This window comes from Cryptomeria japonica, chromosome 8 (genome assembly GCF_030272615.1).
Source record: "Cryptomeria japonica chromosome 8, Sugi_1.0, whole genome shotgun sequence".
Taxonomy (NCBI): domain Eukaryota; kingdom Viridiplantae; phylum Streptophyta; class Pinopsida; order Cupressales; family Cupressaceae; genus Cryptomeria; species Cryptomeria japonica.
Window position 1 is genome coordinate 463,443,981 of NC_081412.1, and position 67,676 is coordinate 463,511,656.

General features: G+C 34.8%; 1 protein-coding gene across 1 annotated transcript; it reads right to left on the reverse strand.

Moving 5' to 3' along the window:
* Positions 1-17,469: 17,469 nt before the first annotated feature.
* Positions 17,470-60,525, reverse strand: LOC131034950 (polycomb group protein EMF2B). Its single transcript, XM_057966563.2, has 20 exons — positions 60,160-60,525; positions 57,848-58,019; positions 57,615-57,670; positions 50,500-50,608; positions 50,150-50,309; positions 49,914-49,964; positions 49,469-49,608; positions 48,871-48,936; positions 48,597-48,718; positions 47,931-47,995; positions 41,947-41,999; positions 41,720-41,773; positions 41,512-41,571; positions 20,935-20,990; positions 20,244-20,846; positions 19,981-20,029; positions 19,385-19,468; positions 18,749-18,828; positions 18,482-18,571; positions 17,470-18,366 (listed from the first exon to the last, which is right to left on the reverse strand). Exons 1-20 carry the CDS (start codon positions 60,162-60,164, stop codon positions 18,261-18,263), a joined length of 2,181 nt encoding a protein of 726 aa, XP_057822546.1. The 5' UTR covers positions 60,165-60,525; the 3' UTR covers positions 17,470-18,260.
* Positions 60,526-67,676: the final 7,151 nt, after the last annotated feature.

The following is a 67,676-nucleotide window of genomic DNA, read 5'->3' on the forward strand; positions in this document are numbered from 1 at the left end:
GTTACCTTGTTAGAGGATTTCAAGAACTCAATAGCTAAAGGATTTCGAACTCAGTAGCTTTGAATTACCCTGTTAAAGGATTTTCAGCAAGCCGGTTAAGGCTACCCTATTAAGGGATTTTCCAGCTGTTGAGGTGGTTAGAGATCAACAAGTATTACAATGATCTGGTAACAGCACTCAATGCCAGTGCAGATCCGCTTAAGCTCCTCTTCACCTTCTACACTTACACTTTGCAGCTATCACTTCTCTCCTTTTGGTCTAACAAGAATCACGTATCCCTTCTCTTGGATACACACACAACTTTTGCCAAAAACCTCAGAAAAAGACACAACATCGACCTTATAGGAAAACAGATAGGTCGGTAGCATAAACCCTAAACCCTAAACCTGTTAGGTTAAGGAATTCAAATGATTCAATCCTGACCATTGAGCACATTGCATTAAATGCAGCAGATGTTGATCCAAACTCAAGACATTCTCCATTGCCCATTTCCACCGATTTTATGGTGGCTAATAACCCATCACATGTTATCACCGTTTTACAGACTTTGCACATTCCCGAGGTAGATAGGAACAATCTCCCTCATGCAAGATCCTTCACGCACATAGGCTTACGTGGCAACACGATCTGTTCTTCTTTACAATGCTAACTCATCACACAATATCATCGGTTGAGCCACACAGGCTTGAAGCACATCAACCGGAAACCCTAAAGTTGAGACTACCAACCAGTAGTCATACAATACCTCCATATGCCTATTCCCATAACTATATGTCGGTTCATCATGAACAAGCACACCGCTTCACTTTGGCACAAATGTCGGTTCACAGTGTTATACCGGTTCTCACATATGCCAGTTCACACCTCTTCAACATATTGACATCAATGACAACATACAATGTCATTATGTCCTCATATCGGTTCACATAATGCCAACACCACACCTCTTGATAATATTTCTATCAGCCTATGACAGCTAAGAAATCAATCTCCATGTCTTTGGGAATCGCTCCCAAGACTGAAGGACACCTAACCTCTCCTGCATATTGAAACCATATTAAAAATCAATCACAAATCAATCATCAAACAAATAAAATCTATCAATCAAGATCATCTCAATCACATCAAATAAATCAAAGCACACAATATCAACATCAACCATTCAATCCTCAAGATTAGACCCAAAATGAAAAAGAAAACCATATCAAAACCATATCGAGCTCAAATTCATATCGAATATCCCAACAAATCAAGTTAATCCATATCATAAATTATATCGAACAATCGACCTATCAAGTTAAATCATATTGAAAATCAAAGTATCAAGTTGACCCACATCACGCATCAACTAGATCAAACAACCCATATCTAGATCCATATCGAGACCCATATTGTGACCTATATCAGGACATCCGATCAAAGACCCATATCATGACTCCTATCAGGCAATCAGATCAAACAACCCATATCAACATCAATCAAATCTACACAAATCATATCCAAGTTCATCCAAATCAAAAATCAAACCAACAAAGCAAATTTTTCATCTTACAACTTGGACGTGCTAAAAAACATCTCAAAAGTGCTAAACTACCCCTCATGCGTTAATCTTTCAATCAAATGCACTAAAGTTCCATGCGAATGCGCTAAAACAAAAGTATGCACTCAACTTTCAGTCCAAAGTGCTAACATGTGACTCAAATGCGCTAAAATAATATCACGCGCTAAACAATAGCGTCAATGCGCTAAAAATGATGCATATGCACTAAACTATGCCAATGCACTAACCTAGCAGGCCGATGCGCTACCCTATCAAGTGGATGCACTACTTTCAAACCCTAGCTATCTATGTGCTAAAAAAACATTGTGTATGCGCTAAAATATCAAACCTATGTGCTAAAAGGTAAAAATCTGACCTAAAACATGAAAGATGTGACAAAAAAATCAACAAAATCGTACAAAAACACGTGGATTTTGGTCACTTGCTAGTGGTCCATACGTGGTGAGTCACTGGTACCACCTAACGTGCTCGAATCGGTGAGTGTCGTACGGAATCGGCATCTTCTCTTCAGAGCTCAAATTCACCAATCGCAAGAAGACATGCAAATGAGTATTCTTTTTCACTTTTTAACCTTCTTAAGGGGGGCAAAAGGAGGATTAATTGGTGGGAATGTATTTTTCCACTTTTTAAAATGCTTATTAACCTAACCAACATCACATTTATTTCGGTAAATGAATCCATCTACGGATTTTTAAAAATTTCAACATCGTGAACATTTTCAGAAAAATTGAAAAAATTGAAAAAAAATCAAAAAATCCTCGATTCATCTCTCGAGGGGACATCATCACCTCAAATCAACATCTGGGGCAAAAATCAAAAAAATTGTTATCAACAACATCAATCGATTTTTCTTTGAATCAACGTGTGCACACACATCACTTCAAAGAGGGGCAAAATGTAGACATATAAATCTGACCATCTGATTAAATAAATATTTAATATTTATTTAATCCATTAATTAAATCATATTTAATTAATCCCCCCCCCCCCACACTCTTCTATTAATTAAATAAATTATTTGATTTAATTGACCATATTCTAACCTTTAAATAAATAAATCATTTTTTATTTAATTAAATCCCCCTTTCCTATTTAATTAAAATCTCTCTCCTGTTTAAATAAATCAAATTTATTTAAATATCCTTCCAATGCAAGTTGTAATCACTTTTAGAAATAAATCATTTTATTTCTAAATTAAATCCAAAAGTATCCTCCCACTTGCATCCTCCTAAAAATCCACTTGCATGTCTAATCTGTTAGGGTTTCAAGCAGATCCGAAGCAAATATGAACTAACAATTATATGCAGATTTAAATACAAAAGATAAAGAAATAAAACAGGACACAGATAACACAGAGATTTAATGTGGTTCACCCAGAATGGGTTACGTCCACTATACACAGCCATCCAATCTTTCTTATTATCCAGCAAAAACAGTACATCAACCTTACAATGCCTCAAGCATCCCAGCCGCTTATAACATGCGTTTTTAGGGCAACAAACAAAGTCGGCCTTTTTAGGTTTTTATTACAATGTCGGTTTTCATCAACGAAAAATGGCAAAAAAAAAATTCTCGAGGGCTGCCGCCCCCGGACCCCGGCAAGGATACGTGCTGAGTGTACAGTACTTTGCTGATCAGTCACCACATTTCAACATAATCCCCTTTCTAGATTCTTCTAATCCATTCTAATTAAGCTTAATCCCCTCCTAAGCATTTGCACAATCCTTAAGAAAAGGGTCACTTCTCAAAAATCCTTAAAAGTCTTCAAAAACCATTAAAGGCTTTGTGTCTCCAATAAGTTAACCACAAAAGTCTCCATAACCATTAATGGTTAACTCAAACCCTAAAGTCTCCATAACCATTAATGGTTAACTTAACCCTTCTCTAACACATGGATCTCTTCAAGCATTCATTGCTTTAACCATGGTTATCCCATTAACCCTTGCACAAGAGTTTATCCTTTGGACAAAAGGATTATCCAATAACTCAACCCTAACCTTACCCCCTAGGGTGACCACCATATCTTCTTAGGCATTTAATGCATCTTCTCTCTCCTCTCAAGCCATCTCATGTTGACAATTGTCACCATTTCATTGGTGAAAATTGTAAACATAGATTGAAGATCATTCAATCTTAACCCTTGTTAAGATTACTCAATCTTAGCCATCCAATTGCCCATTTCTTCTATAAATAGGCTTCATTTCTCTCATTATACATATCTAAGTTTTTATGCATCTGGATTATAGTCTACTCTCATCAAGAATTTGCCTCTTTGATAATTAGCATTTTAATCATTTAGGAGCATATTAGCATAGCAATTTTATCATGAATCATGTTAGCATGGCTTGTTAATTTATTTATCAATAGCATCATCTTCATCATAACTAATCTTAATCTTAATAAGTTTATCATGTTCATATAGATCTTAGGTGCATCTTGCATATAGATCATTATTATCCACAATCACTCGTTCTTGGATTTATCATTCCAAAAGTTAGTTGCTCAATAATCTGAGAGAAATCATTCACTTGAGGGATCGTTTGAGATAGAGAACAATGAGACAGACTTTGAAGGATTAACTTGTTTTAACTATTTTAGTTTAGTTAATCTTTATATCACAAGTTTCATTGGTATGTTAGTTTCTAGTTTTCAAATTGATTGATTGATTACACTAATTCTAGCATACAAGTTCCATACCAAACCAAATATATGCAACACGCCATTGATCCCCTTAGCTCATCTATCAATGAATTGAACTAGGACTTTTCTATAGCCAAGAATCTTTTTTATGTTAGTCATCTCCAAGATACATTTGGAAAGAGGCACTAGAGTCTACCAACCACACACCATTTGATGCATTTATAGTCAAGGCCATAACAAAGGCATCACCATCATCTTGGGAGATCATTTTAGACTCACCATCAGAATTGCACTATTCCTCTTATTCTCCTCTGTAGACTATATTTTATTGTAGTTCTAAAATACTTTTGTCTTGTTATTACTAAGAGATTTGAGTCTCTCATAAGATGTCGATTTAGACTTGTATCACTTATTATCATCTTCATGCCTCTCTCTTTCTATCTTCCATGAACATATAGGGCCTCTTTAGAAAATGCAAAAAAAATCACCTCTTAAAATTTTGACAATGCCACCACCTCACCCTTTTTCAACTTGGTGTTAGTGATCACAATAACCATAACAAGGTGGTCCCATGACTCTGAATAGAACATAACAAATCCATGTGTCAATCTCCCTCCATCGTTACTTTGACTATGTGCAACTAGGTCACAATTATATTGAAAGTATTTAAATGTTCAACCAAAAAAACAATCCTCTATTCTAAGAGTATATAGAATTTTTCTTTAAAAAATCTTGTTTACTAAGGATTTGGCTTGATAAATCCTTGCCAAATTCATTCAAATGTTTAATGTGATATTCTCTTCATGCACAGTCAACAATACTAAATTATTTGAAGAGAACCTAATGAGACCATTAACTTTTGTCTATTTTATCCAAATGTTCTTGTGACAAAGGAACATGTTTGGATCTAGATATCGTATCCCATACATCATTATCCATGAGCACATCCTCCATATTGAACTTCTAAAAAAAAAATTATTCTCAAAAATTTCTCCATTTCTATCATTAATATACTTGCCATTTTTTGCAACGAGATATTTTTTTTGTGCAAACTCCCCCTCAATCCAACATGAGTAGAAAAAAAAATTGTACTTAACACCTATAATACAAGATGATCAAGCTCTACTAAATGAAAGTAAGTAGAGGTGTGGAATACACTTACTACACTATTTATGATAGGAGATATGTGCAAATAAACTAAGTCTTTGCATTTACAAGAAAAAATACACAATAAAATAGTTAAAATTATATAATGACTTACATGGGGAAACTCTTCTAGGAAAAAAATTCATCTAAAGAAACTTAGTATATTATTCAATAAACAAAGGTTACAATACATTTGTAGAGTTTAAATTTTTATAGGACCATACTAACTAAAGATTTAGAGTAATTTTGGTCACTATCAAAACCTTTGTCTCAAGCACCCAATAAATTAGAGAAATAAAACATAAAATTATCAAATGGTATTTATAAAACTATGAGCTAAAACAACCTAAAATGTGATATCCTAATTATAAATCCAACACTTGAATCCCAGGATGAATCTACAAGCTAAAAAATAAAGTATTCTTTCCACTAGCATTAACTTATCATAATCCACTCACCTGTTTTGGGCATTTCATTTTGGCTCCACTAGCTCCATTTAGAGATTCCTTATAATGGTTCATACCATATCATAATTTGTTCAGCAAGTGTAACTCCATCTTACAACTATTTTATGTGTTATATTTTTACATTGTCAATGTGGGATGCACAACTTCTAAGGGCCCTTACTTTTGATTCAAAAGTTTGTTAAGGCATATCTTTTCGATTGTAAAGCTCAGAGATATTTATACATTGAGAATACCTAAAAGTGATGTCAAGAAAACCAAAATAATTATTTTTTCCAGCAATGAACTCTATAGCCTAGAAATTGAGTTATTCTATTCTATAGGTTCAAAATTGCATTATTTGTAATATTAACATTAAGAGCAAGGTTGAGACACTTTGTGTTACATTATCACACTTGTCAAATATCTTGCAAGAGAAAAGGGAATACTATCACTTATGAACTAATTGCTAGGAGTTGAGAGGCTCATAGAATCATAACACCACCTAAACTTTCATATGCTTATTGTATTTGTCAATACATCTAGAACATTCTACAAAGTATCAAATTCCTCCAACATCACTCTAATATCCTCTACCATGTCATAGAAAATAATATTCAACACCAATATGCTTTGTCATCACATAAAAATTTGGGTTCTCTATAAAGTATATGGAACTCTAAAGTTATCACAATAAGTGATCATATCTTATGGAGCCATCCCCTTATCTAAACATAAATGTCTAATATAGATGGATTATTTACACATATTAACTTAGCTACCACATAGTAACTATCCCTAATCTAGAGCACTTATTAGTTCTGCTTCAAGGTCAACTTCAACATCAACCTCCTCATCACCTTCTTCATCATTGTCAAATGCATCCTGCTTCCTCGATTGCTTTTCACCATCACACCTTGATGTATTCTCTTCATTTTGGGTCTCTTGTCCCATGAATAGATGAGTTTCCTTTTCATCTTTACTGTAGCTACTAACTGATCAAATTTTATCATCTGTACATTTGCCTGATCCTTTCTTCTTCTTTTTTCCACAATTTGATTCAGCGGTGCTAGGCTCTTCTCCATATATTTTCTTCAGCCTAGCCCATGTGTCCTTTGTAGATTTATAGTTCTTGACCTTCAAAGACTTTGTATTAGATAACCCGCTGAGAATAGCATTTCTGGCTCCAGCATTGCATTCATCTTTCCTTTTAGCATTAGGATTAGTAGGAGTAGCAGGATTGGTAAACATCATTACCAAGAGATGACAAATAGGTTTCTATTCTTAAGCTCCAAGAGACATAGTTGATGGCATCAAACATTGGTGTAGGGAATAACACATATTTAACCATTGTGTTCAAGACCGAGATCTACCTTGAGTGGTTAAGCCTATACCAAGGAACCTCGCTCTGATACCAATTGAAGGAACACAAATGGACCACTGAGAGGGGGGTGAATCAGTGGTAATTAAAAACTTGAAATCTCTAAAAGATTAAATCTGTAATAACCGAGGTCAAGCAACTATGAGAAAAAGTCATTAAACTTATCTACACACACACATAGACGACAAACTCGTAAAGCAAGATATGTGAGGAAAACCCACAATGGGGAAAAACCTCGATGAGAAATGTTGCTAGAGTCTACTGCTCTAATCCAGCCTCACAATGAAAATATTCTTATTACACATTTATGGGCACCAACCCAAAGGAGCACCAACCCCCTATCTAAGCACCCACTCAAACAACATACAATGTGAAAATATTCATTTACAATTATGCACCTTGTTACAAATGAAATTCTATAACTCACAACTTGTACTCTTTGAGATTGACTTGACTCTTATCTGTGCTCAATCTACGTTCTCTTCTCTCTAATCTCAACTCTTTGATGGTTCGGTATGCAATTATTTCTGCAATGTTATGCCTACACCAGCATCGTATTATACGCACCTGTGAAAATTGCTTCTTTGCAACCCTATTTTCCTCCACTATTTTGTATACTATGAATCCACACTCATCAACACACTCAACAACAACTCACATACACCATTTTGTCGACTCATCTTCTCTTAATGTATTCTACATTCACCTCCATAAGGTTGGCTAGACCATAGCTCATCACAAATCAAACAATATTAGTTTGCAATGTTATCAACAACATGATCCACACAATTTTCTAAGCAATCTTAGAATCATCCATATGATCAGTTTGTACTTTGATCTTATCAACTTGGCATAGGAAATCTACCACCTTTTGTATCTATCAAACAGCTAGCAATCCAAACTGATTTTCCCAAGTTCCCATAACACTCTGTTGGCATGCTAAAATGCCTCTTTCAAACTCTTTGAATTTGGACTGTTGATCTGCAAGATATGACCAAACATTTTTGGTCAAAGATGTCACCTTGGCATTTGTCTAAGCTAGCATTTTTCACAATTGACTAACACACATGTTATATTCTATCGTGAAAAACCTTTCTTCTTGCAGGTTGGCGGGATACTTCACCTTACACCATTTTATTTATCCCAAGAGATCACTTTTTATCCATCTTCATTCCTCCAGGTTGGCGGGATACCTCATGCTCTATTTATCCAGTTTACCCCGCAAGGCTATCTTCAATAATCCATCCTCATCGAAGGATGGCGGGGAGCATTGTATTTCTCCTATTTATTTTGCCCCACATGATCACAATACCTCAAACCTCCATGACGCGGGATAGCGGGGAGCCTCCTTCTCTTTGGTCATGTAACCCTGTGCGACCAACACTTTTCCCTTTTCCATGTCACGGGGTAGCAGGGATTGCTAACTACTCCAATGTTATGTTACCCCGTAGGAGTTTTTCTTTCTTGTTGCGGGATGGCGGGAAACGCCATTTGCACTGTCTCAACGTTACCCCACAAGGACTTTCGTCTAAGGTCTTCTTTGGTGTAGGATGATGGGGCCACACAAATTGTCATGTTATTGACATCCCCTATCACAAATTCACAGTTGTCTATGATCAACACAGAGAATTGACCGCAAGATAGTGATAGTGATAACACGATGTGTTATGTGCAGTGACTAACACGACCTATAACTATGTGGGACTAACACAGTGTGTTAGCACAATTTCAAATTTTAAATGTTCCTTTTTTCTGAGTTAGACCAATTTCCCCAATGCCTCACTAACTCATTTGATTGCAAAATTCGACAAAAATCTCCGACGAAAGATACATAATAACATGTTTCGTCGGATACCTGTGATACACCAAGAATAGAGAAGCATAAGCAATCATACTTTGTGCCTAATTCCAGCATTAGTGCATGTAAAGAAATACCAAAACATATATATCCAATAGAAATTATTACATCCATTTCCAATTGAAGTGTTCAATACATACATGATCAATGATACATCACATGTTACAATATACAAATGGTTACATCTTCAATAAGGAGAGAAAATGAGAAAGAATCCAGTGTTGAGGAAGGAGGTAAAAATCCATCAATCTAGAACCAAGTCCTCTGATCCCCAAAAATGGTTGTCAATGCCACATTATCATGTGGTACCCTCAGGTCCACCCCATCGTGCTCTTGGAGATAGTCATATGGCCCAAACAGTCATACAAGAATACAAGGAACAATAATGGGCTTACACAAGAGCCAAACATGGAGCAATTACTCAACATGAAAATAACACCCAATCAAGAGTCAGAAAACACAACAAGATGGAAATCCTAACAATGTGTCACTCACATTAAAGAGTAACAGTAAGAGAGAGAGTGTTTGAGCACCAATAAGTAAAACACCAAAAAAGCAAGGAAGTGTCCTCATTCAACAAAAATAAGTATAAGGAGGCACCCACAAGAGCATCACCAAACGTACCATACAGCATATATCACAATGATATAACCAAAAGATCAAGTAACAGTAAATCCATAAGGTGCTACTCAACTATCAGACCTAGATACTAGAATGCTAATCTAGGGAGTGTCATCATGTGTGTCCGTGAGGACGCACCACACATAACCAAGAATTCTCTCATATGGACAAGAATGATGATCATGCAAGTCCCAACACTGCATGAGCAAGCATGTCTCTCCGAACAAGACCCAACACTCTATGTGTGAGCATGCCTTCCCAAGTCATCCCTAACCCCATACTAGCACTCAAGGCAATCTTGGGGAACCACTTATCTAGATTAATATTTTATCCCATCCCAATTTTATTATTAAGTTATCACTTGATTAAGAAACTCACCAACATGATTACCTACGTACCACTTTGGGTCGGGTGTGTTGGGAGCCACTCCCTAAACCCACTTTAGTAGCCAAACCTAAGCTCATCCCATTCAATTGAATGAGGTATCAAATTAAAACACAATGCAATTATTCACTTTCCATATCCCCAACTACATCAAGTATCTCTTTTACACAATTTCATATCAACCATATATAAGGCATACTCAATTGGTCATGCAATCAAGAGAACGAATCCACTTGATCCCACAATGGAATACAATCTCATAAAAATGTGCAAGGTATCCATTTCAAATATTTCCATAAAGAATTCAATGATTAATTTCAATTGCTCACATCAAGAGCTATCAATTCATCACACCTGGTAAGGCACGGGTCAAGCAACAATAACAACTTCAATACAAATCAACATGCCAACATCAAATTCATCATCTTAAAGCATCAATTGTCTCGACAACCAAGACTACCCTCAAGCAAAAATAAAACACACTCAATTGCTCATAATATCAAGTATATAAACCCCAATTTTTATCCCATAATGTCATACACATTCAGGAAGTCATTTTACCCAAGCCAAATGCCATATTATGCCAAAAAATGAAATGTGGGCCCTTATGTGCTTCAAATGTGCACCAGCGTGCTTCAAATGTGCATGAGGATTTCAAATGTGCACTTTTGGCTATCAAATGTGCACTTCGGAGAATTAGATGCACCGAGTTGCCCTCACAACCTCTTTGTTGTCTTTTTGTTGATCTTTTGCTGACTCTTAGTTGTTGCTTTAAAATGGTTAGTTCTTTATGCAGCTTTTTGTGCTAGTTCTTTATTAAAGGGTTTTGGGTCCCTTCTAAACATGTTTGTTATGTAATCAAAAACAACTTCCCAAGAAAAATAGAGGGAGACCCCATAATTTTTTACTCCCCAACAACACAAAAACAAAATAGAAAATCCCATAGAGATCGGGCAGCCTCTTCCCAAAGGAAACCCACATTTTTTTTTAATTTCAAACACACTCCACATAATCCAACAAACGACCAATTACAAATTGGAGAAGTTTTTTAATTCATTCAACAAGCCATCTTAAACAAGATTGAAGCATTCAAATTGAGGAACAAGGGAGAGTTGAGATCATACCTCAAACTTGGAGAGAAAACATCAAACGTGAAAAACAACTTGCACACATCGAATGAAGCCAATTCCTTCAGGCACCCCAAAACATCCGCCGACACTAATCCAACAACTAATGCCCACAAAAAACCACCCAAGCATTTTCATCAAATTGGCAATCAATTTTTTTCACATGTAGGGTTTTGAGAGAGCAAGAGGACATAAAATGGGCTCCAAAGACAAAACATGAACTTGCTTTTTAAGTGAGAAATAAAATAATAATAAACCAATTTAAATTCAAATATCAATTCATTCCCTAGAAGACCCCAAAGAAAAATTTTACAAATCTCATAAAGTCAAATACATATAAGACATAATATGCATTTAAATATTAAACCACCACTATAGCAATTAAATATCATTTTTATATGCATTACAATAGCAACAATTGCAACTGATTGGTTGTGCACAAACAAACATTATGGACCAACTCAACATGATGACTAGGTTTTCTAAAAGCTACGAACTGCAATAGTCAAGGCTCGAAATAACAATAATAAAATAATAAAATCAAAGCAATTGTCCTAATCAAGGGGCACAGGTTTAGGCTCAAGTATTTGGCTAGCATGCCATGTACTTGTAGTCATCGAAATATTCACATGTCAAGTGTACTTGCTCATTCATATATAAATAATCAAATAACTCAAATTATTGAAGGGAGTTTTAACATTGTATTCTTTCTCATATCATTGAATGATACAATATCCCTTTCACTCCTAATCATCAATTAAACTTCCTAATAATAATTTCATCTATTGACTGCATTAAATAACACCATCAATATTATTTATCTACAACAATGAGCATATATATATTCCCCAAATGTGGTCAACATCATAACATCGTTAGTAACATGATATCTCATCAAACTAAATATATAAACTACTACATCTAACATAAATTTCCTCATTTGCACTACTAAGAATTTAATCTTTTAATTGAAATGAAATAACATGGAATATGATTTTACTACTTATAATCAATTGATCAAGTCCATCATCACTTGTTTCATTCTAATCAATTCAGTGTTAAAGTCAGCATCTCACATAGGATAATACCAAATCACAACATTGGTTATCTCAAGCATCAAAGGACAATATTATGTCATTACAACAACTCAACAAAACGAGTATCCAAATTAGTCATGCAATGGTGCTCACAGCCAAACACAATGAAGCAAACATGCATCTCAATGCAAAAACATAATCAAAGTCACCATGGAGCAATTCAATCGCATCACTAGTCTTGAACGATCACGAGACATATACCAAAGTAGGACATAAGATAACACTCAAAATCACATACACTTCAACAATGAAGAGTTCAAAGCAAGATCAAGCACCACAAAAAGGTCCACATCCAAACTGCATAAGATACAATCCATGGCATAAAACAATGTCCACATAAAGAAGTAGAATGCATAAAACAAACGGGAGGGGCATTGCAATTCATCATAAACTTATAGCCAATGTTATGTGATAAGATTTTACTAATAAAGTGCAACTAGTTTGCTCACCTTTACACAACCTTGCATAATTATTAATGGTTTGTGTCAATATGGGAGATCCACCTCATCGACTCCTTATACCTAATGTGATGCTACTTCTTCACATAATTATAAGAAAAATAAGTTCCCCCAATAAAATGCAAACATAATAAACACTTCTCCAAAAAATTGCGTCCCTCTTGTAGTACTTACAAACCACAAGTAGTTCACTAAGTTGTTTGAGTCCTTATATAGTATAATACAAAAATCATTTAAAAATAATTTAATAACACTTTCTCATATTCAACCACTTCAAACAAACCAACATCTTCCAACTTTCTATGAATAATATGCCTTCTACCAATTCCACGTGCTTGGGCATGACACTAAGCAATCAATACATCTTCACCACTTAGTGCAAAACCGTGTCGATTCAAGATCTATCCAAATTCATGATGGATCAAAAAATGTAAATAATTATGTAGCAAATTCTATTCAAAATTTGTACATTTATATTAACTTTTTTCTAGCACACAAAAATAGTTTTATTGGAATTGGTCCTTTTGATTTTGAATCCCTCCCACCATTAAGTGATATGGTAAACATGGTAGATGTTTTCCCCCATCATCTCAAGTGTGTGGCATTGCTAGTCTTTTCCTATCGTTTTCTTCTTACATGCCAATTAGTAAAGGAGATGGTCCTCTACATATATTTTCATTTCAACAAGAAAACCATTCATGGCATTCTCATTTACCCTGCCAATAGGGTTAATGTCATAATAGAAGAGGACTTTTTATCAACTAGCTTCCCCCACAGGTCTCCCAACCTCCAATGTTTCCTCATTTTTCTCTCATAATGCAAACATTTCACTTACATAATTTTTATAGCATTGATGATTATTACATTCTTTGCAACTTAGTGGCATATAAGCCACCTAGCATAATACAGATTGCTACCCTATGAGTCCTCATGTCTCCTACTCTTTTTATGGTTATCCTACAACACAACTTGTACTAACCATGATCAAAAAAAGCATCATATGGACTCTAGCATAACATAGCCTACCAGCCATACCTCTTAAATCATTTCTTTTATGTGTCTTCACTATCTCTCTTTTTCTAAGTGTTTGTTTTTCAGAATTTGTTTGTTTGAATATTTGCCTTGTGTTCTTTTTATGGGTGGTGTATTGTTTAGCTAACATGTTTGTTTGCAAAATGCTTGTATAACATTTATGTTTTATGTAGGAAATCTTGGTTGTTTTGCAAGTGTTCTTCCTAGTGGCATATCTACCTTGACCAAAGATTCTACATCCTCTACAATATCCTTGGGTAAATTTTGTGATTTTTTTTTCTATTTTAGAGTACATATTTAGCATAGCTCATATGCTTGCTAAAGTGAAGGCAAAATGTAGTGTCAAGAATTAAATAACCTTGCAATCTCACACTATATCACCTCCTCTCTTTAGCCCTCTGCTATAGAATAGTTCAATGATAATCCCAACGCTTGAATATGATATCTTTGGTAATTTTGTGATGTTCCGAGCTTTCTAAATTTGATTTTTTTTAAATGGTAGCCCTACACATAGGCATATGCATGATGCGCTAGCATCCCATAAAAATTTAGTGTTTTAGTGGCCATTGAAGATTTACCTTCCCACATATATTTTCAAAGAAAACTCTTGCATACATTTATATTGTAAAAATGGTTGATTTTTGCTCTCTAACGTTCAAACACTACAACTCTCGAAGAAATTCTGCCAATTTTACAATCCAACAAGGTTGTACACATTATGCATACCATTATCTTAAATCTCTTTGATTTTTAGCTTTGTGGGATTACGAAGAACAAGGAGTCAAAAGAAACAACTTCTCTTAAAGTTTATTCACAACTTCCAGTGAACTTGCTTCGTTTTTGTTATTCCCTTCCTTTTTTTCCTATCATTTAATGCTTCATGTCTATGCTTCGTTTAAAGATTTCAAGTGTTAGCAATGTCTAGTTGAATCATTATATAGCATTGTTTATTGCATTTTATTTTTGAAACAATCGTATCTTTATTTTCAATATAATCCAAAAATCTTGGCTATCGTAGTGGCCAAAAGACCAAAACTATGGTTTGACACAGGCAAGCCCTTCAAACAACCAACCAAAAATATTTACAATCTCCTTTCTATGTACAAGTTTCATTTGGAAGAGAGAAACATAATATGGTGGCATTAATCTAAAACCTCTCTTTGCTAATTAATCTTTTGTGTTTCAATAGTTTGTATTACTCTCATTTTCATTATTTTGGCTATTCTACATAAGCTTTGAACCTTATATTTCATTTTCCTCTAGACTACACAACACTTATTGTTTCATATCTAAGCAAGTGATAGTTCAATACGAGGATGTTTGTGTTGTGTTAGTGTCCATGGCAAAGACCTCTAGAAGGTTACCACAAGTTCTCAAAAATCAATGTTTTCTAATTTATTTTCAACTATGAGATAATTTCACCATTTTGTTACATAAAAGTATTTGACATTGTGAATTTGTACTGTGTTATTCAATTATAAATTTCATTTGTAATAGAAGGTTAATCGAACTATTTCTATAGTTGAAGAAAAAATGATTCATCCAAGTGTATAATATAAGATTTACTCATTGCTAATATTCCTTGGTCAAAGTTGAATCCTGTACACTGCATATAAGACTATTAAATCTATTAAATATCTTAAATCTAGTTGGCTAAACACTATTAATCTAGGTTAGACATTCACAAAGAGATAAGTTGAAGGATCAGATGCATTTGGGGATCCTTAGATGATAACTGATCAGCTAAGGGTGAAAACCCGATTAAGAATTTAAGGCAAAGCTTCAAACACTGATCAACTTTGAGGAGTAAAAGGTGGAGTAAAAGGTAGAATATCAAAACAACTATGCAAACAATATAGCAACTTTACCCCCAAATCCAACCATGATTTATTCATCTTGTAGCTATAAAATGTTAGTAAAATTTATAAATTCATCATTGTGATATATTCGGTAATAGGTCATGGATTAGAGGACCAACCGACTGGTTATCCGACCATGGATTCTTGTAGAAATCTAAATAATTCGATATTATAATTCAAAATTTGGAGTTAGAATAGTTAATATTTTAATCAATCAAATGAAATTTGCTTAATACGTTTATGTCGTTATCTCATAATGCCAATAGTTAGTATTGCTGCCCATATAAATTCCCTCGACTTCATAACATGATAAGTTTTAAAAAGATTGTCGTGTCAACGCTTTAACCTAATCAACAATAAAGACATAATTTAAGGGCGTGAGGGTGATGATCCAGACAGATAGATTGGTGACAAAACAACGGACCATAGAAAATCAGGGACCATAAGGAATGTAATGACAAGGAGCTGATTAAATGGTGGAAAATAATGATAATAAAAGGTTTTCTGATATAAGCAAAGTTGCAAGGACACAAGATACAGCTACAAATACGAATACAGATACGGCCATTTTTAAAGACCTCTGATATGGATACAGCTGGATATGACATTCATAAAAAACACATACACATATTTAACACAATTTTCTAAGTTATTAGAAGAGATTTTCATTACTTCAAAAGCAATATAGAAACACAATTGCTCCATAAATAATTATAAATTGATTTAACAATTTACAATATGCAAAAATAGTAGAGTTGCATTGGAAGACAACCCAAAAAATGGGTCGCCGAAATAGAAAAACATTTCATTTTTCTCATTTGGTGTACGTTTTGTTTATACAAAAAAAAATTAAATTGCATGAATGTGACCTTTTTTTAATAAATTTAAGAAGATTTAAATCAAATTTAAAAAAAAATCAAAACACAGTATCTAGCACAGTTGTAAAATCAAGGTTTTTGAGGCCATGGGTACAGTATCCAACGTGTATCCAGGCCATATCCGATACGTATCCATTTTGAATATGTGGATATAGGCATCCAGTGAGGAACAGAGGAGTATGCAGCTACTCTATATAAGCAATTAATGGAAATATATTGCTATAAGAATGTTTAAAACCTATGCTCTCTAACTATTTTCATCCTGATGATGGGTCATGGAGTGTGATCCGAAACGTTGATGCAAAAATTTACAGTCTAATCCGAAAGCAACTGATTATTATTTCATGGATTGTGGAAATTTAACCTAAGATGTTGCCTTTAAAATCTAAGGTCATTTTAAATAATGCTGCTAAACACAAGTATTGGAAATATATTGCTATAAAAATGTTTAAAACCTAAGATGTTGCCTTTAAAATCTAAGGTCATTTTAAATACTGCTGCTAAGCACAAGTATATGCAACCACATGATGATTTAACAGTAACAAGGTGGACCATCCTCCTAGTGAGAAGGTAATCTGTAGATTTGTTGCAGCAGCCAATGGAAAAGGATCTTTGTGAGAGGTAAGCTTAGTTAATTTCCCCTGTGATGTGGGTTGGTCCATAAGCATTGAGTGGGATTTGCCTTGCAGAGTAATCTCGTATTTATGTATTTCAGGAAACACGACCAATATGTTTCAAGGTTTGCATCAAAGTGAAAGGTTCGTACCATGATGAACTTGTTTTATTCGATAAACATCAGTAAATGCAGGCATGCACATTTAACAATGCACAGTAGAAATTTAAAAAAGGCAGTATGTCATTTTTCTAGATCTTGAAAGGTTTGTTTTTTTTTTTTAGGGCTGATCAATTTTAGCCAACAAAATAATGAATGAACATTCTCAACATGCAAAATTGAACTTGATAAACTATTACCATCCCTCAAGAAACAAGAAAAACCCCTCAACATTCTCTACAATTAACAGCAGCCAGTCAGGCTCTTCAATTCACAACCTTCTCATATGAAAGATTTGACACTGACGAGCCTTGTTAAGTGATAGCTGTACAATCTGAATAAGAAAACTTACTGAGATTGGTGAACTTCAATCACAATTAAAGGCTTCATACAATTTCCAGGATACCAAAGATTTCATAAGGGGCAGCCCACGTACCGCACATTAATTAGTGCAATCAGTCTAGCTATGTATCTTAACATTCGTCATGACTACTTGCAGCCACCCTTCTGTGGTTAGTATCATTAATTATTTCACAAAAATCATTATTTTGTTTCATGTCAAACAACACTATCAGAAAATTCCTCCCTCCTAAAAATGATTGCAATTTTCAATGTCTTTCAGTTTAAGAACCTTGAGTAGTCCGGCAATAAATAATTTCAAGACAGCTGATAACATCTCTCTACTAGGAATGCCGATTTTACCAGAAGTGCTTTAAATTATAGCCACTTACAATTTCTGTGCAATTTTGAGATATAAAAAGAACACATGAATTGAATTTTGGATGAGTGACAAAAGAATGTTACATCAATGAATAGCTGAATGACACTAGTAGAACTTATGCCAGAGTTCTACAGCAAATCATTCAAAATCAGAAAGAATGAGTTACCACCTGTATGTCAACTAATGGATGTGATTCAGCAGCTGCTTGAGTAACGCATTGAGGCCAGATACTCTCTTTCCAAAATAAGACTTTGAAATATCGTACAACTGAATGCAAGAAACCTATTGATTCTTACCGAAGTCATCAATAATATTGTTACAGCGGTTCATGATGCTTGCATCAAGAAGATTGTGGTTCCAAAGTTTGACCATAAACAACCTCCAGCACCTGTCCAAACATTGATTAGAAATAATATGACTAAAATAAATATTAAGTATCACTTTATACAAGAATTAAACCAAATCGTTCATACAAAATAAGTTACAAGGATTAACACAATTACCAGCGGAGAGGTGGAAATCGAGCAAGATCCTGGCCATGATGTTTAGAAAATGCCTCGCATGCCCAAGGTACATGGCCATCTGCCAACACACTGCAATGTAGCAATACATGCTTCAAAGTGAGTTCAAACAGCCTTAACATTAAATTCCCAATAAATCACTAAACTTTTCATTCAAAAAGCAACAGGCAATTTTGCAAAGGGAATGCTGGTTTGAGCTTCTATATAAGTACAAGATCAATGTATTAGAAGGTTGTCATTCAACCTTACCGTTGCTTCCTAACAAAAGAATTCCAAAGATGCATGAGCTGCTTCTCATACTTCGTCACATCTACAAAATCGTCGAGCATCTACAGCCATAAATCAGACGTTAAATAGATCTCTGTTTCAAGTATGTGATAAGATGATAACTTCTAATTTCCGTAAGGGGAAAATGATCTGCAGGATCGTTCAAGTTCAAGTTTACTATGGAACTTGGTAAAGACAAATTTGCACAAATATTAAATTAGAAAGATAACAGACTTCTAAAATGGGGATCTCATGCACTAGAACAATGTCTTGGTTGGTGGTAAACTAGAAACAAACTTTTACTTTTTACCAAAATGTATATACATGTTTGGAAGATTGCTTGTAGTGAGATTTCAATTATTCAGGCTTGTTTTATTTGTCTTGATTAAGATTTCATCTACAAGCTTGACTGCCACCATTCATTAGCTTCTATCAACTGTACCTCTAAGAATATGTACATTCATTTTCACCTTAGAATAAACATATATTTAATTGTGGAGATTCCTACAACTGTTAATAATCCGCTTGCCTGACCTCTATACATCTTCAGCAGACCCTTATGTTATATAGTGCAAAACAATCGGAATCCAATGAAGGAAGTACGTCAGTATATATTACCCTTCGATCTTCGAAGTCTGCAATGTCATCATCAACTTCATCTTCACTATCTCTGTCTGAAAACACTTGCTCCAAGGCCATTGGCTTCATAAACCAATTAAAAATGTCAGACCATGTTAAACATCTTTATTCAAAATCTCTACATACTCCAAGATACAAGCACAATGGCAACACAAATATGCCCTACAAACTATGCATAAAATTACAGAAAAACATTTCTTTCCCACATCTATCTGCTTGTACGACCTCTTATTTATATAATTAATGTTGGCAGAAGAAAGAATATGAAGATGAAATAACCTGCGTTCATTATTGCAGCTAAAAATATTTAGGCAAACGGGCCAACTAATCCTTAACATCATTTAGAAGGTTCAATGAAATAAACAAAATAATAAATATAAAATAAAGGAGAACTTAAAATCAGTCTAACAAGTTCATTTTGTCCTGTTTCATCATTACCAACCTGAACCAGACAATTAAAATAAAAAAGAAAAAAGAAAAATATAATATCATGTTACAAATAAACAAAGTGGGTAAATGGTACTCCCCATGCACAACACAAGCACTAAAAAAGATGAAGAAATCAATAATCTTACCTGTGCTCTATGTGAATGGAAAAACTGTCGTTTTTTAAGAAGTATACGACTGCAGAAAGCAACAAGAATGATCAGAGCATAGAAGTTATGAAAACTTTCAAAGAGTCAATTGTACAAACATCTAATTCATTTCACAAAAATGTCCATTTAATTTTTCCTGGAAGAAATCCTTTACAAAACTCAAACAATCTCCTTGATAAGAGAAACAAGAAGCTGACTTTCAAAAGAGAATCATAAAGATATATCCTAGCAAGTTTACATACCAGCGTGGTTCCCCTCCCTCAACAGACAGTTTCCTTGTCTTTCCAAACCGCAGTGTGGAAGGGGGTATTAGGTTGCTTGCATCAGTTTGTGGTCCATATTCACCACTATCTGCCACAGAAACTTGTATCCCAGCTAACATAGACTCTCCAGCACAAGCTTGCTCCATACAGGCATTTTCTATTTCATGCCTTTGAGAAGGTAAAGCAATTTCTCCATTTCCAATAATTCCATGTTTCTCTGTGTCTTCTTTAGATTCTACTCTCAATGCATCATTAATCTGGGGCCTATCCTCCCTTGCAGGTGATGAAGGTGCTAAATGGCTACCTGGCTCCAGCTCAGTAGAATTTTGTATTTCGGATAATGTACGACCAGGTAACTGATTATACACAGCCCGTGCTGATGATGGTTCTTTCGATGAGATGGTACCATTTATGAAAGGTCCAACAGAGGCTTCATGTGAATTAGCTGGAGCGGTCTTTATCAAAGCATTTTGGGATTGGCCAAAGCTCCCTGTTCCTAGGGAATCTTGTTTAACTTGGAGATGAGAGTATGCTGAATCACGAACTGCTGTCCGACGTCTCTTGACTGAGCAAGACTTGGAGCTGAAAATATACAGAAAAAATAAGATACCAAAAACAACCAAATTGCAATAATAATGCCCATCCTCAGATTGATTTAACTCTAGAATACCAGTAAGAGAAAGCTTTGAATGGAGCCACATTGCCATCCTCATCCGCAATGTTTCCCTGGAGTCAGGCAGACCAAGAATGATTAGAAGAATTGTTTTTAAGTCCTCACTTTCACTAACTCTCAAACAATTCAAACAAGGATTTCATATCAGAACATTTCACCATTACAGTGCATTACATTCCCTTCCCAAGTCACTCTATAAACTGAAAGACCAGAAAATGTAACATTAATTTTCCTCCAAAACAGTTCTGATGGTAAAAGCTAATAACCGTGTGCAGAAACTTTTAATGTACTTCTGACAGCTATTTAAAAATTAAAGCCACATACTTTCAATTCTGGAACAAAACAACAATTTAGATAAGAAGCATTCAGACAGTTCTTAATCAATAAAATGGACTCCCAAAGTAGAATACCACAACCAGTTTGAACTGTCAACTAAGAACATGCCCAATACAGATATGGGTAAAACAGAAGGTCTAGAGCCTTTCTAAATCCAGTTCACATTACTAGAAAATAATAAGTTGGATTTTGCAAAGATATTGAATCAGCCCTCAAATGATCTAAACCATAAAACTTTAGAAGATTCATTTCTGAAACATACCAGCAGTCATTGAATAAAAAAGGTCAGTTGTACTATGTACTTATTCACATTGAGAATTCACACTATGAATGACGTAGACAGTACTTAAAGTACTCATTTTAACTTGGGTGTCTTGTGTTTTCACCCTTTTCCTTTAATTACACAGGTCCTATGAGAAGTGTCATTCCTAATATTGTATCAGATATTCAGACACAAGATTTAAGGTGGAGCCAGCGTTCTGTATCAATTCCTAGTATAGCATTTGTACTGTGTTACTCCAAGGGTCAGCGCATCAGCCATTTCCATTGTTTGAGGTGTTCAGCGTTGCTTTGACCAATAGTTTTTTTTCACCATAATTCCTCAGGTAGGAGTTTCTAGCTGACATTGAAAACATTTCTAGTTCATATGTTCCAGATCTGAGGTTTACTCAGCTTTATGTTCTTTGTTTTCTTCTATTTGTTTGAATATGAGTTGCAGGCCATCATTCCTTTTTAAGCCTCATAGTGGAGTGTGCCTAGTGCCTACTATAAAAATGGCACATTTAACAGAATTTAGACTGCAGTGGCGTTTCACCAAAGCAGTGCACTGTCTGCAGCACGCTGATCAGTTTAGTGCAGCAGAGAAAAATCGCAGACTAGTGCACCAAGGTTGTTTGTGAGGCCACTTCACAAGAAAATTCCCTGTATTCTCACAAAGAGAAACTGTTCTAATTCAGAAAACATCTAACTTGCAACAATTCAGGAATATCCAGCGAAACACATTTATTTATCACAGCAAACACCCAAGAATAACCGTAGTTAATGCCTTGATGTCTGGTTAAAACAATCAAGCTTCTTGGTAGTTTCTCGAGCTCTCCCAGATATATAGAAAAGTGTCTAGCACCAAAGCAGGTATGAACCAAGTTAACTTATTGACTTATTTTAGGAACACACAAATGATTTCTATGACCAGAATTTCCCAGGTAATAAGAGCTGCTTTCAGAAATTTTTCAAATGCCTGATACTGCTCTTGGATCCAATATGCCTTACGGGAATGGTATATACAATCCATATAAGCTTAAATTAACACAGTGTGTGTCTATGCATGTGTGTATGTATATGTGAACATAGAGATATAGATGTGCATATATACATATTCATCTATACATACACAAATTACTGTACAAAACTTCAGCAGTTCTGCTGTTATGGCCTGTCCTTTCTCTGCCCTTGAAGCACAATGGCCCATCCTCACAGACTTCAACAGGCAACTCGTTATTGCTGTCATCTATGGAGCCTCAATAGGCTTGATTAGGTACCTTGGGCTGATATGGATGGGCAAGGTTAAATTTAACATAACCTTAGTCAAACAGGTAAAACCTCTAGAAGTGCAAATTCGAACAATATATAAGGCAAAATGGAAAAACAATCTCCTTATGTGTATCTCCAAGAGGAATTTTGTGCACCAAATTGGAGTCTCACTGTGCTTATACCCAAAATTACTTAAGATTGTTTAAAACAAACCCAAAGCTTCATTATTTAATTACCCTTTTTTTAATTGCCCTTTTTCCTTTATATTTTAATTTCCAATTTCAATAAAATTTTCAAGGACGGATGAAAAAAAGCTATGCTCCCAACAAAGGCTAGTATTAGTCTTTGTCTATTAAGTAAAACTTTAGGAAACAGACTATGTAAGATATCATCAAAATGACAAAATATAAGCCCTAATCTCTTTGCCATCATCTCTTACTATATTACACTCCAGAGAAACAAAATAGCTCATAAATAAAGTTTACCTACATTTATTAGAAATGTAGAAATTTAAAAATTTTGTATGGCATTTGCTAACATGTGCAATCTCGTAAGCAGAGATATTTCTAATCAACATTTGCTGATCTTTCACAAGAAACTTCAAGCATCTAGCCCATTTTATCAGTTAATCCAAAACCTGCATTCTTGAAAGCTGTAAAAATTCCATTAACAGAAAAAATTGGTTTAATATGCAGCAGTGTCCTTCAAATCCATTAGATTGATTATTGTCCACATTTAAATGACAGCAGGAACAGTTTTAAATGGTTTAAATAATTTTATCGATTATCTACCTTTGAATTTTTCCTTTATAAAGGCAGAAGTCCCATGTTAATGAATCTGCATCTCCATAATTCCCATGTTTCTTTCACATTTCAGCATATTTTCTAAGAAAGCTTTTGTCCAAACTGAGCAGAAAATTTTGTTAAAACTTCTTCAACAGCTCCCAATGAGGTAATAACAATTTTAAATTTACAGAGAAAAGATTTGAAAACATACGGCAGATATGTTTCCATCATCTTTCCACATGATTTCCTTGTAAACTATAAAAGGAGATCATTCCAACAACTCCATCATTTCTGATGACTAATTTTAATTATGGATGTAATCCCACTTCTTTTATTTTTAAATAAATGAACAAGAATCACCAGAGTAGAGAAACAGGAAACAAAGCATTCGACTCCATAAAACAAAATTATAGAGCATATGCATATTTTGAGTACATTCTGCAAATCCTCTCTAAGGTATAACTTAATTTCTTCACATGCTACTCTCAACAAGGTCCTGGGAAATATTCTGGCATTCTCTCCTACCCACCCTGTAAACATCCAAAAAACTTGATGGCATTGTCTCCTATCCATCTGGGTTGACAGTCATAAATGTGCAGGAGCTACCACAATGAACGTGTTGTCTTTATTAATCAATGAGGGCATCATATACGGTTAATAATATGACAATATTAGAAATGGAACACAACATACAAGGGATGGAAGCCTCCATACTGTCACAAAACCTTCTACAATGAAATATATATGTAATCCAGCTGGAAGTCCCCATAAAAACTGTCAAGCAAGCCTCCACAAGGTGACATACATAACACCAGTGTCATTTACAATAAGAATTTATGTATTTGTATGATTGAACTTGATAATCAATCACAACTAACCATCCTCTAATTATGCATTAAACACGTAACATTAATTATGCATTAGTGACATCAAAACTAATGCTAAATCAGTTAACATTTAATATATTTACTACTGATTCTATTGGCTCCATCAACTTATTTGAGTCTCATCTTCTAAATCAATGTTTCTCTGGTGTTTGCATTATCAATTTCTCTCTTCATCCTACAGATGGTTGGTAGATTTCGTTGTGGGGATTCTCTGCCAATGACTAAGCCCATATCTGCTTCACTGGCACCCATATGTTTAGTTCCTAATCGTGGTTATTCTCAGTTTGACACCAATATAAGAAATTTGATGGAAATAGAACCCAAACCCTTCTATACTCCAAACACTGGCTAAACACAAATAAAGAAGCACAGAAAGCACACATGGATGAAACAATGCAGCTAAAATCAGTTGTATAATCTTCAGAAAAAAATATAAAGAATGATTACAAGATGAAAAATATAGAAAAGAGTATTGATGTCATGTGCCAGCCCTAATCCATCCTTATATTTTCATATTTATGTAACCAGCACTTGATTATGATTATCGATTATTGTAATCTAATGTTATATATTCATATAACTTATTGATTTTAATCATAAATATAAAATAGCCAATATACATAAGACAAGGTTAATATTTGGATCGAACAATGACAGTTCAAGGAGGACAGCGACTTGTTTTGGGAGGATGTGACTCCAAGTATAGTCACGTCTCTCCCAATAATCGTGGCCCTTACCCCATATTAAATAGTGGGGTGTTTCCTTCAAAAAGGACGGTGGAAAATTCAGGAAAAAGATAAGAATAAGACGGACCTGTAGATCTGAGTGGACTATCTTTCAGTGGCAAAAGCAATCTGCTAACATCAAGAAGGATAGCAGACATAATTACCGACCGGTATGTCATATCCAATATTGTCCATAATATTATTTATATTATAGTTATAATGGAACTTTTGTCAGTCTATTATAATACATATATATAGGTATAATTAACACAGGGTTTCACCTGAATGATCAGAATAGATATTATTAAGGAATGTTAATAATCTGCATTACTTACTCTTATTGGAAATTCATTACTCTTACTGCAGACATTACATTATCAGCATGATAGTTGTTCTAAGAGATACATTAGAAACTGTGTTTGATAGTCCATTTTGTGGGAGAAGGATGGAGGTGTAATCTAGTGGTGACAAGGGACACACAAGTGGTCATAAGGACCCATGGAGTCAAGGAACCAGTTACTCCCTCTATGCCAAACTCACAAAGATGGTGGTGTGTATAGGTAATGGGCTTGGAGGGACAGCAACATGGGCCGCCAAGTCTAGCAAGGAGGTTAGAAGCAACCATTCCTTGGACTTGGTAGAACAGACCCAAGCAACCCTTGTAGGTGTTTGCCTTTCCACTCTTTCTGTTGTTATATTAGAAAAGATTATAACTGATTAAGAATGGATATGCTTGTAGGTGTTTGCCTTTCCTTGTGGGTACAAGTTATCTTTATAAGTCTCCACTCCTCTAATACAAGGGAAGTCTCAAGCAAATTTATGAATTCTTGATCGCAGTACAACTACCTTTCTTCTTGATTTTGTTTTCCCCAATGGCATTCATTCAATGGGTCTAGGTTTTCTGTTATATGTGTGCTTAAACTTGCTTGAAATTTCTCAAACGGCTTTCATACTGGTTTTGGCACGGCTTTGTCGGTTTTTCTCTTCCCAGCTTCCTTCTATTGTTGGCACATTTATCCTGTTTGTTTCTTCATCCTTCCTTTCTCTATGGTAACTTTTGAGATGATTGCATTACTTCAGCATGTTCTTTGCCTTGGCTTACCTCTCCTCAACAATTTTTGAATCCCAATGCCACTCCACTTACTTCTCCTACTTCCATCTCTGTGTAGTACCACTTCACCCAACGTGGACAACACCAAGAATTCTATTGCTGCCTCCATGGAGAATAACGACCAGCATTCCTCAAGTTTTGTTTCTGTAACGAAATTACTTGCACAAAAGACAAAAATAATACAAATAAGATGCAAATACTTGATTATGATAAGCCACTTGAGGAGGCAAACCTACAAAAGTCTGCAATAAGAACAGATTTCACAAAATAAGGATTTATTATTACTCATTACCTCCCATATATAGGCATCATCAGGTAAATATTGGTATCCTAATCCTAATGAGAACGACTTATGTCTATAATTAGACTTAGGAACACATAAATGTCTTAATTAAGGGTTATGTGAGCCTAGATTGTTATCACAGATTCCAATACGCACTATAGTATAAGACAGCATATGATAAAAGGGAAAAAGGTGGTGATTCTAATTCAAATTACAAAGGAAGACACAAGGCGAGTTTTAATAATCACTCCCCAAGCAAGAAAATTAATACTGCTTGTGATCATGTAATTATCTCTTGTGCTGATCCATTCAGTAGCTAGATCCCTGTCCATAGCAGAAATTTGCCGTTGGGGGCTCCTTCTAGTGTCCAGAGGATTCTTCAAGATATTAACTATAACTAGCTAGATTTATTTCATGAGCTCAGACAAGATAGAGCTGCATTCCAATCCTCAACATCAATATCTGTGGCTTGCTGGATAACAACAATAATCACCTCTTCCAAATTCAGGAAGTAAAGTGATGAAGACGATTACTCAAATATCATTCAGATACCCTCCATGCCATTAACACGAATGTAGGTGATATCAAGGATGTCCAAGAAGACATTACATATTCCAGTAAACAAGCTTAGAGGCTTCAAAAGTCAAATTCATCCTGTGGTTAATTTGGACAATAAATTTAATTAAAATATGTAATCTCACGTCTTTTGATGACCATCTCTGGGCCTTCTGGCTCTAGGTTGCTTGTGTTCTTGTTCTCAAGTCCCCTTCTAATAATGACATCCATGCCTCCTTGATTTAATAAAATATTTTTATATTTATCCACAAAAAAAAAGATATTTCACACTTGCAAAATGATTGTAAAATGTGAAATAGAACCCAAGTAAACATTTAGGGGTTTCAAACTATAGAAATCTATCAATGTAAAATTAATTAAGATACAATTACCATCCAAACAACCCAGGTTCAAAGGGCCTTATTTGGATCAAACAAAGTTGAACAATGGATAAACATCACACAAAATCTCCAATTGAAGCAGGTGTATATTCAAATTTCATGTTTCAACATGACGCACGTGTACTGGGATTGGGAAAGGATGTCATGCTCTACTTCAAATAAACTTACAACAAGAATGCCCCTGGATGAAGGACAATTAATTCAAGAGGTTATTAATTAATCAGAATATAGAAATCTATCTAGCAGTGTTCAATCGATTAGGATATTGTATCACCATCCAAGCAACCCAGGTTCAAAGCTCATTATTTAAATCAAATGAAAGTTGAACTATAGATAAACATCACACAAATGTTCCAATTAAAGCAGGTTTATATTCAAATTTTATATTTCAACATGACACATGTGTACTAGAAGTGATTGAGAAAGGATATCAGACACGCTCTACTTCAAATAAACCCTTAGATGAAGGACAATTAATTGTGCATTAAAATGGGACATATTTATAAAACAAGATACAAATTTAGCACATTATTCAAATCCATAAGCCATGCCATATGAACTTTAAAAACACCATCAAACCCAATTTGCTTAAATAAAATAACAACTGGAATGCAAAAGCCAAGACAGTTATATATTTTTAAAAATTCAAATATTGAGCCAGTATAAAGTAGTGAAAGTAAAATTGTTGATTTTGGCATGATGCACTTCTATGTGTACATGTCATATGCATGGATCGGTTATGAAGTCACCAACATGTGTCATACATTATCTAATTCTGAGAAAAGGGAGGGTAGATTAAAAATACTACCCAATTGTTTGTATTACTAGGCCCACAACTAACAAGCTGACTTTATTGCGATTTTAGGGTTTACTTCAATGAGGGTCAATCTTGGCCCAAGACTATTGCGTATTACCCTTTGTCTTAGCCAAGTCCCAGCATTCTTGAGCTATAAATAGTGTCCAATGTTCAATTGGTAATCATCAATCCTTTAACACATCTTTGGCTTAAGCATATGGAAGGTTGCACCCTCAAAGTGGTGTCGCTTTCTTCTATTGTTACAAAGTAATTTTGGGCTTTAGCCCTACTATTTTGCACATCTTTAGTTCATTTCATGCATCAATGATGAATTTATTACTTTGTTTTTGTGGATGTATTCCATATCTTGCACCTATATCTAGTGTTCCATTGGGACACTTTATCCACCCTCTGCCCACCAAAACCTATTGTTTATGGGATGGGGGTATCCCTGAAATGCAGAGATGCCAAAGGGGCGTACCACTGTCATGCCCCCAATACCACTAGCAAGCAAAAGACACCTCTTGAAAATCTCCATTAGATAGGATTTGTTTATGAGATATGCCCCCTAATGGGGAGATTGAGGGAGTGTTGGGATGTCCCCTGAGCATTCATGAAATGGCCAAAATCTCTCAAAAGCATCCAAGACAGCTACACAATCCCCAATGTCAAAAAGTTGAACAAGCAATTTTTTTAAATTGCTCGAGGCATCCCCCTGACGAGGACAGTGAGGGAGTGTTGGGATGTTCCCTAAGCATTCAAGAAATGGCCAAAATGTCTCAAAGGCACCCAAGACAGCTACATATTCCCCAATGTCAAAAGATTTGAACAAGCAATTTTTTTAAATCGAGCATTTTTTGAAATTTGGGCCATTAATCCTAACTCTAAAAGTTCATGGGTCACATTCACACCCTAAGCACTCGAAAAAAAACTCTGAATATGGATCCCACATTCGTTCCAACTCACTATAAAATCATTGAGCAAGCTTGCAAGTTGCCACTGCAAGTTCCAAGAGTGAGAGCAAGGCTGCAAGAGAAACCATTAGCAAGTGTGAGAGCAACAACAAGTGGAAGAGCAAGTGCCAAGTCTTCAATGATCAACCATTAAGGTTTCAATGCATTCAATCTTCAAGCCTTCAAGAATCCTTTGGAATTTGCAAATATGATATTTTATTTTAAATGCTCATTTCTAAACCTGAAATCAAAGATCATATGACATTTCTTTTCAATTTAGATATACAATATTGAATTTAATGTTCATATATGGTTATTAAATGTTGTTTCAGATTTGTTGAACAGTTGTTTTCACTAAAAACAGCAATTAGGCAGCACTAAAAACAACACTTAGGGGCTTATGTTTTAACTTCACATTTATAATAGCAGTTTTTTAGGTCATTAAATTTATTTATTAAATTATTTTTTTCATTTTTTTTCAAATTTGCATTAATAACTAATTAATTATTAATAATATTCAAAATAGGGTTTAACTTTTTGTGTATCCTTCCCTTTTACACTTCATGCACCATGAAGAACTAAAAACAAAAATTAAATCCTTGTTTAATGAAGGTTGAAAAATAAGGATTCCTATTTTTATGTATCACCTGGTTTCATGTTTCATGCAACCTAAGTAAAAACAACACAATAAATCCTTGTGTCTTGAGCCCTTGCATTATGACAAACATATGGTTTAAAATTTAAAACTTAGATTTCACTTCTTGCGGTATCACTATGAATTCTACTTCTCATAGTATGAATGGGGAAGAAGATCAACGACAGCCTATAGTGGTTCAATCTGAGACTAACACATAAGGGTGGGAGCAAGCAAGCAAGGCAAATAATTCTATAGGGAGTGCAAATTGTAGTTGCCCTTCCATGTAATTAAAAGAATTTATCAAGAGTCCCTTGATGAGAAGTCCCCTTTAAGACAATTTGCAGCCAAACTACAAGCAAAAACTAGGGTGTCAGGGAGCACCAGGCTGTGAAGGTGTCATTTTTGTCAAACTAAATTTCAAGGCAGCATCACCAGAGTTAATGCACACCTTCACATACCAAGCAAAGGCACTAAGATATATGGCGTCTTGGCACTCAAACAAAGGGCTGAAATAAAAAAATTACGGGGTGGTGCTGAAGAAAACACAACTACACCTACTACCATGCTACTAAGTGTTTCCACTCCTAGAACAGGTGCTTTCCAGCAGCCATGGTTTCTTACGTTTCCATCTAGTTTAAGGGCAGCAGAGCCTGAGGAAAAACATAGATCAACTATTGATGCACCAAACATGGTGATAGGGTTATTCATATGCTCAATAAGGACAAGGCAAACAATGCCATTGGCAAAAAATTATATGCCAATAGCATTCCATTACATGTGGCTCACTCTCCTTATTGTAGGGAGTTGGTGATAAAGATAATGAGAGCAAGACCTTCTTATGTGCAACCAGAGAGACAAAGCTGAGGACAATCATGGATAACAATTATTCCAAAATTAATATTTTAATGAATAAAATGAAGGCTACCTAGATTGCTAGTGTATGCAACATACTTATGAATGGGTGGATGAACCAGAGAAACGGGACTCGCCTGAACTCAGCGAGTCCAAGTCCGAGTCATGCTTGGCAAGTCCTAGGGACTCGGACTCGCAATCGTCCGAGTCTGGTGAGTTTGGCTCAAACTAGCCAAACTCGCCGAGTCCTGAGACCCAGACTCGGCCAGTGTCAACCAACACTAAAGACCAAAAAAAAATTAGTTTGCAATCTTTTATTAATTCCGTTTTTTTTTTGTTAATTATCTCCTATCCCTAAAAGTGACCTTCATTTCATTCACTTGCAAAAAAAGGAGTAAAGTGAGTTGGGAAGAAAAACAAGGGTGCATAGAAGAAAAACCAGCAAGGAGGAAGCTCAAGTTTTCTTCAATTTGTCACATTGGAGCTGCATTGTGTTTGGATTTGGTGCATCAAGAGTTGGATAGGAAGACTTGGCAGCTCATTTCAAGCTTGTTGTAAGAGGTAAGATTGTTGTTTTGAAGATTAGTTTGTTTCTTGTATGCAAAAATTCCATTTTCTATTCATTTATTTTGAAAGTTTTACATTTTCTTTCAAAAAAATTTGTATGTTTGTATGTAGCATGTAGTATGTAGTTGTAGTGTTGTACTATGTAGGGTTTGTAAATTTCTTTTTGTTAAAAGTAGGGTTTGACAAACCCTACTTTAGTTTTTTTGAATGTATGTACTATGTATTAATTTTATTTTGTATTTGTAATGTTTTATTGCAGCAAACTTCACTTTATTATTTGCCTCAACTTCAAGTTTCACAAAACTATCCCAAAATGTCTACTTCAGCTTCTAGACCCCCCATTAGAAAGGACCCTGCTTGGAAATATCATGAGGATTTTCCAGGGCAAGGAAAGGGGCAAACAAAATGTATGTTTTGCAAAACAATATTCCATGGAGGTATATATAGACTGAAATACCATCTTGTTGGTGTGCGTGGACATGATGCCGAACCATGCCTAAAAGCACTCCCTGAGGCCGTACATGAATGTTATGTAATAGTTGAGGAAATTGAAAGGAAAAAGAAACAAAAGGAGGATCGAGCGGCCATTGGGAGAGAGGCAATTTTAGGAAGAACACAGTAAGGTTGTGTTGGAGGCCCTTCTTCCTTACCTTCATATCCTCCCACTCAGTTTGCTACTGCTAATGCTTCCGCTTCTACTTCTATAAGTGGCAGTGCCACCGCCACTTCTCAAGCTCCTAGCACTAGTAGTTGTAGTGGGAGTGTTAGCATTGGACCTAGGATTCGTAAATCTAGGTTGTGTTGTGACGTTTTCACACATCGCCCCATTGCAAATGGGGACCCCTGTTTTTTGCTTTTTAGGGTTTTTTAGGTCTTTTAGGGTTTTGTCAGTTGGCTTTTGCATTTTTGAGTGCTGTCGGGGAGATCAATAGGATAGCAGGTCCTGCTGGAGTGAAGTCCTGATCCTGAAGATTTGGCTAAGTCTGAAAGTCCTGATCCTGAAATTTGGCTAAGTCTGGAATGTCCTGATCCTGAAATTTGACTAAGTCTGGAAACTGAAAAACCTCAAAAAACTAGATTTTGCAACCTAACTCCTGGAGGTCTGAAACCACTCTCAAACATCCTGAAAGTATATATGGAATATAACTTAAAGTATAAGAAAATGTTATATTCCATAAAAATTATCCTGATAGAGAGTTCAAAAAGTCAAATTTCGCTCCTGTCCTTCACTGAGGATCCAAAGCGAATTTCGCTCCTGTCCCTCTCCAAGGGACCAAGGCAAAGCGCTCTTGTCCCTCACCAAGGGTCCAGGGCGAAAAGGCTTATTTGAGTCATTCCTGACCTTGTTTGGTCAAATTGAAACATCAAAGGCATGGTGAAGGACGAAATGAGCATGATAGAGCATCCAGACTTGATCAAAGACAATGAAATGATGGAGTTTTTGTCTACAAAGGTAAAAGCGCTCCTGTCCCTCACCAAGGGACCAGAGCGATTTTCTTTATATACACATTTTTAGACCTTTCTTAGACTTGAACTCTTATTCATGGCGTGTAACAAGATGATATCTTCCTTAGCAAAGACATTTCATGGTGAAAAGTGAAGCATTTTGGCCTAGAAGACAAAATTCGCTCCTGTCCCTCACTGAAGGACCGGCGCTTGAATTTCAAATTTGCACTGTTCTTGCAGGATCAAGACAATTTTATGATTTGAAGAGACCAAGGAAAACATGATTTATCCATTGAATATAATTTGGAAGGCTAACAAAGGACGGATAAGCTTGGATTTGCAAAATCGCTCCTGTCCCTCTCCAAGGGACCAGGGCGAAAAACCTAATATCCAGTCCTTCTCGCCAAGTTTGGACAAATCTAAGCCAAGGCACGAATTTGAAATGATGTTTAAAATGCCTTGAGGTTGATATGATCAAGAATTTGCGCAATGGATGCAAAAGGCGCTCCTGTCCCTCACTAAAGGACTAGGGCGAAAATGCTTTAAGGCAAGCTCCTTCCAAAGAACGAATGAATTAAACTCAAAGTTCCCAATAAAGATGCCATTTTAAACGCCAAAGGTGAGGTTTTGAATGTGAAAATAAGAAATGCAAGGTCTAAAATGCATGGGCACTCCTGTCCCTCTCCAAGGGACCAGAGCAATGTTATTGATATCCATTATTTTCCCAGGCTTGAGCACTTACTTCAAACAAATCGCATTAAATGCCAAATTCACTAAAACCTTGAAATATTTTAATTAAATTGGCATTTAATAAGGGTGCGTTGGTATTTAATAATTAATTTAAGCCTTGGAAAATCGATTTTTATTTATTATTAAGGCATTTAAAATTAATTATTATTAAATAAAAAATTAAAAGACAAGCGCTTAAGGTATCATTTTAATGTTTTGGGGCAAGTCGGCCTTCTCCTTTTTATTAATTTTTGTTTATTTTTGGTTCTATTTTACCAAGTCGGCCTATGGGAAAAGGAAGTGGTGAGCGCCTATATAAGAAGGGTATGTTGAGCGATTTTAATCCATCATCCAATCATTCATTCAAGTGCGATTTGGAGAAGCAATAAAAGGTGCGAAATCTGGTCTAAGTTGGAGCGAATTTCTACCAAGTGTGGAGACTAAGGAGGGCGAAATTCATCTTGAAGGCTATTGGAGAGGCGTATTTCTTGCTAGATTGGAGGATAAATTCCAAATATTTTGAAGGTATTTGAAGGCGAATTTCCAGATTTTTGAAGAGGAAGGTGGAGTTCTTTTCCAAGCTAAAGGAGGTGCATTTTATCCAAGGGAGAGCTTTGATCTACACTTTGCCTAGCAAAATTCATCTATTTTTACATCATTTCTTAGAGTTAATTCTCAAGAGGAGGTATGGCAAAATCATCTTGACACCCTTATTCAAGTTTGATTTTTTAGACATTTTTTGGAAAAATCTAAGTATTACATGGTTAATTAGGAAATGATAACTCAAGATTTATCATGAAGTTTCCTAATTAAAATCTTGAATCTTCCTTTTAAAGTTTAATTTTTAGATTTCAAGATATATTACTAATTTTGAAATGTTGTGTAGGTATCAAGATGGCGACTCCAAAGCCCGGAGGATCTACAAATCGGCAGGTTCTCATCAAGGACGATCAAGCAAGGACAAGGGCGACCTCCTCCAGCCTAGCATCGACAAGGACGGCCTTCTTTGGACTAACGTCATCAAGGGCGACTTCTCCAATCCAGTATTCCAAGGCGAGGTACATCAATCATCCTGCAAATCAAGGACAAAAGGAGTTAGAACAAGGGTTCATTGAAGAAGCAGATAATTTCAGAAGAGTTAATTAAAGATAGCTTCTCAACAACATCAAGTTGAATATTTACCAAGTTACAAGTGTCAGACGAGGTGGCATCCTAGTCATCACTTCTCCAGTCAGTGTGGTCCACCTCAGCATTTCCAGATTCAATGTACCTAACTCATGGAAGGTGACTCAAACTCCGATGTACCTACCCCAACTATCCATTGGTGGAATTTTCTAGAGAGGACATGTGTCCAAGCAATACAATTTTATCATTGGTCAAGCATTAAATGTTATGTAATGGTTGTAACAAACCCTAATTAGGGTTTTCATTGTTGAATCTTGGCCATTGATCTCGAATTGATCTCAGCCATCGAATTGTATTATGGGCACTATATAAACCCCGACTCTTCATTTTGTAAGGGCAATAGATAGAAAGCAATAGAATAGAGTTAGTGAATAGAGAGTAGTTAGAAGGTGATTAGCTAGTTGATAGAATAGCAATTAGAGTAGAGTAGAGAGAGAAGGCAAAGATTGTTGCCAAGATGTTGTTGTAAAAGACTTGTAACTTCATTGAAGAAATGGTGAAATTTATGGGTCGATTCGACAATTTGCATGGTCTCTATACTTCTCGTATTTGATTTCATGTTATTAGATGAGTGGAAGAAATGTGCTTGATTGATGGTGGAATTCGTATATCCATACTACTAGCAGTTTGTTGATTGCAGACTTACCTTGTGTAGTCAACTGGAATCATTCAGCTTAAGCTTAACTTCAATTGTCGCTTCTTCATTGATATGCATCAACCTGATGGTGTCTATGCCTGCAGTGATGATTTGAACATCATAAAGCTTTCCTTCGAAGATCGCACTAACCTTGTGGAGGTGGTCCTGGGATGTCAAAACAAGACTTAGTTAGAATTTCATCAAAGATCATTCATTGCTCCTACATTCTTAGTATTAGAATTAGATCCTTTCCTCACCCTCCTCTTTTTTCCTTTTTTTTCATATCAAAGCTAGTAAGAGCCTGTGTTCCAGCAATATTCAAAGCAGATCAGACGTTCAATCATCAAATGTAAGTCCCCTTGTGATTCCAGTAAATCACATCATACCACAGAGAGCTTATCCACACGTAGAGATCCTACAACGAAGAACCTTGGAGTCATCCTAATTGATCCTTTTTCGCGATATCTTCAGCAATCAGAGGCTTTACTCAAGAGAGGATAAGGTACCTTTAGGTATTTTATTCTGTGTTTGATAGTGTACAAAATACACGTCAACAAGTTGGATTCCTTCTTTGTGCCTCGCACTACTCCTGGGTCCCAACCGTCGCTTGAGGGCATGGATTGGAACAAGGAGGTCCATGATGCTGCTAAAATGGCAATTGGCAGGTTTTGGAGCTACAACTGTATTCCATTATTTGTAGCCAGGTGAATGTTTTACTAACTTTTATGTTTGATTGTTTGAATTTTTATACTTAAACTTATCTCATTGAATTTATATACTTAACTTATCTCATTGAGTTTCTTTGCGACAAGTCTCCTTATTGGCAAGAAATGGTTGATGCCCTTACCATATGCGGGGCGGGGTTCAAAGCCCCTAGTGAGAGTGATTTGAGGGGACCCATTTTGTCTCAAATGGTGGATGATGTGAAGAAGGATTTAGATGAACAACGCCAAATATGGAGCACTAAAGGTTGCACCATCATGACTGATGGTTGGACGGATAGGAGAAATAGAACTCTCCTTAATTTTCTTGTTTCTTCCGCAGGTGATTGATTAATTTTAGTTTCATATAGTCTTTAATTTTTTATTTTTTATCTAATGGTTTATTGAATGATCATTGACCTAGCTTTATTTTTTTATTTCAGGGGGGCACCGTTTTCATCAAGTCCATTGATGCCTCCGCCCATTGCAAGAATGCCACCTACCTATGTGAGCAGATAGAGGAGGTGATTGAAGATGTGGGTGAGGAGAACGTGGTATAGGTGGTGACCGACAATGCAGCAAATTATGTTGCTGCGGGTAAACTTTTGATTACAAACTAATTTTGTTTGCAAATTAATTACTATCTTGTAGTTTGTACCTCCATTAATTACAATTTACAATGCAACAAATTATGTTGCTGCAGGTAGACTATTGATGGAGAGGCACCCATCTATAGTTTGGACTCCATGTGCTGCTCATTGCATTGACCTCATGTTGGAGGATATTGGAAAAAATCCCATGGGTCAAGAGATGTGTAGAAAGGGCAAGAAATATCTGCAAATTTGTATATAATCATTCATGGGTGTTGGCTCTTATGAGACAATACACGGAGCAGAAGGAGTTGCATTGTCCAGGAATCACAAGATTTGCCACAAACTTCCTCACATTGCAGTCCATGCTTAGGTCTAAGTCTGCCTTGAGACGTATGATTGTTGGTGAGGAGTGGTCTTCCTCATCCTATGCTACCACCCCTGCAGGGAAAGATATGGCAGACTACATTTTTGATGAGCAACACTTTTGGGTCCCTTGTGATGAGATAGTGAAGGTAATTTTTTTATAAATTCTACAATTTAACTTCATGTTTTATAACTTATTATATGTATTCTCTTATTTGCTCATTTTTCTAAATTACACAACATTTTCAATTTTGCAATTTGTTAAGCCCTTGGTGGTTTTGTTGCGAGTTGCGGATGGAGATAAGCCCGCAATGGGCTATATATATGAGGACATGGATAGGGCTAAGGAGGCCATCAGATTCGTCTATGGAGGAGATGAGAGCAAGTATGGTCCCATTTGGGAGATCATTGATAGGAGATGGCATCATCAGCTTCATAAGCCAATCCATGCGGCAGCCTATTATCTGAATCCGGCATTCTGTTTTATCCCTTCTTTCAAGGCTGATGTGGAGGTCCTTAATGGGCTATACGCAATCATGGAGAAGATGGGACCTACTGGTACTTCTCAAATAGACCTTATTCGAGAGCTACAGTTGTTCTCAGATGCACAAGGGGAGACCTTCTCTCGTCTTGTCGCCAAAGACGGTAGGACAACTATGATGCCAGGTAAAAATAAATTGTAAGCCTTAATTTTAGTTTTATTCAATACTATATTGTAACTTGTTAAATGAGTTCATGAGCGAGACTGATTTTATTTATTTTTCTCATTTCAAACTCAGATCATTGGTGGAGCTTTTTTGGCCCAACGACACCAAATATTCAAAAGTTGGCCATTCGCATCTTGAGCCAACCATGCAACGCATCAGGTTGTGAGCGCAATTGGAGTATGTTTGAGCATATACACTCCAAGAGGCACAATAGATTATCTATGGAGAAGATGAATGATCTTGTCTTTGTTCACTACAACCTCCGCCTGAGAATGAGAAAGAATGCATTAGTTGACATCTCTCCTATCATTCTAGATGAGGTTGATCTTGAAGCAGAGTGGGCCAATGAGAATCAGACAGCTCCTGGGACTCCTACAACTATCTTTAGTGATGATGACATTGATTGGATCGACCAGGTAGATATAGAGGTTGAGGCTGTAGCCATGGCAGAGGAGGAGCAGAGATAGGAAATACTGAGACTCAGAGTGACACAGTTGATCCTGATGTTGGTGAGCATGGCATGGTGTCACGGGGAGCGACTATGGCTGCTGAATCATCCAAGACCTACTTTAAACGCCTTCGCAGGGGGCCAAGGCGAGAGGGTGCACGGCCCTCTGAGCCATAGGCTTGTACACTTGTAGTTGTATTTATTATTTACCTTTGGTATTTGTATGAAACATTTGAAGATGATCATATGATGACATGGATTTTTTATTCCATGAGTTTTGTAATATTGTATACATTTGACAATATTTATATATCTATGTTTGTTATTTTCTTCAGCTACAATTTGCGTTTATGCTTATGTGATTGATGTATACTTGTGTATGTAATCAAATGAGCCGAGTTTGATGATGTTATTGTGTCTTTAAGGTGTATTCAATAAAGGGTGGCTGAAACAAGTTTTAAATCTTTAAAAATCTCTAAATTTATTGAGTTTTTCACTTTCCCGAGTCCAGCTGAGTCTGGAGCCGAGTCTGACACTGAGTCCCGAGTCCGAGTCGGCCTTGCCGAGTCCGAGTCGAGTCCAAGCCCCATTTCTTTGGGATGAACATTAGGCACCATCCACTAACCAACATCATTGTCACAAATACAAAGGGCCCTCACTTAGAATTGTTGATTGTTTAGGGCACCACAAGGATGTTGATTATTAGTTCCAAATCCTTAGAGATGCAATTTGAAGAGGTTGGGTCAAAAAATGGGGTGCAATAGTGACAAATGTGACCTATGAGTGCAGAGAAGCAAAGAAGGTGATTGAGGGTCCGACAACCATATTTGGTCAACTCCCTGTTGCGTGCATGCCAAAAATAACGCACTCAAGGACATGGGCGAATCGGTTGGATCAAACAAGTCATTAATAATTATAAATATGTGCAATTGTTTATCTACAACCACCACACTTCCCCTGAACCTTGTCCAAGAAAGAATTTTAGATATCTGTAGAGACTAGATATGCGTCACACTTCATTCTCTTGGAGAAGATGCTTAAGTTGCAAGATGTATTGCAACTAATGGTCATGACAAAAAAGTGCAAGCAGTGGCCCGATTCTAAGACAGACCAAGGACAGAGACAAAGAAGGTGGTAAAGAGTGACATTTTTTGGGCTGATATGAAATGTGTTGTCTCTATCATTGCTCCAATCTTCACAAATCTTAGACAAGTGGACTCTAATGCACCTAGCCTTGGAGAGATGCATGAAGGAATTGATAATTTGTTTGGCCAAATGAAAGTTGTTGTACATGAGAAAGACCCCACATATCATTTCTACCATTATATTCAGCCAACCATTCAGCAAAAGTGAAAGAAACTCAACACTCCCTTGCACATGGCTGCCTATGCATTGAACCGGAAGTGGTATATAAAAAGGCGTAGTAGAGTTACCCCTATGGAAGATCTTGAGGTGAAGGTAGGGTTATTGAAGGCTATTTGATAGATGTCCAATGCTAAGGATGTACGCACCATTCTTATTGAGTGAGAAAAACTCGTCACTCTTAGTGATTATCCAAAAGAGGCCGAGATAAATAGGGAGGTAATGGCACATGAGGACCCAATTCTATGGTGGATTATGCATAGGCCTCATTCTTCAACAACCACACTAGCCATTCATTTATTGTCCCAAGTTTTTAGTTCTTCTTCTGCTAAGAGGAACTAGTCTATTTATAAGAAGCTTGTAGTTGTAAATTACACCTTGTTTCTCACTGACCACAGAACATTTACATACAGCAGTCCAGCAGCCCAATGGAATATTAAGCCAAATAATATGGCACAAGGTCGGTTGGTATTAGTTTAGTGACCTCAAAGAGTCCAATAGTTTGAGTGATAAGAAGTTTGGCATGGACTTTGAGGATGAATAGAAGTGTTGGACCATTGGCCAATTGTTTTTGAATTTTGAATGTAATCGTCATTTTGAATGTAATATATTGATATTCCTTATTTAGCATTTTCATTGTTCAATGCAATGTGTTTAGTATTTCAAAGTTTCATTTGTTATTCCTTATACATTATTTTAAAACTAATTTCTTAATTACCATATGCATTTGCTCTGTCATCCCCCCACCATCCACAAATAAAGACCATTGGCTCCCCCCATCGCCTCCTACCCCTATTCCAATGCTGTATGGAACTATGGTTATATCCCAAAAAGTGGCATAAAGTGGTGATCTGGCAAGCTTCAGGAAAACTAACACTTGATAGGATAAATTAAACTGAATATTTCCCTGAATTTTCCCACCTTAAATTTCTTGCTATTCAATTTTCAAAATGTTTTTCTGGGCCCTAATTTTCAGTTCCAAACTTCTTCACAACCTATCTTTTCACATGCTACTATTTGGCACCATCCAAACCTTTTTTCCACTACTTTTCTTCTCCTTAATTTCTCAGCCCTGGTTTTTCCTCTTAAATTTTTGGCCTGTACTTTTACAGACCCTAATTTTTCATTTCCTATGTTCTAGATCCTCAAAGCCTCATTAAAGGACTAACACCATGCATTCTTCATGCTGTCCTGATTGCATCCATCCATATTTGTAGTATGCCTCCACAAAATGCTCTTTAGGGGAAGAAAAGACTACTCGCAAAACCTTGGACCAAATATGGGGCATCTGTCTCATATAAAAAATAGCCCACCTCAAAACACATCTCTAAAATCATATTAGAAAAAAGTTAAAACCGATGGACATGGAAAATTATGTTTCCTCCTAATAAAAATTACATTTCTTTTACTAGGGAAGTTGGGGAGGTTGATTGTTTTGACTGTGGCCTTTATGACCTATGGAATGCATATATTGCTATCTATGGCACCAAATGTTTTCTAGTGCCTTTGTTTTTTGAACAGGAATTCTACATATGTGGGCTCACAATCTTCTCTCCCAGGCACTCCTCTCATTATGTTTAAATTTCTTCAGCACACATTATTCATCTACTTTTCATTATCTACAGTCCTTTTACCCTGGTCCTCTTTTCTATTTGGATGTACTATGCAAATCCCATTGATTTATTTTTGGTCATTTCTAGACGTTAATATTATTTCTTTCATTCCTTCCCATTGAATTATAATTTTCAAGTTATTTTCTAATCCATCCATTATAAATGCTACAATACCTCACCAAATAGATCAATATTTCAACATAATGTTAAGAATACAGCATAACAAGGTTCTACTGCACGACTTTTATGTCATTTTCTCATAACTTTTCTTGCATTATCTGTAATTTTCCTGTATTAAAGTGACAGGGAGTAATGCGGGCAACTACATAAATAAAAAATCAAGAAAACAAAAGGTGCAGATAAAGCAACCACCTCATATCTCCAAATTTCAGTCTTGAGAGAGACATCCACTGTCTGAAACTCTTCATTAACCTATCAAAAAAATAGATTCGCATTACTTATTCAATAAATAAAATTACTCTCATGAGAAACTGCAAACAATATAATAATAACTTTTTTAGCAAACAAAATAAGAATAGATAAAAAACATATTTGGTCATTTGCATCCAAATTTACTGACCCAGAATGCAAAATTGAATAAATCATGGGAACAAGTCAAATGATGCCGTAATCCCTGAATGAAAATTCAACAAAATATGTTATGATCTCTAAAACACATAAAATCTATAAAAGTAACACAACCAGGCGTACTACTCACAGGCACAAACATAGATCAAAAATACTTCAACTTTAACGAAAGGATGTTGAGAACTTAAAAGAGAAACAGATAAAGGAGTTGATATTAACCTGAAAGCTGGAACAATGAACCAAACAAAAGGGGCATGTGAAATCTTCTGTGACTGTTAAGAAAGAATAAGAAGACTGATAAGTCATATACAGATATGCAAATATACAAACTGCGCCAGGAAAACACAAATGAATTGAGAAAACAAAAGCAGTAAGTATTAATAGGAAGTCAATTCACACAATAAACTCATAAATAATGAAAAGCCAAAACAAAAGAGATAGCATTAATAATGCCAAGATTCATTGTCAAATACAGAAACAAACAAGGTTAATTGCTTATACATATTCAAATTTCAAACAGCATAAACTTTATAATTATAGATGGAATGTTCAAAGTGCATGTTTTTACACAATGCCTGAGTATAAATTTTATTCTCTGATTTTACAGATTAATGAATCCAACAAAGAGCTACACTGGCAAAGCTTAAAGATACTTTGACTCTAAAATAGGGATCTTGTGTAGAATAAAAGCCCTCCCCTATAAAGGCAAATCCTGCATTTAATCATTTTAGAAGTCCAAATGACTTTAGTCTTTTACCGCATCAGGGGGCCCAGGGAGGTGTGCTTTTATCTTCCAGGACACTCCCTTTGATTTCTAACAATAGCTTGATTTTACATGATAACTGAGTATATGAACTATATGTTGCTTCTACGAATCAATAAAATCATCAAATAGTAAGCCCAGAAAAGCTAAAAGATACAATGGCTCCAAAATAGGGGGGTGCAAGCCATGAAAATTGTCTTAACTTCAGCGGGAGAATCATGTCTGTTAACAATGCCATGAAAATTGTCTGTTCATAATCGACCATCACCATGAAACAGGAAAATCTGTGGTTGTCAAGTAAAAAGATTTGGACTGTAAATCTTGACTTTGTCTATCCCAAACTATGCACAGAAACGAACTATCAATCAAATTTCTGAGCATACCAAATTCACATATTCACTTTCCCAGCTGAAAAGAAAGAATGCCCGATATATTTGTCTCTCTAAATAAACTTTTGGTATTTGTGTTTAAAAATCCACCTATCTCAACATTGTGTATAGTGGCCAGGGAAAGAATGATTTAACGTCCCAAGTTCATTCTACTTGCTCCATTTTTTAGAGGAGATGAATTCCAACTTTGTGTGCATCTGTCATATGCTCATAAAAAATAAGAAAGGATCTGAATCTGATCCATCTTACAGAGTGATAAGACATTTCAGAGAGCTAAAAGTCAAAAACAATGATGCTCTCAATCTGCATGGATGCTTAATTGTCAAGGCCTCTCCTTAGAAAAAATTATATCACTCAACTGTTTTACTTTTGATGTATAGAATCTGACTTCATTGAAAAATTAAATAATTTCCCTACATAAGATGGGATAAAATGGAGAAAAACCTAATCCCAATATTGTGAAATTCCAGTTCAACAGTAAATCACTACAGTTATACATGTTTGATATTATGAAGTCACTATCCATATATATTATCCAAAATCTTTGCTCCCTACAGACATTGTTTCTATTATTGGAAACATGTTTGCATATATTTTAACGTGTTATTAACTTAATTTTTTACATGATCCTAGATTGTTGAGATCTGATTTGCATCACACAATGGTTTTGAGATAATTTGTGAAGATGTGAGAGGCATTGGGTACCATGGTTATTAGCCACCAATGGAGTATTTAGAAGCAATCAAATTCAAAGAGGGCTCAGAAGTTCAGGCCATTGATCCTGGATGATGATTGGTGGTCTCGTGGACTACGTCTTGAATATCAAAAGCCTATCATGAGTATGATCAAGTTTGTTCATACAGACCAGCCATGTTTTGCGGAAATCTATGACGGCATTAACTCCATGATAGAAAAAATAAAGTTCATAATAGCACTAAAAGAGAATGACTTCAAAAAAGCATTTTTCGTAAGCATGGAAAAAATCATTCATCACCATTGGAACAAGATGAACAAATCATTGCATATAACACAAAGATGCCTTTTTTGCCAAGGATAACTGCACCATATAGAGATAGTGAAGTTGCTAATGGATAAAAGTTGGCATTCTAAAGACTAATCTCAGATCCAAAAGTGGTGGATAATGTTAGGAAAGAGTTTGGCAGGTTCATCTCAGGACAAGATCATAGCATTTGTTCTCTTCAAGACCAATACAAAGACGATGCTCATACATGGTGGTACCTTCATGGGCAAGATTATTTGTTTCTCCAGCCTCTTGCAATTAAGATTCCATCGCAAGTATTTTTTATTTTTATTTTTTAATATTTGTAGTGTAGACTTTAGTCTTTAGTGCTTGCCATTTTTTATTTTTAAATTGTGTTGGTTTTCTCTCCACTTTCAATAGGATGCAAGTTCTTCTTTGGCTGAACAAAATTGGAGTACATACTACTTTATCCACTCAGTGAAGCGTAACTGTTTGGCTGCCAAAAAAACAGAAGACTTGGTTTATGTCCATTCTAACTTGTGTCTTCTATCACACAAGCAAGATGACTACAAGGAAGGGGCGACGAATAATTAGGGCATAGCCCCTAAGTGTATCAATTTGGATGCATCTATTGCAAGGCTTGCAAGAGTCAATATAGATGATGATGATAAGACTCTTACACATGATGCACCAAGTGAGAGTGGCACTGCATTTACTTGTAGTTCAAAAGATGTTGAATCAAACAATGACCTTGATCTAGATCCTTTTAATGAAGATTGAAGACAATTATCCAAATTTGTTATTGTATTTATTTCAAATTTCGTAGTCGAATGATTTTCATTTGAACCATCCTAGACATATATGATGTATGAAATAATATTGAAATTTTGAATTATCATTTGGCATTTATCTTTATCACTACCATTGATCAATGATGAAGCATCATACTATCCTAGAAAATTATATGTATGCAAAACATTTTAAATATATATACAGCTGTACCCAAACGTACCATACCCGACAAAAAAAAATACTATACTGGTGTACCAAAACTCCATACCCATACCGATCCTGTACCAAAACCAGCAACTTAGATAAAACTCCAAATCTGACTTATAATATTAATTGCTGCTAAGAACACCACACTGCATCCTGAGCAAGGTTTGGGAGAATAGTTAATAATCAACCATGGTTCAGACAACCTTTTGGTTCTTTGAGTTTAGCAAGCATTAGATTTTTTATGTTGATGAGTCTTTGGTTAAGGCATCTTCCATACCTGCTGCAAAGTTCCCCAAAGAAAACACACATTAAAAATCAGGAAATTTTGTAAGGCAAAGAGAACTTAATGATGTTATTTGCACTTCAGTGGCCCCATTCTAGACAATATTGAAGCCCCTTGTAGTTGAATCATGATTTGAAGTCAACGGTAAACTCCAGTATTCACTCAATTGGACCAGTAATATCCATTGGCTCCTAGAAGAAGCCCCAGTGTGCACACAATATCTATAAAGCAATCAATGAACTTCCTAGGATGCAGATGCAACTTCCCCAGCTCCAAATCCTCAGTGTACCAAAAATAAAAAGAACATTTGCAAATGCAACCATACAAGAAAAATATTGAATTAAAAGCAATGCAACTGGCCGAGCGTAAAAGGCAGGAACAATCTGCCACTAAAATGACAAGACAACAAGAACTAGCAGCAAGTTCAATGTTTTAAGCCTCTCTGCAGCAAATATATTTCCATCCCTATCCTTGTAAATTATTATTTCACAGCACCCTCAGAATTTCAGCCCTGTGAGGGTAAATATTGCTCCTCCCCCAAGCCCCATAGTAAGGTGCAATCACTTGCTTTGTTGTGTTTGGTAACATAGCAAAGGAGGAGTCCCTCCTTCCAATCCAACAATTGCATCCATGCTCGCCACCTGCCTAACCATCCACCATGTAGATCTTTTGCTCCCTCATACGAGGCTTAGAAAAGTCTAATGGAAGCTTTCCCACCCTTTTGAACTTTGGACCTTGCTGCCACCAATCACTCAAAAGTTATGCTGATGGTTCGCTTGGAGGCTTATCAAGCTCCATGTGTACCTCTCATGCTTCATAAGGAGATAATATTTTGGCTGCTCTACTTCCTTCAATTGATGCTTCAATAAGAGAGCTCCATAGCAAGATGGAAGAAAAAGTGCCTCTTAATACTGTGCTCGTCCTGTGCATTTTACATCTTGTCGCAAGTGATCAGCAGCTTGTCATTAGCATCAGCAGCTTATTAAACTTATGGGCAAGCATTTTAAAGCCAAAATGGTATCTCCTTATGAAGCTTGAGAGGTACACATGGAGCTTGATGAGCCTCCAAGTGAACCATCTGCCAAATATCCTTCAAAAATCCAATCTTGAAGCAATGCAGCTGCCCACAATGCCTCACCCCACTGAGAAATGGTGAGAGATGAAAACTAATAGCTATGAAGCTGATAACATTCAGGCTAATAGCCACTCTGTCGCAGTTTACGGACCATTGGCTCATCAAGGAAATGTTAGCTAGGCTAATCAGGGTGGTGCTAAGTTCTAACAATATGGAGAACAAGACCCACCAGCAATACAATGGGGCCCAAACAAGGAATAGACTGAGAATTCTCTTGTAATTGTAGTAGTTTGTGATGAAGACTATGATGGTTAGCAGTCTTTAAGTATTTCATGGAGTGTTTCCAAGTTTGCTAAATTGATATTTTTTAGTTGTTGCTTCTTTCTGATGTCTAGGCTTTTAGACTTAATTATCCTGTTATAATTTAGACTGCAATGGTGACATGCATAGTGAGGTCACCTTTGTATCTTACAGAAATATGAGGATCTATCGTAGCAGTAGCACTCGCACCTGATATTTCTTGATACAACTTTCTTTACCATTTTAAACATATGTATTGAGCTGTATCCCAGAAAAAGATTTCATGACATGGAAAAAACATAGATTTTTCCTCTATACCCTGATGCAAAATCACCTCCATTATAGTTTTTAATCTACATGCCATGTATTCATATATCCAAGAATCTGAAAACCAGGGCATTTGATCAAGTGGCCCAAGCTGATAAAGTGATGATTCATAAGTTCATACCAATCTAAAAGAAGATAGTCATATAACCAATGTATTTTCTAGCCATTGATCCCCTTTTTCAATATATTTAGTAGAAATGTTTCTCTTCTGCTGCATTTTGACCTTGAAAGTTTCAAAGTGACTAGAAAATGAATACATAATCCATGCGTAAGTGAATGCACCCAAAAATATTGAGGAATTTGAGCCTGTTCACCACAGAACTAACCAGAACTAATTGAATGTTGTGTAGGAAAATGCTAGAGAAATGGTAAAAGCAAATAGAAGTTTAATCTTAGTTGAAGGTTCACATTTTAAGATTCCTGAAAGTTCCAGGGTCCAAATTTGACCACTTGGCTATTATCTTTAACATCATGGTAAATTTACCACATTATAAGACATGCGCATGATGAATAATTTGTACTTGGTAACACGTTGTAAAACTCAACGCAAGCCATAGTCATCTATATTTGATTGATTACCCCATAATTCACACTATTACGCCTAAATTTTGAGATGCAGATTTCCTAGTGGAATGGTGCCTCTCTGTCTATATAGTACTATAACATTAAACTATTTATTGCTTTAACATTTTATGGCCTTGTAAAAGGTCTACATACTAGTGCATGGCTGCACGCACTTCTATCAAATGAATCCAGTGACAAATTATTAAAAAAATAGACGATGAGAGAAATTTTATTGTACCATGCATGGCTATTTATGATTATATTAATATAAAATTTCTCTTAAGTAATACTGAAAAGAATAAGAAGAGAAGATATATCATAAAATCCATGTACTTTGTAAGCTTATAACCATATAACATCTAAAAATAAGACCATAAATTTATATTTCATGATGGTAATAGGGTATCTTTCATTGTGCATAGTCATAATGGTTATGCACCATTTGAACATGCCAAAATGTTATTTCCAAAAATCCTCAACAAAGAAAACTTCCAAGACACCTTATCAAAATAGTTGCTCACCTTCTGTCTTACGCAGTTTATTGTTATAATATTTGTAATTGAAGACCACATTTCCGGCCCTCATTCTGGAAAGACACATTATAAAACTGCAAAGTTAATTTTACTCAAAAAGAAAACAAAAAAATTATACATAAAAGAATAAGCCAATAAATAAAGCAACTAACTGAATATTACAATACATTATACATAGTAATGCAAGCTAAAAACGGCTTTAGAACAAAAACCTCAGATGATTGATTTGCAAGGAAAAACACCAAAACTTTTTTTTTAAAAGACAATTTGTTACATAAAAGTTTATTCCCCAACACATAAAATAGTAAAATGTCCAAGCATACACAAGAAGATACAAGAGAATGAATTTCACAGCAGTAGAGATTGAAATAACAAATAGGGAATCGTCTCTGCAGGTAAGGTGAAAAGACAGACATCCACTGAAAAAACAGTATATGTCCAAAACAATGGAGTTATTTTCCTTTCTAGGCTCTACTGTACAACCGATTAGAGACAAACAATTGAAGTTAAAACTTATTCATCAATAACAATAAACTCCTTGTTGTATCTCTCGATGCATTTCATCAATCTTAGCTTAGTCAATCAAAAGTATTTTTTCACACTGCCATCAGCATGCTTTGAATATAAAGAAGGTATGAAGAATTGCAATTTTACCGTACAATACGAGGCAACAATGACGTAGGAATGTCACTATAGGAATAAGAGTCATACGGGGAGCTCTCTCTTGGTCCCAACTCCTGGGCTGAGATATCCACTTGCAACCGCATCAATGAGTTCTTCAAAATGAAGATAAGTCAAATAAGTACATAGGCAGTGAAAACTTGGAAGATTGCAAATGAAATATTATTGGAATGCAAATTGTAACATCAGATGACTCATTAAGCATACAGTAAGAATAAAATCCCAACATGAATTTCAATCAACTGACCAAATCATCTGAGTTACTGGGTGCTTTGAATATAAGGTGGTCAACCCCGTTCTCTTGACGAGTATGCTGCCAAAAGAATATGCCACAGACTGAAACTCTCAATTACTTATTTCCAGTTGAACAACTTCAATAATTTGCCTTAATTACAAAGATCTTTTCTGTATTCTCTCAAGAAATGCCTTAAGTTTATAAAATTTACATGCACAAGTTAATATTTCATATTGCAAAGCCTAAAATAACTATAAGCTCTCTGATTAAACATAGGAAACAAATCCTTAAAGAGAAAAATGCTACTCAAAACCATATGTAACATGCAAGCAAGGAAATGGATGGTACAAATGTGATTTTTTTCAATCTCTTGCATTAATTTATAAAATGAGAAGAAAATTGAATTATGAATATGTTTTTGCTTAGGCATTCCAATTACTGATGTTAAGGATATGAAGGTTCATTCATTGCTGGTGAAGAAAAAAACATAATGCACATCAAAAGCAAGAACATTATCAAATCCTCTGTAGTGTTTACTAACTTAAATATGATTGCATCCATTCTATACTCCAAGACCAATCAAGCAAGATGAGACATATAACACATATACCTCAAGAATGCTGGAGTGCAAGTCCACTGAAGATATTACATCAGCTTTGTGCCCCAATTTCAACCTTACAGAACTCTCCCAAGAATTGCAGAGTGAACCCATAGCCAATTTTCCCCACAAAACTTCTCCACTGTAATTCACTGAGAAACAGGCAGCAAAACTTTGAGGAATGAAAACTCACACTGAAGTGCTGTATCACATTCAACTTTATCAAATATAAGATTTGTGTAGAAATCAACGGCTCGCTAAACCTTTTATATGCGTCAAGCAGAACAGATCTCTGTTACTTGCATAAACAAATGAAATTGATAAAAAAAAAAGATAAAATATTTATCATCCAAATAATTTAGTCCAAGCAAACCATGTTTCACTGTCCTTATGAGAACATAACTTTTAGCATTCACCAACATATAATTTATTAAGGGTGTAAAAGTTTAAATTGCACCTAATGAGGGTATCTGCAAGTTCTTCTCTCCATGTAAACTCCTATTGTCCACTGCATTTAAAATATGACTTAGGATTAAGAATAGGCTTGCAATCATGGATTGTCTCACACTAAACAATAAACAGGCCATGATAGTATATTCAATCTATTCCAAATGAAGTGTAGGGCATGAAAAGCATAAACAAATGTACAACCAGAGCATCATATATTTAGCATGATGGGAAAATAGAAAATACCACAATAAACAAGTAAGATTGTCAGATTATCAGTAACTACATCCTCTGAAAGCTTCCCAATTTCAGGTAAAATAAAACTAACAGCGGATTGCTCATTACACCCTTGTCGAGTTGATGCTTTGAGTAAGCATGTCCGGCCTGAGCGAAAGACTGCAGAATCCTATTCACAACAACTACTGCATCAGCACAAAATGCATGGTATAGAAATGCATAAACATTGACATAGCCATCTACAAAAAATAGTCATAAAAGATTGCAATAAACTTAAATGGGCAACTAGCTAAAAAACATCATCTGTTTAAAATTACAATGTGGTGACTGCAAAACTCCAAAAAGTTGAGCATACTTACCCCCAGAGAATCAGAAATTGGACTTGACACTAATACATAGAGAGGAAAGACATTTTGCTCCTGAACCTCATTCCTTACGAATCCAGAGAAAGTGATGGTCATTTTGATTCTACCAGAGTAAAACAAAACAGATTCTATTAGAAATTCAGTACTTACCACTAAAGAAACAACTGCACAGTAATTGCCATAAGTAAATGCTTTATTAAATTCAAAATAATGAAAAATGTTTACAGTAAAGATAACAATTTTTCATTTCTATGGAATGCTTTTATGTTTTGTCATTGTTAAATGAATTGTTATACAGTACAGTACAGACAAAGGATATGAATAAGCAATAATCCTATCCATTCTATGTTAGTGTTCCCTTCATTCTAGGACTTCAGTAGTTCAAAACTAGTGACTTCTGATAGTCAGCAGGGTCAGATTAATAATTTTAAGTTGGAATCAAACAGTGGCCACAAACCTCTATTTGACTGTTCTAATATACTCAACAGAGTCAACACTAATATAGAGGGGCCATTTATTTTGGCCCAGTGATCAGCTGAAAATTCTTATGGAAACCATTACTGGAAATCACTATCAATGTATATAATTAAAAACAATCACATGATGATTAACATATATAAATGCTTTAATTGTAATACCTATATCATTACTGTCAATCTGACTTGATAGAAGACTGTGTTTTTAATGTATTTGTTTACCAATGTGCTCAGCAAATCATCTTAGCGGTTTCTACTCAAGATTGGAGAATTCATCTCAAAGATGTTTTCCACTTAATTTTTTCTTTTTAAATTTACATCGACTGTGGCATATTTGCAGATTTTGGATATCAGGGTCAGTTCAAAAGAGGTTTTTGTCACTTTAAATTTTCCTTTTCTCATAGTAATAGATTATTTCCACTTTATTTCACTACCATGCATCTGCCTTTTATCTGCACCTGCATTTCACTCTCCCAATTGTCCTCGTTTCCTCTTATTTTTGTTTCCACCATTTCTGCCTATATTTTAGTTTGCCCAATATTTAGCTGACACTGAATGCATTCTTGTGTGTTTGCCATAAGTACTGCTCATAGCTTATTCTTCATGCTGCTCCCCACAGATTCTTTAACACGGTTGGTTGAACCCACATAACCAATCAATTTTGCATTTTAAATCAAATATACATTTTTTTTGTTCCATAAACCATCTCTATCAAGCGTTGTTACTCATTATCTGCATACCACCATGCATAAGCTTTGTTCTGTGTAGTATACCATTATTGAACTGTCAGCATAGGGACTCTTTCCTGCATTATCTTTCCTTTAAGATAAGAAGACCTGCAACTAGTTCAACATCTATCCCAAAAAGTATCGAACATCTTAAACACCTAACCATCATGTCGATCTTATTGTACCTGTCGGTGCCCACTGTCTCATATTCTTCTGAATGTAGAGACGAATCCTGCTTATTCTCATACAAAAAGCAAAGCTAACCAATAATTCAAAAACAAGTGTCATATGATATTCTGACAAATCCCTGCTTATAAAGTGGTTGAATTTTGTAATTTATCAGTTATTTAAGCCATCATACTAAACTTTGAAATTGTACATTATATTATGAAAACATATAACATAATAAGATAAAATTATTATAAAAAATTGAACATAAACAAATAATTGATTATTTATTATTTTTATTCAAAGTTACACGGACACGGACACGGAAAAGGATACCGATATGGTATCGGATACAAATATGGCCATTTTTCAAGACCTCTCATTTGGATATAGCAGGATACGTCATTTATAAAATAGACTTATAATTTAGAGTTTGATTTAAGAATGTAATTTAATTAATCTAAAATATAAGTTTAATATTTACTATTTCAAATTTAATTTTACAAAATAATACAAGCTAACTGTCAAATTTTAATTAATTATTATTTTAAAATAAATTAAATATATTAAATAAAAAATAATACAATTATTATTTAATTTCATCAAAATTAAAACACTTTGTTGGTGAAGCGGCCACCAAGATTCAAATCCCTGCTGGGCCATTGAGCTCGCAAGAGGCCTTGTGCCTTCGCTGGGGCATTGAGCTCGCGGATTTGAACAAGTGAAGTGTGGGGATGAGGTCCTCCGTTTGTGACCTCACTGGTTCATAGCTCCGGGTCAAAAGCGTTTCACATGGAGCTGGAGGGCGTGTCGTGCCAGCATCACCGGTCACGTTAAAAAATTTTACCAAGCATAGTTTTAAAAAAAAAAATCATCAAAATTATAAAATTTTATAATACATTAATATTAATTATAAAGAGATAAAACTAAATATAAATTAAAATATTAATTTTACTTTTAAACGCAAAATGAAATACAATAAAAAGCAAATAAAAAACACATGGTCTACTTCTGACTTTATACAATGAAAAACAATTATATTTAAATATAATGTTAGAACTCTAAAGTTAAAAGAAAATAGTCCTGTAAATTGTTTAAATGAGGTGTGCAGAGCAGGAACAAACACAAAGAAAGAAACTAAACTCCAATAATTAAAAACAACCAACAATGAAAAATGCATAGGAAGCAGCGAAAATGAAACGTGCAGAACCCAAATAAAATCGTGCAGATGCTAGACCTTGCCAAAACCATGTAGGGATAACTTGCAACAAGCATATATTTATACAAAAAAATCTCGTTTTGGGGGCTAAATTTACAGTTGACTGTAGATTAAGTTTCCAAATTCAACCCATTTCTTTTAGAAATTAAATCCCAGCAAATCCGGCACAGGATAAAATCCAGCAAGTTTTTGGATACTTCTGGAAACATTTTCATGTCGTACCAACACTGTATCCATACCAGGTACGGTGGTATGCGTACCAGAGGTGGGGGGTGGCATTTCCAGTAACTCTGTTTTTACTCAAAAGTATTTAGTAAAAATTAAAAAAGTTTGGTTTTTTTGGTAAAAATTAAAGTAGTCATACATATGGTTTATCTAGATAACAAAATTGTTGTAAGCTCCAATTATTTATACCATTACGCATTATACTTTAGACGTATTTAAGGATGAATCCAAACATATCTAAATTGAGTATTTGAATTTCTGGGAGAAAAAATGATGAAATGTGTAGCAATGATAATGAAGAAACAAGTGACATAATGGTGCCAATGTGAAACAAGAACAAAATAAATCACAATTGCTATGGTAACAACCTACCCAACTTCCGATACAGTGTGTGCTATTAGAAATTTAATTCAAGAAGTTTTTGGTTTATATATAAAAATATGAGCAAGTCAAAAGAAAAAATAAATTGCATTTATATAGCTTAGTACATGATGAATAACACTATGAATGGCAAGTGTACTAATTGAAAATATTTATTATCAATTGTTCTAATGGATATAGAGTACAAAAAGTCATGAGAAGATATATCGGTCTCATCTCATCGTGAATAGACTCATCAATCACTATCATCATACATTAGTGAATGATTATTTCAATCGGCAGAGAGGTATCATGGTTCAATACAACAAATAATTTTAAAGATTACCAAATCTTTTAAGTTTTTGATGATTTACTAGACCAGAAAATGAAAGAATTCTAATTGCATGAGTTCAGAAAATACATCCATCATGAGATTAAATTATTGAAATCTATATAGTCAAGAAGTCACAAAGAAAGCAAAACATGTTGATGAAAAGGACGCTTACATTAAAAAACAGGATTTATCAACCTCCTAGCAGAGGAGAACAGGGAGTACAGGGAAAATCTACATAGGAGGAGCCATGAGAACCAGAACACCTGAAGAGATTCCAATCCTTCACAGAAAGATTCAGGTAGCCAAAAAACAGCATCTGGTTCTTCAAGATTTCAACAGGGTTCAGCTACATCAATGGTCTAAAAGTGGTGTACCAAAATGAAGTGTTGGGAATGGCAAGTTCACCAATAATGCCTGAATTCACAGAATAAGAATACACTCTGTCAATTAAACACAAGGTGATGGAGCCAGGGGTTCGTTTCAAAATGGTTCCAAAGGCCAGCCATCCAGAACCAAACACAACAACAAAGGGCAACCCTCAGTACCAGTCAGAGTATCTGATTCTCCACTCCTCTATCTACTTCATCCAAATTTAATGAGTGGTCTGCTGGTTCTTTTGTTCTTTTCTTTATGATCTGTTTAGAACCAACTTTTGCCGAAGCTGCATCTTGGAGTTATGCAGTCACTATGCCAAGTCCAGAGGTGGTTGTTATGGGCATGTCATCTAGGATTATAGTGTTTTTATTTCTGTATTAAATAGGACTCTGCCTGAAGGTGCTGAAACTGTTTCCAATTTTGAGCTATGGAATCATTTTTGTATGATTTCAGCAAACCTTTAGAGTTAAACATTGTAATATAACACTGTTTGAATGTATACAGCAGTTGGAACTAATAATGTCTTATCTGGATGGGACTGGCCAGTTGAGACTGGGATTTCTACACTTTCAGTTCTGTTTTGCTTTGCAGATTCTGACAGTTTTATGGGTGAGGACTCTGTTGCTGTAAGTACCAATTTTTGCATGCCATAAATTGGGTCAATAGTTTATGGTTTAATGATGATTAGACAGTATTATCATGATGCATAAAAGTGATTATCAATCTTAATTCCCAAAATGTTCTCCCATCAATCAAGTCCCCAGGGCCATCCTTAGCGAGCTTTCCATCCAGCATTAACTTCATCTTTGTACATGTCATTTGACTTAGGACAACCATCTTCTGGACCTCAGTTGAAGCAGGAATAAGGCAGCAAACAAAAAAAAATTGGTAAATGTTTTGTCTTCTCTGCCTTGTTTTGAGCCATGAGGAAACCACCTCTTTTTACAGGTGTCAATTGCAAAACTGTCAGATTGGTTTCACTTGTACCCCGACAGTCTCACAAATGATCTGACAGTCTTGTAACTGCCACAGTGATTTCACTTGTGCTCCAGTGGTCACATAAGAGGCCCAGTAGTCTCAGACCCACTTGTCTAATAAAATCAACAGTTTTGCCTAATTTGCAAGATAAAAAGTTAGCATCATCTTCGCGAACTTTTGATTATTTTCAAGCCTAGTGAGCCCTTTTCCCTTCTTTGAGCATATTTTTGTCCCCCTTTCTATAAATTAAAGCTTTCAAAGCCTTTGCAACCAGATAAGGGGAGATGGAGTCATTGTTCAGTGATTTGTTCTTCATATTTCAAGAAAAGCAATCAAGTACTTTGCTCGTTGCATCTCGCAATTAGTTCACAGCTCCTGTGGTGCACGAACTTTTGATTATTTTCAAGCCTAGTGAGCCCTTTTCCCTTCTTTGAGCATATTTTTGTACCCCTTTCTATAAATTAAAGCTTTCAAAGCCTTTGCAACCAGATAAGGGGAGATGGAATCATTGTTCAGTGATTTGTTCTTCATATTTCAAGAAAAGCAATCAAGTACTTTGCTCGTTGCATCTCACAATTAGTTCGCAGCTCCTGTCCACCTCTCATCACCATTTGCAACCCATTCTTTTCAGGTGTTTCAATCCGGTCATCAATCACAGTCAATCTACACTGATTTCTCATTCTAGTTTGTAGCCTGTTCCCTACAACTGTATCAAACTTTGGTTAGTTTAGTGTTCCTCACTCAGACTGTGGGTGACATGTCTTACTGTAGTGAGGGTACGAGACTGGAGCAAACCTTACAAATGAATACCCCCCTACAGCAATACTAAACCTCACCCATATTGCAATAAACCACAACCTCTGTGACATATCCTCTATATCATGTGCTGCCTTATGTAAAGCCAGGATTTGAACATGGATCAGTCTCATACAAGTGAATCGCTTTCACATTACACAGAAAGCCCTTGAACAGTCATAGTATCAGACTTATTTAGGATAAGCATGACATAATCCAAGTTCACAAGAAAAACCCAGCTCAAAGACATGTTCCAAATTAAGTGAATTTGAAGAGGTGACCGACGCACCTAGTGCTGGGTCCATACAAACATAATTACGATGATTTGATTATTTCATCGATCACAATGTTTGTCATTTAAAGGTGAGGTGCATCCAAAAAAAAGTTATAATGATGGAGATATCCACTATTTGGTCTAGAGTGGGTACCATTACATAATCACATAATAATACAAATTCATCACACATCCATATTAATCATGATCCAGCCCATTCCCTTTTAATCATTTTACCTTGAACTTGTCATATGACTAAACAATAAATAACAATAACTAAAGAAAAGGTATTCTATCATTGAGAGACCTTTAGATCCCATTTAACTGTCAAAATTGTTGTCACTAATTCTTGACAATAATACAGTCCTCATCCTGAATGTATAAAATGACCAAAGTATCAATAACCTATTTAACATTGAAATCATCATCCATTTCTATAAATACAATTAACATCAAGAGCAGAACACCAGCATACACCATTTTAAAATTTAGACCTCAACAAATATGGAATTTGAACATTGCCCATGATAGCCAAACATCCAATCTAGTGCATACATAGAACACTGTCGTTCAAAATTGCTTATTTGGCAAGCAAGAGAAAAGATTTTCCTGCTATTTCACATGCTTTGGTTGAAAACATCAACACCATTTTTCAATCAATTAAGATGAAGACACTAATTTAATCTTGCTTTTGGCCTGTCTTCTCTGTGTATATTTCACCACAATTGAAATTATTTTTGTATATAATTTGCTTGGCAATGGCATAACATTCTGAAGAGTATATAAAGACTAAGAGGAAAAACATCAAGAGATGCAGATAGAAACAAAAATACAATTAAAAACAGAATAATTGATGTAGCATTGATGAAGACTTCAATTATGTCCATTGTTGAAATTTTTATTCTTTGGACAAGGTAAGTGATCGACAAGATAACCAATAATCTAAGTATACAGCCAACTAGATTAAGGTAATGAAATGATTCTCTAAAAAATTCGATCCATGTTCAACTCCTTTGGTGTTCTGTAAACATAAAAAGGTAATAAACATAATTGCTCCCCTACTAAAATTTGAGAGTAGTCTTGACAAAGTCACCTTTGTTATTTTGCTTCCTTAACATTTTGCATATATAACATATATGTAAAAATAAGGAAATTGAATACTAAAAAATAAACCTACCTCTTTCGTCGTTTGGCTTGTATTTTGTAACGCAAACATCGTTGAAGAAATAGGGGCTACAAAACACAGGAAATTACAATGAAATTATATCAGAAATTCAGATCAACCTTGAATTTGTAATACATCATACAAGAGAGCAGAAAGTTCTAGCCTACCTATCAAAGTGACTACAATATAGAGAAATGCAAAAACTTTGCTTAAAAACCATCTTGCACAAGGAAAAAAGAAAGTACATGTCTTAAAGCTCGGCGCTGAAGAATGTTGTAGAATTCTACAGGCTTACAGTAGGTGGCTAAGCTTTCTTCAACAGCATATTTCTCTTCAGGTGAAAAATTATACATTTGTGATTCCTGATAGTACATTTGATCAGCACTCCTTGAAATATTGCGATTACGTGTATGATTCCTGAAAATCAATTACAGAATTAGGATCATCGATTCGTTCCTTCAGCCGTACAGTTTGCATGATACAATCTGCATAAGAATTCAAAACCTTTACAGAACCTTTACTCAAAGCTGTAGAATTACAATTGATATGGTTCTCAGGTTGATAAATCTATCATAGCAGTGAGGTCAATTTCAGGATAAGGTATATTCATAGCTTACTGGAAAGGCAACAGCAAATACATAATCATCTAGTATATAAAGCTAGAATGTAGCAAAACATCCACTCGCCTTAACAATTTCATAACAAGATCTGATGGTCATGATCTTCTACACATGACGGCTGGTGAAAATGGATCACCACTAGTATTATTTAGTGAGAAAAGCCATTCACCCCCTAAGGAGACAGACATGTATCAATTGCAAAAATTGAGAATATCAGTTCCTAGATGAATTAAAAAAGCCGGTTATTACATCAGACAACCTTAGAGTATTCTCTGCTAGTGGAATTTAGTGCTCTAGACAGAAACAATAGGATAAAAGATTCTGTTTGACCACTGTAAATCAGAACTCTTTCAATTTTAGGACAACCCATTTGTAGGTCACAATTCAGTTAAATTTTACGTCAGTCAATACCAATAAACTAAGTCGATAAGGTAACATGTTGCAGACCCTCTGGCCTTTAAGATTTCAAAAACTGGGAAGACTCAGCATGTGCCAATTGATGAAAATGGAGGGAATGGTGTCAGAATTGCCCTTCACCAACTATAGCGTTCAACATGCAGCAATAGAAAAAAAAATGTAAATGTCAGCATCTAGATGAACAAACAACTAGTTCTCACATTGATCACATGGGATTTAATACTCTCGGCCTCCAAAGCCTAGTGTTCCAGCAAGGAACTCAATAAAAATATATAACATCCTGTTTCACCTCAGTTTAAACTACCGCAAGCTTAACAAACTGCCATTTATAAGTAACACTAAGTAAATGTTCTTAAATCAAATTACAACAAACTAAGATTTTCATGTAAGTGTTAACATGTTGTAAGCCCCAACAAAATAATGAAAGCAAAGCTCATTGAAGAAAGGCAGAAACTGATTGGAAACCGCATCCAAACAAGTTTACAATTTAACCCTTCATTAATATTTGTATACTAGAAATCTCAGGCTGCTAGAACGGTTGGCCAGGCAACTCTGCTATTTCTAGTGAGATATAGGTTCAAGGTAGCTAAAGACATCAAGGCCTCCAGCCCCACCTTCATTGTAATTGGGCTTGGTTTTGGCCCTAAAACTCGTATGTGTTCTCTAAAAAGGCTCCGACCTCATGTTAGAAAAATAAAAGCCTGAAAAGCTAATTACTCATAGTAATTTAAAAATGTCAAAAAAAAAAGCATGTTCGTACTAAAACATGTCCACGATTCCCAAACAAGTTTCATTACCCTGAGGATGAGTGACATGGCTGAATCAAATCGTTGAACAAGAAACATCTACGCCAAAAATCCACAAAAGTGTGTCTGAGAAAATCTTTGTTCTAAAATCTGACAAATTTAAACTTAAAGCTAACTTAAGCTGCATTCAGAAACACCAAATGCCGAACGCGTTTCTGATAAGCGTAGAAAAAATGCTTCTCCTATCAAGATATCTCGAAAACTTTCGCAGGCAGTTTAGAGTCGCCATTATTAAAAGCTCGGCGAATAAGTTCAGAACACCCTACCCCTTATAATTTGCAACTTAAAACAGCTGCCGAAAATCAAGTTAAAAATAGAGAACAAATAATTTACGATTTGAACGATTTTGGCGGCTGGAATTGCGCCGATCGAACTATGAAAGGGCTCCAAAACAAAGATTTGTTCAAATACTAAGGAATTCTTGCACCGTCGAGCTGAACGCTCAAGATTTTTTCTCTAAAAAATGTGACTAGGTTTACTCCAAAACATGACGACAGCTCGAATATCGGCCAGAAATTAAATCTTATATACACATTTTCAACATATGTAAATATATGTAAACAAGGAAATGACAAAAAGATGAAAATGCTGCTCAGGGTTTTCACTACAGCGCAGAAACAAACAAAACTAAAAATCTCTGGACATTAAATTTTTTGTGTGAAAATAAAACACAGAAGAAGAAGAACAGAAAAAAAAAATATGATCGTTACAGACCTCATGGGTGAAACTGCAGCTGAAGAAGCCCAGGCGAGAGTGCGTGTATGGATTTTTGTGGTTGCTTATCAGATGTGTTGGGAGAAAACATTAAGAGTTTATTCGAGTTGAGTTAGTAAAGGATTGATTAATTAATTACTTTGACGCAACGGCCCTTTGCCCTTACTTTCAAAATGCAGGCCTGCAAGTTTTGTTTTAGGGGGAAATAAAATAGCTAAATTTCCTCTTTCTCCCTCTTTCCGGATGCCCGCTATGTATAGCAACTTTTTTCCTGCGATAAAACTGGAGTGATAGAAGATAACATTTTACTTGGGATGCTTAGGAAAATAGAGAATGGCCCAGCTTGGCTTTGTTTCTTCATCCCATTCCTTTTTAATTTAGATCTAAGGTCGGGAACTTTAAAAAAATTATTTTGAAAATTTGACCTACTTTATCTTTATATTTTGAAATTTTATTTTAAATCTTTTTTTATTTAGAGGTTCGAGAACTCTATATTTTTGTTTTGAAAGTTTGATATAATTTATCTTTGTATTCTTTATTTTTAATTTAGATCTTCAAATTTTTTATTAATTTAGATCTAAGGTCTCGAACTTTACAAAAATTATTTTGAAAGTTTGACATAGTTTATCTTTGTATTTTGAAATTTTATTTTAAATCTTTTTTTATTTAGATCTTAGGTTCGGAACTCTACATTTTTGTTTTGAAAGTTTGATATAATTTATCTTTGTATTCTTTTTTCCTTAATTTAGGTCTTGAAACTCTATACTTTTTGTTTGGAAGTTTAATGTAGGTCACCTTTGTATTTTGAATTTTTTTAAAATTGTTTCATTTCTTTTTAATTTAGATCTTAGGCTCCCAATTCTACATTTTTTGTTTTGAAAGTTTGATATGGATTACCTTTGCATTTTGAAAGAAAAAAAAAAATCAACCCATTCCTTTTAAATTTAGATTTCAAGACTGAACTCTACACTTTTTGTTTTGAAAGTTTGATATAATTCATCTTTGTATTTTGAATTTTCTAATTTTAATTTTTAAGTTTAGTATGGTGCTGAAATTTTGGTTCGATTTGTTTTTTGAGTATATTGAGTTTGTTAAGTGTGAAGATTTGTAGAGAGTTTTTTTGAAAATGGAAGTTAACTATTTATAGATAAAGTAAATTTTGAATAATTTATTAAATTTAGAAATTATTTAAAAAAATGAAGCACGCCAATTTTTTTAAAACGTGTGTGAGAGTGATTTGAATATATAACTAAGTTACAATCCAAAGATGAATACCCAGAGATGAGTATTTTGAAAGTTTGACATAATTTATCTTTAACTTGGTATTTTAAAATTTATTTTAAATCTTTTTATTTTTTATTTAGATCTTAACATTTTTTTGTTTTGAAAGTTTGATATAATTTATCTTTGAATTTAAAAAATAAAAATTAATCATCCTTTTTTTTTAATTTAGATCTTCCAAACTCTACACTTTTTGTTTGGAAGTTTGATATAGTTCACCTTTGTATTTTGAAATTGTTTTTAAATCGTTTCATTTTCTTATAATTTAGATCTTGGGCTCTTAATTCTACATTTTTTGTTTTGAAAGTTTGATATAATTTACCTGTGCATAAATTGGAAACTTCTTTTAAATCATCCCATTCTTTTTTTAATTAGATCTAAGGTGGGAACTCTACACTCTTTGTTTTGAAAGTTGATATAATTCACCTTTGGATTTTGAATTTTCTAATTTTGATTTTAAGTTTAATATGGTGCTGAAATTTTGATTCAATTTATTTTTTGAGTAGATTGAGTTTGTTAAGCGTGAAGATTTATAGAGAGTTTTTTTTAAATGAAAGTTAACTATTTATAGATAAAGTAAATTTTGAACAATTTATTAAATTTAGAAATTCTTTATAAAAATAAAAGTAAAAAAATGAAGCACGCCAAACTTTTAAAAACATGTGTGTGAGAGTGATTTGAATATATAACTAAGTTTCAATCCAAAGATTCATACTCAAAGATGAGTATTTGACTCTAATACAACTTTAAGGATCATGCATGATAAATGTAAATTGTGATATTTTATTTCATCAGAGCATTACATATATGAGAAAGACCTATGTTCTTGTTCTTTCTAATTCTCAAGATCTCTTGAGTGAGAGGGAAGAGCATACTTGAATATTAAACCCTTCAACTATGATTTTTCAATGAAATTATAAATAACCTTTATTGAATCTTGTGGATAAATGTACATGTATTAGGCATATATATCTTCTCTTCATTGCATTTAACAAAGTCAATATAAAGACGTTAAGGTGCAAATATACTTTTTATATTAATCTATGAGAAGAGTTTAGTGTAAAAATTAAACTAATCACAATTATAAGGAAATAAACACAAAAATAATATACCATAACACAATGACTTACATAGAAAAAAATTTTAAAAATGATGAAAATTCCTACTCTTCAAAGCAGTTCAATGTACTATTTAATAATCAAATATTGCAATACATTTATAAAGTTGGCAACATAATGAAACCTACAAAACTCACCATCAAAACCTCTATTCAAACACCAAATAAACAATACACAAGACCATAAAATAATAATTACAAACCATGAGTTTAAACCACCTAAATGTGGCACTCAAATCTCAAGATGACTTTGCAGGATAACCAATCAACCACCTTGGGAATTTTAGTTTGGTTCCATTATCTCCATTCAAATATGTCTTATGACATGTTATAGCATTCATCGTAAGCTAGTTCATAAGTATAACCCCCTCTTACAATTATTTTTGTGTTGTAGATGTTTTTTGTATTTTCAATGTGGAAATTTTTGTAAATTGTAGAGTTTGAAAAAAATCTATGAACTAAGCATCTCAAGGAGTAATGCTAAACAACTTAGAATATTTATTTGGACCAAAAACAAAACTCTATAGTCCTAAATTTGATTTTTTATATTTCATTGTTTAGAATTTATATTTTTTATATTATTAATATTGGGAGCAAAATTGTGTTTCATCATGTAGTGTGATGGTTAAGTGGTTGCATTGTTAATGGTGCAGCCAAGATTCAAATCCCCGCTTGACTCACACAACATTCATATCATTTATGGGCTATTAGTGTGGATGTGTTGTTGGTGGCATTATTGTCAAAAGGTGGATGTGTAGGAGGAGGAGGACATGCTAGTGGTGGAGGAGAGACAAGAGGAGAAATGGGCAGCCAAGTATGGCCAAACGTTAATGCCAAGGTGAAGGAGGACAATCGAGTGTTAATGTCGAGGATGAGGCCCCCTATTTGTGGCCTCACTTGGAGCTAGGACTAGGCTAAAAGTCCTAATTCTTTTGTTGATCAAAATGTGTGTGTGTGTGTGTGGAGCAAAATTGAGACACATCTCACAAAAATTTAAGGAGTGGAAAACAAAAAGATATTTTCATAGTCACTTCTCTTGCTTGGATTTAATCATCCACACATAGTTTAATTATGACATAGCAGTCAAGTCATTTGGCTTATTAGTTGATACCTAGCATCTTACATGAGAATAAATTATGATAACATGGTTTAGGGGAAATCTTAATATGGATGAACTCTACCCAATCAAGGTGAACTTTACTCTTATATTAGATGATCAATATATATGTAACACATAATGGATTTGCTTGTAAATTAAACAATTTAGTTTATCTCCTAGCTCTACATATGTTATTATTGGTGGTAGGTACATATTTAGGTTCTTAAACACTATTTCACCTTGAACAAGTTTCTCTCAAGGTGTTGACTACTTGTCAAGCTCTATGAATTTGATAAACTATGTTAGATGTATGGATCATATTGGATTCTAAATAGGACTTCCTATTACAGAGAGATTGGTGAATGTTGAAGGCATGAATTTTAAAGAATTAGATGTACCAAAGAATTTATTTTCTAATAATTACTGTGTACTACCAAAAAAAGAATTGTCTACGGTAGATCTGATCATCTTTTCAAAACAAACAATAAAAAAAGTAGTAAAGCATCTTCGATTCCAAGCACAAATGGAAAGCCTTTATGTAATCATAATCCCTCTTAAATATTTAGTTCTTAAATAAGAATTGTATTTATTTATCCTTTATTAATCCTTATCCTTCGTCATCCTCACTTTCTACTATTATGAACCTTGGTAGCAATCCTTGGTTGGTTGACCTTCTAACAAAATACGTAAGCCTTAAACTTGCCCTTGCTCCTAAGGAAAAGGAGAGTAAAGAAAGGAAAGAAATGGTGAAAGAGGTTATAGATGAAAAGATAGAGAAATTTATGGTAATATTGGGAAGACAGAATTGCCTAGACAAAATAAGGAGATAAGGATAGAATAAGAGATTCAAATAGATTTTAAAAAGAAGAAAGATGTTATAGTTAAAATGTCACGAGGAATTTATGATATGATTAGGAAGACAAAATTGTCAAGATAAAATGAGGAAAAAAGGATAGAATAAGATATTCAAATAGATTTTAAAATTAGAAATTAAAGATCTATGAACTAGGTACATTGACTACCCTAGAAACTTTTATTCTCTTGAATATCAATAAAAAATATAGGGTGCCTACAAAGCAAGGCCACACACTAATATCGGTACCAAGAAAAAAAATTGAACCTCAAAGAAATAGGTTAGCTTAATACATTCTCTTGGCTCAAGAAAATATTGATAATATTGCTCTTGATATAAATGTCTCTAGATCTCTTACAACATTTAGATAGAAAAAAAATATTAAAAAAAATGTCAAACTTAGAAAATGCTCATGCACTAGAACCATTTAATTTGTAGCAATAAGAAATCTTGTCTTTGATTTTGAAGGTTTCATGCGATCAAGTCACTAAACATGTATCATCTCTAGAGTAGATCACTAGAAGCAAACTAGTGAGATGTCTCTTTCCATTGGCAATAATAAAAAATATATCATGACGATTCTTGATAGCCATAAAGAGATGTTCAAAAAAGTATCTTTAAATATTGATTGATTTTGATTTTACGCTAAGAAATTCGATATTAGACAAGCTCTATGACAACTTTGGCAAAAGAAATTGTACAAATTACCTTTAATAGCAACTATAGATCCAAATCAATTCTTCTATTTAAAAAGCATGAAAGTGTTTTCCATATAGAGCAATACAAAAAGGGAAATCCCAATATTTATAATCAATTCCATGTCCAAGTAATAGACTAAGATAAAATTGATTAGATGATGGGAAGAAATTATTGTCTTAGCTAAAAATGAAGAAATCCCATCTCTATATGAGGAGATGTTTATTACTACTCAAATCAAATCAAATGAATATGTGATCTCATAGCAAGGTTTAAGATCCTTGAAATTTATTCAGCTAAATCAAATTCAAACACAATAATGAAATTAAATACAAAATATTATGGGAATCATTCCATTATGACATATCTCTAAAAAAATCAGGGAGCCTAAGGATGCTAAAATGGAATAAGTAATTAAAAAAATTGCCTAATAAAGATGATTAAGATCTATAAATATTAATGGGTTTATTATGAATATTAACAAACTTTTAGGTCCCTATGATACCAATAAGATATGGTATAATGCAATGAAGGATTTTGAAGCAACACCGTTTAGATGGTCTAATAAAAGAATAATACATTACAATCATGTTGTTCTCTAGAAAATTGTGAGATTGGTGGGAAATAACTCACAAAAGAAGACCTAAAATGAATGTAGTGGTTGATCTAGATCAACCAGGGCAGGAAAATATTGTTGAAGCTAGACTATATCACTTGCACGTGGACATGATCAAGTGTAATTTTGCGTTGACATGAAAGATAGAGGTCGAGAAGCCAAAGGTATTATTTTTAATATGAAGTTGTATATACTATTACCAAATTTAATGAGTATTGCTTAGTAGAGGAGGATTGCCCATATGGGTTAGGAGATTAGCATCAAGATCAAGAGATATTAAATTTCCACAATTCACGATGAATATTGTGATGTGCTTCTGGACTCAACTGCGTGTATTTTATTTGCATCAACTTTTTGGATCACACTCCATAATCCATCATTAGGATGAAAGAGTTGCTAAGAGATGGATCATGATCTCTCAACAACTCTCTCATCTCGACGATGGATCATGGAGTGTGATCTGAAACGTTGATGCAAATAAAATACACATAGTTGAATCCAAAATCATATCACAATAAGCATCAAGATTGTTTGAAAACACATTTCATATTCTTAGCCTAACTTATTCAATGGGTTTCAAAGTATGTAAAAAAAAATGAAAACAAAGATACATATTATCATATTTTAGCTAAACTCGAAAAATTTGCACACTGAGAACTCAAGAAAATATTTTTTTCAGGATTAGTCAAAATAATTTAGATGAGTATAATTCTTCTTACAACTTGAAAAAATATATAAAACCACACCATCATCCACTAATTAATGATGTAAGAAAGATGGATCTATTGGGAAAGGTATGTTGCACACCTTGCATAATAAGATTGACAATTCACAAAATGTATATAGACTAATATTTATTTATTATGCATCTAAGGAATCTATGCACATATACATCATTAGATTAGACATTATTGGGACCACTTGTGTGTTACAGGCATCATTGGGATAGATACTTAATGTGTGTTGCACAATGAAAAATATTTAAAATTGAAAACCATTAATACCCAAAAGTAGAAGAGGGGAACATGGTTTTATAAACTCATAATTTTAAGGCACATGGTTTATGTAATACAACTTGGTATTTTTGTGCAATCTTGTTTCTATGAAAGCAAGCACATGAGAAGTTGTTGAGGCTAACTATCGTAACCTTTGGTTGTTGGGTCAAGGTTAAATTGAGCCTCTCTTGTAGGTTGCATATGTGAGGATGGTGGAATCATTATTGGGGTACCTTGTTAGGTAGCCCAATCACATAACTCAACAAATAATAATCACAAATATTTGCACAACATAAATAATTTAAATTCTTTATTGATTTACAACATTATAAGACAAAAATTATAAATCATGTTTACATATGGCCTTTACTTGTATTCCCTCTATTACGAGCCTCTCTCTCCAATTTGCCAGGCGCCACAAAATTGTTGATTTTATCCTCTATATACTTTGATATATCAAAGTTCAACCATTCAAGAAGGAGTTCAACAATTTTTAGGAAAGGTTGAATTACATTTTGCCACATGTCACTATGTGATTAGTCTTCCATTTGTTATTATCCCTTTCTTATTGGGTTTTCACAAGATTTCAACTCATTTTGGTTTGGGCCATTTAATGACCACAGAAACTATTGTTGAGGTTTATAACTCCTTCAAACTCTATAATGTTTTCTTCATAGAGGTTTTAGATTTCCTTAGGAACTCCTACTTTCCTTTGTCGACATCTCAACACTTGAGATTTCAATCTTCGACATGAACCCTTGCTTCTCAATCTCATTTGGTTTTTGACCCTTTGGGGATTTAGTATTCAGTATGAACCCTTTATTCCTAACCTCATCGAGGCTTTGACATCTTATCTTTTT

Excerpts from the sequence above, each read along its gene's own strand:
- LOC131034950 (XM_057966563.2), bottom strand. Across the intron at positions 49,609-49,913 it reads CTTGCAGATACCCTCATTAG|TGAATTACAGTGGAGAAGTT; the intron begins GTGCAATTTAAA and ends CCTGTTTCTCAG. Across the intron at positions 20,847-20,934 it reads TTCAAAGCTTTCTCTTACTG|CTCCAAGTCTTGCTCAGTCA; the intron begins GTATTCTAGAGT and ends GTATATTTTCAG.